The 65455-nt window shown below is 41.8% G+C and overlaps 2 protein-coding genes across 4 annotated transcripts; one reads left to right on the forward strand and one right to left on the reverse strand.

The window, feature by feature from the left end:
* Positions 1–13937: 13937 nt before the first annotated feature.
* Positions 13938–24837, reverse strand: TMEM52B (transmembrane protein 52B). Its single transcript, XM_003265482.4, has 5 exons — positions 24739–24837; positions 21761–21804; positions 18672–18710; positions 17438–17607; positions 13938–14161 (listed from the first exon to the last, which is right to left on the reverse strand). The coding sequence occupies exons 1-5, from the start codon at positions 24835–24837 to the stop codon at positions 13938–13940; spliced, it is 576 nt and encodes a 191-aa protein (XP_003265530.1).
* Positions 24838–32232: 7395 nt separating this feature from the next.
* Positions 32233–49302, forward strand: OLR1 (oxidized low density lipoprotein receptor 1). Of its 3 annotated transcripts, XM_003265479.2 has the most exons (6): positions 32286–32422; positions 35284–35385; positions 37475–37720; positions 46689–46828; positions 47152–47267; positions 47602–49296. In XM_003265479.2, exons 1-6 carry the CDS (start codon positions 32347–32349, stop codon positions 47741–47743), a joined length of 822 nt encoding a protein of 273 aa, XP_003265527.1. In that variant the 5' UTR covers positions 32286–32346; the 3' UTR covers positions 47744–49296. The 3 variants fall into 3 exon arrangements, with proteins under 3 accessions (XP_003265528.1, XP_003265529.1, XP_003265527.1); XM_003265480.2 differs by lacking the exon at positions 47152–47267 and having other exon boundaries at positions 32233–32422; positions 47602–49302; XM_003265481.2 differs by lacking the exon at positions 46689–46828 and having other exon boundaries at positions 32233–32422; positions 47602–49302.
* Positions 49303–65455: the final 16153 nt, after the last annotated feature.

Consider the following 65455-nt stretch of genomic DNA (forward strand, 5'->3'; position numbering starts at 1 on the left):
ACGTAATTTCCTCTCTCCCATCCCGGTATAGTCTTGAGATTTATTCTTTATAGAGAATAAACAAAGAGTCTATGAATTGGGAAAGCTAGAGGAAAAGGGCTCTGTAGAAGAAGCATACTGAAAACAGAGATATTAAGTGAGAACTTCCATACCGACTCCTAAACCCCCAACCTTCTTCCTTCTAGTCTGTTCCAGTTACTCAGCCCAGCCGACAATCTGCCCAGTAGAAGACCATGGTTGGATGCATGTAGAATTCTACAAGATTGTTGCATGCATGTAGAATTTCTTTCTTTCTTTCTTTCTTTTTTTTTTTTTTTGAGACAGAGTATCACTCTGTCACCCAGGCTGGAATGCAGTGGTGCGATCTCAGCTCACTGCAACCTCTGTCTCCCAGGTTCAAGTGATTCTTGTGCTCCAGCCTCCCGAGTAGCTGCAATTACAGGAGCTCACCACCACGCCCAGCTAATTTTTGTATTTTTAGTAGAGACAAGGTTTCACCGTGTTGGCCAGGCTGGTCTCCAACTCCTGACCTCAAGTGATCTGCCTACCTCGGCCTCCCAAAGTGCTGGGATTACAGGCGTGAGCCACCGCACCGGGCTGTGCATGCAGAATTTCAAATGAGCTTTTGTAGCATCTCACTTTTAAATATAAGAAGACAGCAAGTAGTCAAAAATCACCAGGGATTTGAAGAAAAGATCCAATATGACTCAGTAAGAGAAAAACAATTTGAAAAAAATAAAGGATTACTCAGGGAGATAGAAACACCAAAAAATTGTATCATTAACATCCTCAGAAAAAGAAGAGGAAAGATTGCTTCTACGAAACAAAAACAGCTGCAGCCAAAGAACATTTAGAGAAAAATAATCTTAAAAATTGAAGGTATGAGAAGAAAAAGTTCAGGAGAAATATTAGAAGAAAGTTAAAGGAAGTGTCCTAGAAAGTAAAGCAGTAAGACCAAAGAGATAGGAAAAGGGGGCAGGGAATGTAAATTAGAAGTCCCACATTCAAATATGAGGAATCACAGAGAGGCAACAGGGGAGGGAGGTCAGATTTATTTAAAGAGGTGAAATGTTAGAAATCCGTCATTCAAATGGTAGGAGTCTCAGAGAGATGACGGAAGAGAAAGAGATCAGCTTTTATTTAAAGACCTATGCCTTTAATTTCTAAGGGAAATTATTTTCTTCCTAGAATTTTATAATAAGCTATACTATTGTTTAAGTGTGGTACACTCAAGACATTCTTAGACATGGAAACTCTCTCAAAATTTACCTTTTTTTTTTTTTTTTTGAGACATAGTCTTGTGTTGTCGCCCAGGCTGAAGTGCAGTGGCACAATTTCGGCTCACGGCATCCTCTGCCTCCCGAGTTCAAGCAATTCTCCTGCATCAGCCTCCCAAGTAGCTGGGTTTACAGGTATATGCCACCACGCCTGGCTATTTTTTTTTTAATATTTTTAATAGAGACGGGGTTTCACCATGTTGGCCAGGCTGGTTTTGAACTCCTGACCTCAGGTGATCCACCCGCCTCGGCCTCCCAAAGTGTTAGGATTACAGGTGTGAGCCATTCTGCCCAGCGCCCAAAATTTACTTTTAATGTTCTTGTTTTCAGTAAGCACCCCCACAATGAGAAAATAAACCAAGAAAGGAAAAGATGTCGGAATAAGGAAGCAAAATTTTCCTTTTAGAAAGAGATGATGAGAGACAAAGATAATCTATAAGATAATCAAAGTGATTAATACATATTAGTATATTAATATGCATGCTTTACATATGTTATTATATATGAATACATATATATCAACTCCTGTAGTCCTCATATAATATAATGTAGGTGTACTCATTTTATCATCATTTTACAGTTGAGGAAATTGAAGCCAGAACAATTAGGTTACTACACCAAGATTGGACAGGGAGTAAAGAGCAGAGCCACAATTTTTACCCTTAAAGCCCAGTTTCAGGCTCTTAACCATTAATGCTGCCTTTCTTGCTTCTAATTATACTGATCTAATCAAAATTATGATATCATCATATTTGGATGATAGAAGAGCATGAGAAATATTCAGATGCGTGATGCTAGCAAAGGTGGAGGTGGTGGTAAAAAAAGAGCCTCATTTTCATCTTCTAGAATGGCAAGTCAATAGATTGTGTTCCAAACCAAAAATAAAAATCAAGAATAGCAACATATGCATAGTATTTGAAGAACTGTAGGCCTAAAAATATCAGCTAAAACGTAGGGAGTAGAAAATGTGTGTGTGGTGGGAAGGTGCTATTTTTCTTCACAAGCCTTGCAGGGCTATTTGAATTTTCAATCTGTAAGGATACATAGATTTAATTTTAAAAAAATAAAAATTAAATTAAAAAAAAATAAGAGGATCCGGGCGCAGTGGCTCACGCCTGTAATCCCAGCACTTTGGGAGGTCAAGACAGGCGGATTACCTGAGGTGGGGAGTTTGAGACCAGCCTGACCAACATAGAGAAACCCGTCTCTACTAAAAATACAAAATTAGCTGGGCATGGGGGCGCATGCCTGTAATCTCAGCCACTCTGGAGGCTGAGGCAGGAGAATCGCGGAGGTTGCTGTGAGCCGAGATCGCACCACTGCACTCCAGCCTGGGCAACAAGAGTGAAACTCCATCCCAAAAAACCAAAAAAAAAAAAAAAAGAGGAAAGTGTTTTTCAGTTTGACGTTTGAAGTCTGACAAAGTTGTTCTGCAAATGACATTACTTCCTGACAACTCACCATCCAAAGCTAAAAAATGAGAGTTTGGAGAATTAAGTGACATAATGCACTAGGTGCACAGTTGGCATTCACATGGTTGTGATTACTAACCAATTATTTGACTCTTTTTTTTTTTTTTTGAGACGTAGTTTCACTCTGTCCCCCAGGCTGGAGTGCAGTGGTACTGCAGTCTGCCTCCCAGGTTCAAATGATTCTCCTGCCTCAGCATCTCAAGTAGCTGGGACTACAGGCACGTGTCACCACACCCAGCTAATTTTTGTATTTTTAGTAGAGGTGGGGTTTTACCGTGTCGGTCAGGCTGGTCTCCAACTCCTGACCTCAGGTGATCCACCTGCCCTAGTCTCCCAAAGTGTTGGGATTACAGGCGTGAGCCACCGCGCCCAGCAAAATTATTTGACCCTTAATGAACCTTCTTCTTTTTTTTTTTTGAGATAGAGTTTTGCTCTTTTTGCCCAGGCTGGAGTGCGGTGGTGCAGTCTCAGCTCATTGCAACTTCCACCTCCCGGATTCAAGTGATTCTCCTGCCTCAGCCTCCCAAGTAGCTGGGATTACAGGCGAGTGCCACCATGCCTGGCTAATTTCGTATTTTTAGTAGAGACAGGGGTTTCACCATGTTGGCCAGGCTGGTCTTGAACTCCTGACCTCAAGTGATCTGCCTGCCTTGGCCTCCCAAAGTGCTAGGATTACAGATGTGAGCCACCGTACCCATCCTCTTAATTAACTTTTGTTCTCATTGAATTGGATTTGCATTTATCAACTTTGGTATTTACTGAGTTTGAAGTTACAACTCTTTGGGAGAGAGGATAGTACTCAACTTTACCACTTATGGTAATTAGCATTAATATTGGAGGGGAGAGCAGGTCCTAACTACAGTGTAAGAGAAGAGCACACAAGAGAGATACCGTATAGCAAGTTTGATATACAAAGTGGAATTAAAGAAAAGCCTAAAGCCGGGCGCGGTGGCTCGGGCTTGTAATCGCAGCGCTTTGGGAGGCCGAGGCCTGCGGATCACGAGGTCAGGAGATGGAGACCACAGTGTGAAACCCCGTCTCTACTAAAAATACAAAAAAATTAGCCGGGCGTGGTGCCGGGCGCCTGTAGTCCCAGCTACTCGGAGAGGCTGAGGCAGGAGAATGGCGTGAACCCGGGAGGCGCAGCTTGCAGTGAGCCGAGATCGCGCCACTGCACTCCAGCCTGGGTGACAGAGCGAGACTCCGTCTCAAAATAAATAAATAAATAAATAAATAAAATAATAAAGAAAAGTCTAGATACTTGTAGCACTGATATCATTTATCAAACAGGAACAGCAAGAACCAAAGGGCAGCATAAACAATTTAAGGTTTGGTACTGGGAGGGTGAGAGAGAAGAGGCGTTAACTGAGTCTGCCTTATTTCATAACTTTTGTCCATAAGTAAGATTTTATCATAGAAATTAAAGAGACATTGCCTCTGGGGTACCTCCGTAGCCATAATGGTCACCCTGTCTCCTGTATTTTACTTCTCTTATTCATCTTTTAGTGACAACCAAAGCATCTTAAAAGTTACATTATCCCCTTTTTCTCTTCAAGAACTTGGGATGGCTTTCATCGACTGCAGGATAAAGTCCAAACTGCTGAAGCTCACATTTAATGCCTTCCATAAAAAGAAGCCAACCAGGCCGGCCACAGTGGCTCACGCCTGTAATCCCAGCACTTTGGGCGGCCGAGGAGGGTGAATCACAAGGTCGGGAGATCGAGACCATCCTGGCTAACACGGTGAAACCCCATATCTACTGAAAATACAAAAAATTAGCTTTCAGTGAGCCGAGATCGCGCCACTGCCCTCCAGCCAGGGCGACAGAGCAAGACTCTGCCTTAATTAAAAAAAAAAAAAAAAAAGAAGTCAACCTGTCTTCCAGATTAATTCCTATCACATCACTCCTGGAATTTTTATCAGTCTCCATGATTCACATTCTCATTTTTTTCTATCTTTTCTTATAAACAGAAAATGCCATTACACCATGTAATTAACGTTTAAAATTCAATTATCCTTTAGATTTCAACACTGCTTACTTTTTTTTTTTTTGAGACGGGGTCTTGCTCTGTCGCCCAGGCTGGAGTGCAGTAGTGTGATCTCGGCTCACTGCAACCTCTGCCTCCCGGGTTCAAGTGATTCTCCTGCCTCAGCCTCCCGAGTAGCTGGGACTACAGGCGCATGCCACCAGGCCTGGCTAATTTTTGTATTTTTAGTAGAGATGGGGTTTCACCATCTTGGCCAAGATGGTCTCAATCTCCTGACCTCGTGATCCACCCACCTCGGCCTCCCAAAGTGCTGGGATTACAGTCATGAGCCACCGCGCCCGACCCTACACTGCTTACTTTCATAGTACCCTTCCCAGAGTCCTAAAGTTGTGAGGCATCCTGGGGTGGGAAATAGCACAATTCTGGTTAACCAAGGTGGAGATGCCAATGGAAAGACACTGGCCACCACTACTCAGTGACAGCATGTCACATATTTTCCACAGCTGAACTCTCCATGTATCTTAGACAGTCCATAAATCACTGAAATCATTTTCCCAGTTGGCTTGCTCAAGGGCAGATGTCCCACACTGACTTCTTTGTTACCTTCCAGCCAAGCTACTTTACCCAAGGAAAAGAAAACAAAGCATACCTTCCCCAGACTTTGCCATTTTAATCTCCTGCCACTTAAATTTGTTAAACAATTCCTGTTTCTGCTTTATTTCCATACTCTCATATGCAAGTAAACGCTTAACAGATTAACTAATCAGTCCCTCTGATAAAGATCTTATAGCTGGGCTGGGAACAGTGGCTCACACCTATAATCCCAGCACTTTGGGAGGCCGAGGCGGGTGGATTACCTGAGGTGGGAAGTTTGAGACCAGCCTGTCCAACATGGAGAAACCCCGTCTCTACTAAAAATACAAAATTAGCTGGGCATGGTGGCGCACGCCTGTAATCCCAACTACTTGGGAGGCTGAGGCAGGAGAATCGTTTGAACCTGGGAGGCAGAGGTTGCGGTGAGCCGAGATCGTGCCATTGCACTCCAGCCTGGGCAACAAGAGCGAAACTCCGTCTCAAAAAAAAAATAAATAAAATAAAATAAATTTTTTTTAAATAAAGATCTAATAGCCTAGGCAACAAGAGCGAAACTCCGTCTCAAATAAATAAATAATAAAATAAATTTAAAAAAATTAAAGATCTTATAGCCATACCTACAAGGCCAACTCAATTAGAACTGATGCTGCAGTTCCTGAGCTAGACCTGGAGGGAAAACGGGCTACTTGCAAGGCACTCTATACTGTCGTATTTGCCTGTAAACCACTGACAACTAGTTATCACAGCCACAGAATGTGTCAGACCCAGCCTCCCCACTGAAGGAGAGTGTGTTTGTCCTTGTGTAAATTCAATAGAGGTTCATCTTTCAGGTTTCCCGCACAGATTAGGAGCTTTGTGCTGTCAGGATCACTTCCTACTGCTATGCACGTATCAACACCTTCTTTCAGAAATTGACAACACACTGGACACAGCCCTGACTCCAATAGTTTTGGTTTTAGCAAGAGTCAAGGAAAAGAGTCAAACTCTGTAAAATACTTGAAAAGATTTATTCTGAGCCAAATATGAGTGACTATGGCCCATGACACGGCCCCCAGGAAGTCCTGAGAACATGTGCCCAAGGTGGTCGGGTGCAGCTTGGTTTTATACATTTTAGGGAGGCATGAGACATCAACCAAATACATTTAAGTAGTATATTGGTTTGGTCCAGAAAGGTGGGACAACTCAAAGTCGGTGGGGTGTGGCGGGGGGGCTTCCAGGCAAATTTAAACATTTTCTGGTTGACAATCTGTTGAGTTTGTCTAAAGACCTGGGATCCACAGAAAGGAAATGTTCAGCTTAAAATAAAAGGTTGTAGAGACCAAGGTTCTTTTGAAGTCTTATAGTGGCTGTCCTTAGAGACAATAGATGACAATGATTTTCTATTCAGATATTTAAAATGTGCTAGACTCTTAGTTAATCTCTTAAGGATTGGGAGGGCCTGGAAGAAAAGATCTAGCTATGTTAATAGAGATTATTATTATTATTATTATTGAGACAGTTTCGCTCTTTTTGCCCAAGCTGGAGTGCAATGGCACAATCTTGGTGCACTGCAACCTCGGCCTCCCAGGTTCAAGCAATTCTCCTGCTTCAGCCTCCCACTATAAGCTGGGATTGATTACAGTTGCATGCCACCACTCTGGGCTAATTTTTGTATTTTTAGTAGAGACAGGGGTTTCACCATGTTGGCCAGGCTGGTCTTGAACTCCTGACCTTAGTTGATCTGCCCGCCTCAGCCTCCCAAAGTGCTGGGATTACAAGCATGAGCCACCGCAGCTGGCCAAGATTCTTTACAGATGCAAATTTTCCCCCACAAAGGACAGCTTTGCAGGGCCATTTCAAAATGTGGCAAAGAAACATGTTTGGGGTAAAATATTTTGACTTTCTTCTTTGTCACATGTTATGCCAGAGTCAGATGGGAAAGTAAGTTATGATATACAGGGTTAAATAAAATCCATCTGATGAGAATTTATGGTTAGTAGGGCATGACTCCCTAGACCCCTTAGATAGGAATTAGGGTAAGATTAAAAAATCAGAGCTTAGTCCTCACAAGTAAAAAGTGATAGGAGGGCCGGGCATGGTGGCTCATGCCTGTCATCCCAGCACTTTGGAAGGCTGAGGTGGGTGGATTGCTTGAGGCCAGGAGTTTCAGACCAGCCTGGCCAACATGACAAAACCCATCTCTACTGAAAACACACACACACTCACACACACACACAAATTAGCAGGGCGTGGTGGTGCACGCCTGTAGTCCCAGCTACTCGGGAGGTTGAGGCAGGAGAATCGCTTGAACCCAGTAGGGGGAGGCTGCACTGAGCAGAGATCATGCCACTGCACTTCAGCCTGGGCGACAGAGCGAGACTCTGTCTCAAAATAAAAAAGGCGATAGAGGATGTGGTTTTTTGTCCAGTGTAATCACCCTTGACAGTAAGTTGAAAAGACCGCAGATTGGAGCTGCCCTGCTCAGAGGGTTTGTGCATATTTATGTTATTTGAGCTGAGAAAGAGGGGCCAGTGAATTTCCTCTGCTTAAAATTATAGGAGAGACCTAGAGAACAATTGTGTTAAAAATCATGTTTTAACCACTTTGTTACTTTTTTTTTTTTTCAATTGAGCACAGCTTAGAATTCTGTTGGAAAAAAAAAAAAGATCATCATTTTACCACCACCTCAATGTTCCTTTTCATGTTCATCATCATGGTTTTTTTTTTTTTTTTTTTTTGAAACAGAGTCTTGCTCTGCCACCCAGGCTGGAGTGCAGTGGTATGAGCTTGGCTCACATCAACCCCTATCTACTGGGTTCAAGTCATTCTCCTGCCTCAGCCTCCTGAGTGTCTGGGATTACAGGCGTGTGCCACAATGCCTGGCTAATTTTTGTATATTTAGTAGAGACAGGGTTTCACTATGTTGGCCAGGCTGGTTTCGAACTCCTGACCTCAGGTGATCCACCCGCCTCGGCATCCCAAAGTGCTGGGATAACAGGCGTGAGCCACTATGCCCAGCAAGCTCCCCATTTTTAACTAGGATTTTTACAATATGCTCCTAGTGAGGGTTAAGATCTGCCTTCCTCACATTTCAGCTAAGACCTCAAACTTTCATCAGGGTATCTTTCTTTTTTTTTTTTTTTTTTTTTTTTTTTTTTTTTGAGAAGGAGTCTTGCTCTTTCACCCAGGCTGGAGTGCAGTGGCGCGATCTTGGCTCACTGCAGGCTCCGTCCCCCGGGGTTCACGCCATTCTCCTGCCTCAGCCTCTCCGAGTAGCTGGGACTACAGGCGCCCGCCACCACGCCTGGCTAATTTTTTTTGTATTTTTAGTAGAGATGGGGTTTCACCGTGGTCTCGATCTCCTGACCTCGTGATCCGCCCGCCTCGGCCTCCCACAGTGCTGGGATTACAAGCGTGAGCCACCGCGCCCGGCCTGGGTATCTTTCTTAAAAAACTGATCGCATAATGGAGCTTTCCTGCAAATAAAACGTTAAGTCACGCCTCATTGTCTTCAAGTTCAGTTACCGAATTGCTTGGTGCAAGGCTGAGCAGTGTGCCACTTCAACTTCGTGTGCTGCTCTCCCTTTACAGTACACAACTCATACTAAACTACTATATGCTAAAGGGAAGAAACTGGTGGAAAGTGAAAAATTAAAGGAGTGAGAGGGAAAAAGATCAAGAGGGTGAGGATGGGCAGAGATGATCTCATTCATGTCCATATATATGAATATACATTTTAACTTGATAGTTTCCAAACTTATATCCTCCTGTCCAAACCCCAGAGTCTCAGAGAGGCATAACCAACAGTTTCCATGCAGTCTCCGGTGAATTATCTTAAAAACATTACAAAGCTAAATGACTAATGTAAAATTTTTCTTTTTCATGAATTGAGGCTTTCCTCATTCAATTCCAAGGAAAACTTTGACTTATTCCATTAGCACGTTTGAGCTTTTTTTACTGTTTGGTGCAGTAGGACTTGTCTTAGATTAACTTGGTACGTATTTCACCAGCGAATGCCTTATTCCTCACTTTTAGAAATCATTGTTTAAATTTTCTCCTGAATCTGGTCTTCCTCCAGTCTTCTGCATACTAATAAATAGCTGTACATTCTATGCATCGGCTCAGGTAAATGATCTAGAAGTCATTCTTCACTTCCTTTCCTTTCCTTAATACATTTTCCTCTCCAATTCAGCAGCAAGTCCTGATGATCCTATCTCCAATATATCTCTCAAATTCCTACATTTATCTCTCTCTCTCCCTTTATTCACACCACACCCATCCTATCCCCAATCATCTCTTATCCACTATTCTTCAGTACCTCTGAAGACTTTCCCTGATCTTCTGATCTTTGACTTCTGACTTTGCCACTCCACTCCATTCTCCTGTAGCATTGAGAGTCATTGTCTTAAAATTCAAATTGCATCAAGTGACTTATTTAAAATCCTTCCACAGGCCAGGCGCAGTGGCTCATGCCTGTAATCCCAGCAGTTTGGGAGGTTGAAGCAGATGAATCACCTGAGGTCAGGAGTTGGAGACCAGTCTGGCCAACATAGTAAAACCCCATCTCTACTAAAAATACAAAAATTAGCCGGGTGTGGTGGCTCATGCCTGTAGCTCCAGCTACTTGGGAGGCTGAGGCAGGTGAACCACTTGAACCCAGGAGGTGGAGGTTGCAGTGAGCCGAGATCACGCCACTGCACTCCAGCCTGGGCAACAGGAGGGAAACTCTGTAAAAAAAAAAAAAAAAAAAAAATACTTCCACCGCTTCTCAATACATGTAAAATACAGTCCAGACTTCTGGTCCGCAAGGTCTCTCCTTCTTCTTGAACTCTGTTTCCTGTAGCTGTCTCCCTGGCTCCCTATAATCAGCTACTCTACTCTCTCTTTTTTTTTTTTTTTTTTTTGACAGAGTCTCACTTTGTTGCCCAGGCTGGAGTGCAGTGGCACTATCTTGGCTCACTGCAACCTCTGCCTCCTGGGTTCAAGCAATTCTCCTGCCTCAGCCTCCAGAGTAGCTGGGACTATAGGCGTGTGCCACCACACCCCACTAATTTTTGTATTTTTAGTAGATATGGGGTTTCACCATATTGGCCAGGCTGGTCTTGAATGCCTGACCTCAAATGATCCACCCTCCTTGGCCTCCCAAAGTGCTGGGATTATAGGCGTGAGCCACCGCACCCAGCCTCTACTGTTTTTTCTTTTTCTTTTTTTTTTTAAGTTTCTCAGATTTACCAAGGCTTTTCTTATCTTCGAAAATGCTTTTCTTTTACTTTGCTTCTCCCAAGTATCCTCTACGCTCTCCTATCTGTTGTCCCCTTTCAGTCTTTGTTTAGCTCTTTATATTTATAAATCTGCTACTATTTTATCTTGCTTTTTCTTAATATTCCTAAAAATTTAACTCTGTGAAGATGTAAACTCTGTGAAGACTGAGAGGCAGAGGCCCTGTTTGTTTTGCATGCTCTACACTATTCTTGGTACATAATTTCTTTTCTTTCTTTTTTTTTTTTAGAGACAAAGTCTCGCTCTGTTGCCCAGGCTGGAGTGCAATGGCACGATCTCGCCTCACTGCAACCTCCGCCTCCCAGGTTCAAGGGATTCTTCTGCCTCAGTCGCCTGAGTAGCTGGGATTACAGGCACGTGTCACCACGCCCAGCTAATTTTTGTATTTTTAGTAGAGACGGGGGTTTCACCATGTTGGTCAGGCTGGTCTCAAACTCCTGACCTTGTGATCCGCCCTCTTCGGCCTCCCAAAGTGCTGGGATTGCAGGCATGAGCCGCCATGCCCAGCTGATACATAATTTCTTAAATCATACTTGCTGAACACACACAAAACCTGTTAAATGATTGTAATGCAAGCACAACTAAAATTATTATTATTATTATTATTTTTTTTTTTTGAGATGGAGTTTTGCTCTTATTGCCCAGGCTGGAGTGCAGTGGCATGATCTCGGCTCACTGCAACCTCCACTTCCCAGGTTCAAGCAATTCTCTTGCCTCAGCCTCCTGAATAGCTGGGACTACAGACCCGTGCCACCACGCCTGGCTAATTTTTGTATTTTTAGTAGAGACGGGATTACACCATGTTGGCCAGGCTAGTCTGGAACTCCTGACTTCAAGTGATCCACCCACCTCGGCCTCCCAAAGTGCTGGGATTACAGGCGTGAGCCACTGTGCCCAGCTGAGCCAGTGTTTAAAGAGTAGATGTGAAGAAAGTTAAAAAGGATTTTAAAAAATTGAGAACAATGATGATAGTGATGGAGGTGATTAACAGATGTATTAGATTCAGTATAGAAAGAATTGAGGCCAAAGGGGTGCAAATAACTAGTGACCAAATGGGAGAGTTACGGAAGTGAGAGACTCCATGTGACTGAGGAGCAGCGCGTGTGAAGCAGATTAGGAAAAGGCACATTATGGGATGGAGACAGGGGACAGAGTAGTAGCATGTCATGGTTGGAAGTGATTCTATATTTCAAATAAGGTGGTAGGGGCTAGGGAGTGGGTGTGCAGAAGAGAGATTCCTTTAGGATAAGACTTTATAGGCAAGATTTCCCCCAAGATTTTCTAATGCCAAGTCTGTGGTATCCTGGTGCCTTAATAGAAGAGCCTAGAATGTCTTTTGGAATGTGTCTTTGATGCCTAAATGACTCATTTGGCAAGCAGTAAAACAAGGTCACTTCAGGCGCTATTAGCAATTCATGCATTTCAATAATTCCCAGAGCCAATTTGTTAAATGACTCAGGATAATTTCAGATCAACAGCAGGTTATACTCAGAACATTTTTCCCTCCGGGCTGAGTGAGCATTCCAAGAATGTAGTTAACAAGGAGCTGCATAATCAGCCAATTCTTGGCTCTGTGTTGCCTCCCTGAGTTCTGGAGTTAATTAATTGCCTAATAAACAATAAGTTTTCTCAAATATTCCTTACCTCTACCCAGAACATATTAAGAGGAATCACTTATATCTGTTGTTGTTTACCTCAATCAACAAGTATTTATTGATACATACAAAGCCATTTCAGGTGTGACAACAGCTGGCAAAAGGATAAATGGGAACATAGCTCTCAGATAAGTCATAGCAGGCAAGGGAAGGTTAGATGACAGTAGGAAGAATAACATACATATGCATAACACTTTACAAATCATGCCACATATATTTAGCTTCTTTGATCTTCACAACAAGCTTCTGAGGTGTTATTATTCCCCGTTTTTTAGGTGAGAAAACGGCTTTAAAGATTTCAGGCCTGGAGCGGTGGGTCAGGCCTATAATTCCAGCACTTTGGGAGGCCAAGGTGGGCGGATCACCTGACATCAGGAGTTCTAGACCAGCCTGGCCAACATGGTGAAACCCCCCTCCACTAAAAATACAAAAATTAGCTGGGCACAGTGGCAGGCACCTGTAATTCCAGCTACTCGGGAAGCTGAGGCAGAAGAATTGCTTGAATCTGGGAGGTAGAGGTGGCAGTGAGCTGAGATCATGCCATTGCATCCCAGCCTGGGCTACAAGAGCAAAACTCCATCTCAAAAAAAAAAAAAAAAAAAAGGATTTCAGTGACTTTTCTAAGGTGAGTAGTTTTTCCCTAAATGTGCATCACTTTCTTGATTTTCCAATAATAATACTTTGGGAGGTGGTATGTTATATGGATAGATTAGCACTATACTGCAGCATGGTCCATGGGCTTAGTTCAGCATTTAGTTTTTGCTCCAAGAACTTGAGAGATGGGCAGATAGGCTCAAAGGAGAGAGTGTATTTTCCACCATGGCTCCACTAGGTGGCAGTGAGGGCCACCACTAGAGACTAGCGTGTGTCACTATAGAAGTGTTGTGGCTTTAAGTGGTCCAGGCAAAACAGGAAAGAAGTAAAGCAACACTATTCCTTTAGAGTTAAAACAGGGTGCATGTATACACGCATGTGTGCACACATATGTGTTTGCAGTGCGGAGGAACTGAAGAATTAATCCAACTGTTACTGCACAGTATGGAGTTTTTCATACTGCTGAGGGGTAGGACTGGAGGGATAGAAAGACTGATATTTGGCACTGAAATACTATACTGTGTTCTCTTAGCCCATATCAGCAATCCCATCCCTAGCTTTTAGATATCCGAGTGGGTATGTTGTGCTGTCTAAGATGATCATTGTCATTCGGTGTAAAATCGATTGCTGTCTCAGGAGGAAAGATGCATGCATTCAGTGCATTAATGTCGATGGCTGTGCTAACACGGTTGTCTTTCTTTTCCAGTTTACCACAGTGGATTAGCTGACAGAGAGAGACACAACTTGGCAGTATCATGTGGGTACAGGAATTTTATATGCACTCAATAGTTGAAGGAATTCAAGACACCTTGATGCTTTCCTGGTTTAGTAGTAATCAGTGTGGCTAGACATTACTTGCAGATTTTGGCCATTGGATACAAAATTCGAGTTCCCAATTAGAGCATTCCGTATCAGAAGATATAAAGGCCTGTGAATGAAGAGTAAGAATCATCTTTCCCATAGAATGATGGTGTTAGATGCCATCCTAAAACTTCTGAGGGTTAGAAAAGTATGTGTTTCATTTTCCCACAGACTCTGGACATAACTCCACCCCTATTTATAAAATGACAGCCCTCATCAGTTCCAAGAGTCAACTATTCAAGTTGACTCCTTCTCTATTGGAGGCAGCTGCTTTTCTTCAGGCACTGGGGGTAGATCAGGTGCTTTCTGCCCGCACCTGGCTACTGTGAAGCGACTCATGTGAAGAGCTTCTTCATATCCTGGGAGGGTGTCCAAAGAGGAGGGCAGCTGGCCCAGGGAGCTGTGGGAGTGAGCCACAGCCAGGATCCTCCGAGCTGCAGGGCCAAACACCGACTGCAGAGCTGTGAAGAAAGAAGGAACAGAGCTAAGAAACTAAGGGAAATGGGACACCCTCAGACAGCAGAGACTTACTTCACACTTCTGTCGCTTCATTTTTAACAAGTGTCCAAACTCATTGTCACTCCTTGCCCCAAATTTTATGAATATCCTTTGAAGCATGTTTACAACCCAGCTTCCTGCCCTGCTAGAAGGACCTGTTTTCTCTGGTATCCTCAATCTAAAGAATGTTTCTGCAACTCTCTCTTTTTTTTTTTTTTTTTTGAGATGGAGTTTCACTTTTGTTGCCCAGGCTACAGTGCAGTGGCGGATCTTGGCTCATTGCAACCTCCACCTCCTGGGTTCAAGCAATTCTCCTGCCTCAGCCTCCCAAGTAGCTGGGATTACAGGCACACACCACCATACCCAGCTAATTTTTGTATGTTTAGTAGAGACGGGGTTTCACTATGTTGGCCAGGCTGGTCTTGAACTCCTGACCTCAGGTGATCCACCCGCCTCGGCCTCCCAAAGTGCTGGGATTACAGGAGTGAGCCACCACGCCCGGCCAAGAATGTTTCTGCATCTCAACCCTGCCATTTCCCCTTTCAGACTTAGATTGCTTTCCCCCAGCCCCCGATACTATAGACTCCTTAGGATTATTTATTTTTACCTCATCTCTTTTTTTTTTTTTTAGACAGGGTCTCACCCTGTCACCCAGGTTGGAGGGCAGTGGCATGATCTTGGCTCACTGCAACCTCTGCCTCCCAGGTTCAAACAATTCTCTCCTGCCTCAGCCTCCCGAGTAGTTGGGATTACAGGCATGTGCCAACGTGCCTGGCTAATTTTTGTATTTTTAGTAGAGGTGGGGTTTCACCATGTTGGCCTGTCTGGTCTCAATTTCCTGACCTCAAATAATCCACCTGCCTCGGCCTCCCAAAGTTCTGGGATTACAAGCATGAGCCACCGTGCCCAGCTATCTTTTTTCTTTTTCTTTTTCTTCTTCTTTTTCTCCCTTCCTCTCTCCCTCCCTTCCTTCCTTCCTTCCTTCCTTCTGTTTTTTTTTTTTTTTTTTTTTTTTGAGACGGAGTCTCGCTCTGTCCCCCAGGCTGGAGCGCAGTGGCGCGATCTCGGCTCACTGCAAGCTCCGCCTCCTGGGTTCACGCCATTCTCCTGCCTCAGCCTCCCCAGTAGCTGGGACTACAGGCGCCCGCCGACACGCCCGGCTAAGTTTTTGTATTTTTAGTAGAGATGGGGTTTCACCGTGTTAGCCAGGATGGTCTCGATCTCCTGACCTCGTGATCCGCCCGCCTCGGCCTCCCAAAGTGCTGGGATTACAGGCTTGAGCCACCGCGCCCGGCCACCTTCCTTCCTTCTTTCCTTCCTTCCTTCTCTCTCTCTTTCTTTCTTTCCTTTTTTTTTTTTTTTTTTTTTGATAGTGTCTCACTCTGTAGCCCAAGCTGGAGTGATGTGGCTTCATCTTGGCTCACTGAAACCTCCAACTCCTGGGCTCAAATGATTCTCGTGCCTCAGCCTCCAGAGTAGCTGGGACTACAAGCCCGTGCCACCACGCCTGGCTAAATTTTGTATTTTAATAGGGACGGGGTTTCACCATGTTGACCAGGGTGGTCTCAAACTGAGCTCAGGCGATCCACCCACCTCGGCCTGAGAAACCGTGCCCAGCGTTGGTTATCTTTTTTTCCTAAGATGACAGTGAGAAAGGGGAGGTAGGAAAGGTGAACAGCAACACATCATATCATTCTATTTTGTTGTTGTTGTTATTGTTTTGAGACAGGGTCTTGCTCTGTGGCTCACCCAGGCTGGAGTGCAGTGGCACGATCTCGGCTCACTTCAACCTTTGCCTCCCGGGTTCAAGGGAGCGTCACACCTCAGCTTCCCGAGTAGCTGGGATTGCAGGTGCGTGCCACCACGCCCGGCTAGTTTTTGTATTTTTAGTAGAGACGAGGTTTCACCATGTTGACCAGGTTGGTCTTGAACTCCTGACTTCAAGTAAGCCACCGCCTCAGCCTCCCAAAGTGCTGGGATTACAGGCATGAGCCACTGCGCCCAGCCATCACTCTCTTTTCAAAATAAATATCCACGTTTTGCCAGCTGGTGTTCTGACTGGTACTTGCTCCTCAATTTTAGGAAAGAACATAGTCCTGGCACAGGGGCTCATGCTTGTAATCTCAGCATTTTGGGAGGCAGAGGCAGGTGGATCATGAGGTCAGGAGTCTGAGACCAGCCTGGTCAACATGGTAAATTGTCTCTACCAAGAATAAAATAAATAAATAAATAAATAAATACATACATACATACAAATTTTAAAAAAATTAGCCTGGCGTGGTGGTGGCTGCTTGTAATCCCAGCTACTCAGGAGGCTGAGGCATGAGAATCTCTTCAACCCAGGAGGCGGAGGTTGCAGTGAGCTGAGATCCCACCACTGCACTCCAGCCTGGGCAACAGAGGGAGACTCCGTCTCAAAAAAAGAAAGTAACCATTTTGGCCAGGCATGGTGGCTCACGCCTGTAATCCCAGCACTTTATGAGGCGGAGGTCGGTGGATCACAAGGTCAGGAGTTCGAGACCAGCCTGACCAAGATGGTGAAACCTCATGTCTACTAAAAATACAAAAATTAGCTAGGCGTGGTGCAGGTGCCTGTAATCTCAGCTACTCTGGAGGCTAAGGGAGAGAACTGCTTGAACCCAGAAGGTGGAGGTTGCAGCGAGCCTGAGATTGCACCACTGCACTCCAGTCTGGGTGACAGAATGAGACTCCATCTCAAAAAAAAGAGAAAGTAATGGAAAGAACAGAACTGCAGAAGAAAAGGGAAAGTGTCTTATAATCATTGAGAAAATGTTAAGGCTAAAATTTAGTGTATCGAGACTTGAAGAATAAAAAACTGAAAGTATATGCCATTAATTTCTTTAAAAATATAAAATAGTATAAATAATAGAAAAAGTAGACTTCACAAAATCCAAGACATTTTGAAAAAGGCATCTGTTTGGAGTTCAAAATAGTTTTTAGCAAAGTAACTATTTATAAACTGGCTAATTCTTCCTATTCAATATTTCCAATAGCCTCTAATATTTCACTTCTTTCTTTATCATCAGCCAGACAGAGTCTTGAGAACACAGCTTCAATGACAGCCCAGGTCACCACACCATCAGGCTTCTGGGAATTGAAACTATTGTGAGTCCTGGAATCTTTAATATTACTCGATCAGTGGTTCTACACTTTTGCACCCTTTTCATTATTCCTTTAAACTGGGTCCTTCTCCCAGGTTAAAAGGTCAATGTACTCACATGTGATAGTGCTCTGGAGAGTGCTGTCGTGATCGAAAGCAATGACGGTCACTTCATAGGGTGCTGGGCCCCCATCTTCCCCATTTTGCTGGCGGCTCAGACAGCAGCAGCGGAAGCACAGGGACGTCAGGCCACACAGGAGAAGCAGCGCGCCAATTACCACCAGCAACCTGCAAAAGCCCACGGGGCAACTGGGAGTGCTGGGATCTGGCTTTTTTCCCACCTTTGCTGTAACCAGTCTTTAATGTCTGTGTTTTGATTCTTGTTTAAATATTTCATAGAATAATTATAAATATTTTAATTTATAATTTTAATCTCAAGGCTTTCGCTTTATAGATACACCTCCTAATTTTGTCTGCTGCAGTAAGTCAATTCATTAGAACAAATAATAAGACATTTAAGGTAGTTTGGGGGGGCTACTTTTTTTTCTTTTCTGAGACAGAGTCTTGCTCTGTTGCCCAGGCTGGAGTGAAGTGGCACGATCTCAGCCTCTTGAGTAGCCAGTACTATAGGCACGTGCCATCACACTCGACTAATTTTTTTTTTTTTTTTTTTTTTTGAGACGGAGTTTTGCTCTTGTTGCCCAGGCTGAAGTGCCACGGCGTGATTTCAGCTCACCGCAACCTCTGCCTCCTGGGTTCAGGCGATTCTCCTGCCGCAACCTCCCAAATACCTGGGATTACAGGCATGTGCCACCATGCCCAGCTAATTTTGTATTTTTAGTAGAGACAGAGTTTCTCCAGTTTGGTCAGGCTGGTCTCGAACTCCTGACCTCAGGTAATCCACTGTCTCAGCCTCCCAAAGTGCTAGGATTACAGGCGTGAACCACCATGTCCGACTTTTTTTGTATTTTTAATACAGATGGGGTTTCTTTATTTTGCCCAGGCTGGTCTCGAACTCCTGGCCTCAAAGTGATCTGCCTACCTCAGCCTCCCAAAGTGTTGGGATTACAGGCGTGAGCCACCGTGCCCCGCCAGGCTCTGCTTTTTAATTCAGTAAAGTAATCTCCTTTGTGGAGATATTTCTAGAACAGACTCTGAGGGAAGGACACAATAATGGTTTGATGTTTGTGGACGAGATGGTATTGAAAAAGGAAATCCTGACATATTGTCACATAGGCAGTGATGAAGTAATGAAATCTTACTCCATGAGATGCTAAGTAAGTAGGCAGGTTGTCATTTTTAATGGTCTTGAGGAATACAGTGTCTTTCTGGGTATTATAAGTGAAACTTACCATATATACCAGAGATGTACCCAGTCTGTGGTCAGGCAACTATAAAGAAAGAATAAAGTTTTCTACATTAAAAAAATAGTCAATCCCTGTTATAACTCCAGATTCAGAAATATGAGTTACAATATGATGTGATACCTTGTTGTAATAAAAGCACCATGGGTTATGTTTTTAAAATTCAATGTAGCTACTTGAATCTTTTGCCAAATGATATGCTTTAAATAGTACTTTATACTATAGGTGGCATTGTCCAAGTCATTTTGTAAATCATTATAAAACAAACTACTGATCATTGGAAGTGTTCATAGAAAACATGTCTGTGCCTATTGCAAACATTTATGATAAAAATGACCAAGAAGGGGCCAGGTGCAGTGCCTCATGCCTGTAATCCCAGCACTTTGGGAGGCTGAGGCAGGCGGATCACGAGGTCAGGAGTTGGAGACCAGCCTGGCCAACACAGTGAAACCCCATCTCTACTAAAAATACAAAAATTAGCCGGCCGTGGTAACGCCATCTCAAAAAGAAAAAAAAAAAAAATACCAAGAAAGAACTTGGAATGCAAGTTTACAAAGAGTAACTTTGAAAATGGATGTGAAAGTTAAGGCTTGTGTATATTTCAGGTCAATAAAATGTAAACATAAAGAAAATTTCAGTTATGAGTATGAAAGTCATACAATCACATTTGTAATTTATCTTTTGCAAGCTGTTGCAACACTCCCACTGAGAATGTAGGAAAAAAAAACTTAGTTTCTTCCTGCTATACTCTCCCAACCCTCTGACACCAGATGTGGGTGGGTGGGGATTTCCGCACACACCAGGCAAGCAATCTTCCAGCAACAGACAACAGCTGAATGTCCTGTAATTCAATTCAATTCCAACACCACCTGCCTGGAGATAGGATCCGATCCCATAGGGTGAGGACTCCGTCCCCTAGACGGCTCCCCAAAATTCTGATGCTAATCACAAGTTGTTTTGCCTGTGCTTCTGACCTGCTGGTTATAAACTGGGGGTTCCCCGGCTCCCTCTTGGGGTTGCATTAATTTGTTAGAGCAGCTCACAGAACTCAGGGAAACACTTACTTACATCTACAGTTTATTACAAAGAATATTACTGCGGATGCGGATGAAGAGATGCGTAGAGCAAAGCATGTGGGAAGGGGCACGGAGCTTGCATGTCTTCCGAGCGCACCACCCTTCAGAAACCACCGCCTGTTCAGCTGTGCGGAAACTCTTCAAATCCATCCTTTGGGAGTTTTATGAAAGCCTTATTATGTAGGCGTGATTGATTAAATTGTTGGCCATTGATGGTCAACTTAAACTTCAGCCCCTTTACTTTCCTTGGATGTAGAGGGGTGTGGCTTTAAGCATTCTGCCTTGGTCCTTCCAATGACCAGCCCCATCCTAAATCTACCTAGGGGCAGGCCAGGTGCAGTGGCTCACGCCTGTAATCCCAGCAATTTGGGAGGCCGAGGCGGGCGGATCACGAGGTCAGGAGATCGAGACCATGGTGAAACCCCGTCTCTACTAAAAATACAAAAAATTAGCTGGGCGCAGTGGCGGGCGCCTGTAGTCCCAGCTACTCGGGAGGCTGAGGCGGGAGAATGGCGTGAACCCGGGAGGTGGAGCTTGCAGTGAGCCGAGATTGCGCCACTGCACCATCCAGCCTGGGCGACAGAGTGAGACTCCGTCTCAAAAAAAAAAAAAAAAAAAATCTACCTAGGGGCTGCCAGCCACCAATCAACTCATTAGCGTGCAAAATGATGCTACTTACTTTGGGGATTTTAGAAGTTGTATGCTAGGACATAGGGACAAAACCAAATATATATTCTCACAATATCACACCCACCGTAAAGAGTACCCTAATGTTTCACATCCAGGATCAAAACTAATATGCATATCCACTGAGACCAAACAGGAAGAGGGAAAAAAGTAGAAGCCAGCTTTACCATGATGAAAGCTAAATAATGTTCTGAGTTCACTATGGCAATTGTAAATTTTCTCTGTAAGAATGCAAAAAATAGGGATTGTGTGGGAGAAGGAGTAGAAGATAAGGTCAGGAATTGGAGAATGAGGGGAGGCAAAGTATTTGTGTATCTTTGAAGAGTAGTAAATTTTGTTATGTAATAATTCTTTCTGATACATGAATCTACTGAAATCTAGTGAATCTATTTTTATTCTCTGGTCACACATTTACAGAAAATATAGTTTTGGTTTTTTTTTTTCACTGAACAATGACTCCTCTTGTTTACCCACATTTCTTACTTGTTGAAAACTCCTCTAGTTCTAATTAGATTCTGGTTTATAGGAAAGGACTCTTCCTGTGGTGGAAGACGTGTAAAACCTCAGAAAGCAGGTGTCAAGCAGTCAACACCCAATGTGCATGTGACAGGTAATCAAGGCCATCACCCTTTCCCTGGGTTTAACAGACCTGGCTATCGGGAAACCCTTCCCATGGCTAAATATGTATTGTTCTTCATCCCAAACACATTTTTATTCAAAGTGCCACTACTTTTTAAAATTTGTATTTTATAGTTCCTTTTAGTGGAATAATTCTTTTGCATTTTTATCTTCATGTCCTCCGTGTCTACATAAGACCTAAGTGTGACAGGTTTGGATTAGTTGATAACTACATCAAAGTGATAGCTAAATGAAGTCTGCCCAATAAATGTTAACATGCCCTAAAAACTAGAAAATACTTTCCCAATTTAGAGTAATAATGTTACTTTGGAAATCACCCAAATGTATATGCCAGTGACTAGATACTAAACCCAGTCTGTCCTGGTGAGTCACTGAGAAGCAGGGCTAAGGAAGTCTTTTGCAAGTCTCTATGACTGTATAAGTTGAGATTAATCGTGCTGCTTTGATGGGAAGATTGGCTTTGGGTAAAAACGTGCTGTCAGCAGTGTTATTTTGAGCGCTTAAGATGACAAAAACACATGTCTTTATTTTGTGATACCTCATCTATGAGATCTATTACTTAAGTAAAAATAAATAAAAGGAAGTCATAGATGTCTAATGACATCTCGACTCTCTTTTGGGGTAGTGATGTTTTGGTCTGTTGCTTCTTCCTCCCGGCTTGAACTCTATACTTACTGTTCAGGATTACCACAGTTTTCCTCGCATTTCGTCCCAGAAAGCTGTAGAAAGAGAAATTGTCTTATACAGGGAAATTGTTTTGTCCACTGTGTTCAGCTGCCTACCAATCATCTCTCACGGTTGTGCTGTGTTAGTTCAACCAGTAAGAAGGTCACAGTCACAGGGGCGGTCTATTTAGGACTGCCATTTTAATCTCTCCCATACCTGCTGGCTTTTGTACTTGAGGTAAGGGAACCTTGAAGAACAAATATCTCATCTGTTGTGTTGGTGGTGGGTGAAAATCACCCTTTGTGAATGAGAGGTAGCCATTTACATTAATTTGTTTGTAGTAGAAAATTCCTGATCTCCCTGTCCCTTGGGATATTGCTATTGTCCTCCTAATTCCTGCCCAGTTGAATTCTACACCACTGCTCTTTTTTTTTATCCTCTTAGTGTGACAATGACTATACAAAGGAAGAAGGGGAAAAGCGAGGGGGCCAGTGGGACAGAGGGTCTTATTTATTGAATAGCTACTAGATGCCACTCAGACTGCTAACAACTCTTTTTTTTTTTTTTTTTTTTTTTTTTTTTTTTTTTGAGCCTTGCTCTGTCACCCAGGCTGGAGTGCAGTGGCGTGATCTTGGCTCACTGCAACCTCTACCCCCCGGGTTCAAGCAATTCTCCTGCCTCAGCCTCCCGAGTAGCTGGGACTACAGGCACATGCCACCACGCTTGGTTAATTTTTGTATTTTTAGTAGAGACAGGGTTTCACCATGTTGGCCAGGCTAGTCTCGAATGCCTGACCTCAAGTGATCCACCCACCTCCGCCTCCTAAAGTGCTGCTGGGATTACAGGCATGAGCCACCGTGCCCAGCCATGAACTCTTAATATTTCATAACATTTAATCACAATAACCCTCTTGGTGGGTATATTTAACCTTATCTTGAAAGGTTAAGGGACTAAGGCACAGGGTTTTAAGTAATGTGACCAGGCCAGGCGTGGTGGCTCACGCCTGTAATCCCAGCACTTTGGGAGGCCAGCGTGAGCAGATCACGAGGTCAGGAGCTCGAGACCAGCCTGGCCAACATGGTGAAATCCCGTCTCTACGAAAAATACAAAAATTAGCCAGGCGTGGTGATGTGCACCTGTAATCCCAGCTACTCTGGAGGATGAGGCAGGAGAGTTGCTTAAACCCGGCAAGTGGAGGTTGCAGTGAGCTGAGATCATGCCACTGCACTCCAGCCTAGGCAAGCAAGACTCCGTCTTGGAAAAAAAAAAAGAAATGTGACCAAATATACACACCTATTGATGCAGACAGAATTCAAATCAAACTCGATCATAGATATGTGTTGGATGAATTAATAGCACTGGGGACAAGTTTGCTCTAACAATTCCTTGACATTGCTATCAAGTCCGTTCTACTCCTTTTACAGAAAACAAAAAAAAACAAACAAAACTGTCCACTCTTTCTTCTACCTGATTTTTTAGTTGACTTCCTCTTTCAAAAACCCATTCAAGGCTGGGTGCAGTGGCTCGCACCTGTAATCCCACCTCTTTGAGAGGCCGAGGTGGATGGATCACTTGAGGTCAGCAGTTCGAAATCAGCCTGACCAACATGGTGAAACCCCGTCTCTACTAAAAAAATACAAAATTAGCCAGGCATGGTGGTGCATGCCTGTAATCCCAGCTACTCGGGAGACTGAGGCAAGAGAATTGCTTGAACCCAGGAGGCAGAGGTTGCAGTCAGCCAAGATCGTGCCATTGCACTCTAGCCTGGGTAACAAGAGCAAAACTCCGTTTAAAAACAACAACAACAACAAACCATTTAAGTAAACTCAATTCTAGAAGTTGCTTCTGTCTTCTAATAACTTGAGTGATCTGATATTTCAGGAAAGCAACCACAAAGGCCCTTAGAAAAGAAACAGAGATTTGTAACTATTGGGAGTTTATGGTGGGTAGTGAAGGGGTAAGGAGACACACATACTCAAGACCTATCAGTTGAAAAGGATCTGTAAAAGGATTAATAGCCAGCCTTTGCAGGTAACATTTGAGAAACCCGTGTTTGTGTTTTCATTGGAAAGAAATGGCCACTAAGGATGAAAAAGCATGTGTTTCCTCTACCCAACCATGGTACTTTCTTTCACTTTCTTCACTAAAGGTAAGAGAAGCCTAAAGTGCTCAGCAGATAAAATGCCACTTTTCAGGCTTGTTGCAAAGAGAAAAGAAAGGAAAAATGAAGGGAAGAGAAGGCAAAGGAAGTGAAGAGGAAGCAAAAAGAAAATATAAGAAAAAATGGATTTCCAGATACCAGTTTAACTGATCTATTAGCAAAAAAAAGAAAAAAAAAAAAACCTACAGCCCACTCTGTACAGGGGCCATACGGGAATCTGAGACTATCCAGTTTTCTTCATTTGCTCTCCTTCTTGCTAGGTGGCATAGCTCTGTAAACTTCCCTGTGACAATTGTTTAGAATCCCTCAGTCCAGTGACCCTTTTCTCCACTAATGGATTACTCAGAGACTTCTGATTCATTGTGAGGCCCAAAATATTTTAAAAGAGCCCTGCCTCTCTTATTTCCAGACTAGAGGCACCTAAACTGCTAGAACAGGATTAGAAATTCCTGGATGGGAAATTCCATTTAGGGGAATTACACACCTAGTTTTCATAATTTGTTTGGAATTTTGAGGGATGGGTGATAAGATGCTAAAGGAGATAAATATACTTCAGTGGCACTTCTAAAGTGCCACGGTAATCCTGCTTGTTTCCATGCTCACTCTAATTTCTGTCCCCCTTTTCATTGTCATTGCCATCAGTCACACATACATCTATGCAGTCTCGTAATACTAAGGAAACTTTGTAGTTTTTTCATTTCCCTACGACCCCCTGGGTTCTGTATATGTCTCCTCACCCCGCAGTTCATTTCCTTTCAGATTCTTCTGAGAGTTGATTAATCTGGGGAAAAATACTGTCTTTCTGCCTTTTCACCACTGAACTCACCAGGATGAAATGCAGCAGGGCAGAGGCCGTCACAACGTGAACTCGGACTCCCATCGGGCTGAATTCTTGCTTCTTCAGAATCTTGCACTGGGCATCCATTGCCTCCTTTCAATGCTCTGTGCCATATTTGACTTCTCGACTTAGAATTCTTAAGGAGAGAAATTTTCTCAGGAATTTATCAGCTTTTTTCTCTCTCTTTTTCTCTGTCTCCTCCTACTCTCTCTGGCTGTTATTTTCTATGGCCTTTCCCTCCTCTTTTTTCCTGGTTTTCTTCTTTATTCTTATTACTATTTCTATGGCCTCCACATTTACTTCCTTTTGCCTTCTTTCTTTCCGTTATACTATTAATTCTTTCTACATCTTTAATTTTCTTTCTCCTACTGCTCCCAGAAAGAAGACATTCAAAGAGGACATATGTATCCTCGGAATGAAGTATTTTTCTAGACAGTGATGAAAAACTTGGCTTTGAGGATGGTCAAAGGAAGATTGCTGGTGACCAAATATATTATTTTCTTCATCAGAAAACTGGTAATATTCTTGATCCTTCACCAGAGTACTCCAGCGCGACCGTTGCAGGGTGAAAGTCACCCTGCTAATCTCCTTTCTTCTCTCTCCATGTGATTAACAACCCCTTCTTGCTCTTTGAAACCCTCCCCTTCACTATGTTGATAATCAACTCTCCTGGTTCTGGGTCATTTATCCCTAACCATTGGGGTAAGACTGAGAGGTTGCCAAATGAACAGGAATGCCATCTCATCTTTGGAAAAAACAGACTTGAAGATGAGAAATCAAGTTGGAAGATTAGAATTTTCATGTGTTATCAGTGACATCTTCCTCCACCCTGACTTCAGTTCCTATTGAAATAGATAACTGAGAAAGACATTTTTTTAAAACCAAATTTTAAAAAAGCAAATGTATAGGTTTCTTTCTTTCTTGTCTTTTTCTTTGTTCCTTCTTTCTGTCTGTCTTTGGTAAAGTAGTGATGTGATTAAGAAATAAGTCTTGACATTCAGGAAAATAAAACCTAAGGTCAGAGTAAAAACAAGCACACCTGCAAGAGCATAGAATACTTATAATGAAACAAAGCTATAGAAACAAATGTGGCTGGGTGCCATGGCTCAAGCCTGTAATCCCAGCACTTTGGGAGGCCAAGGCAGGCTGATGACTTCAGGCCAAGAGTTTGAGACCAGCCTGGACAACATGATGAAACCTTGTCTCTACTAAAAATACAAAAATTAGCTGTGAGTCATGGCAGGCGCCTGTAATCCCAGCAGTTTGGGAGGCCCAGGCGGGCTGATAACTTCAGGCCAGGAGTTTGAGACCAGCCTGGAGAACATGATGAAACCCTTTCTCTATGAAACATACAAAAATTAGCTGTGTGTCATGGCAGGCACCTGTAATCCCAACTACTTGGGAGGCTGAGGCAGGAGGGTCACTTGAACGTGGAAGGCAGAAGTTGCAGTGAGCCGAGATCACACCACTGCACTCCAGCCTGGGCGACAAAGCAAGAATCTGCCTCAAAAAAGCAAAATAATAAAAGAAACAAATGAATGCTGTATGAATGATTTATACTTAAGTAGGTGATCTTTTACTTAATACCAAATATTTAATAAAAAATTATTATTATTATTATTATTATTATTATTATTATTATTATTATTTGAGACACAGTCTCTCTGTCGCCAGGCTGGAGTGCAGTGGTGTGATCTCAGCTCACTGCAACATCTGCCTCCTGGGTTCAAGCAATTCTCCTGCCTCAGCCTCCTGAGTAGCTGGGATTACAGACGCCCGCCACGACACCCAGCTAACTTTTCTATTTTTAGTAGAGACAAGGTTTCACCATGCTGGCCAGGCTGGGATAAGAAAAGTAGATGTTGGTTTTCAGTGATATATCTATCTCATAAGAATTGAATAAAACCTCCTTTCAGTGCCTTTCTAGCTCAGTAAATCTAATTATACTGAGTGACTGTGGAAGGGAGACTCTTGGGTGGAATGATCATACTCTAAGGGTCCTCACACACAGCTTGATGATGGGATATGAGAATGTAGGATATAAACTGGTTTTGTTCTCAGCTAAGGAAAACAAATAATGAAAGAATGTCCTGATACAATACTGGTGATTTAAAATCTGTCAGTTTCAAAACGAAATGAGCACTGACAGTCTTGTCTTTTTTATTTTTTTAAATTAGGCAACTGGGTTTAGGATGAAGAGTGATTTCCAGATTTCAGTAGAAGACTTGGCAAGGTGGAAGGTATTTTATAAGACAAGGAGAGCAGGGCTTTAGGTGGCCTTCCACTAAATTATTATGTAACTCCTCCAGTCCTTAATGTTCCCATTCATACAACAGGAGCAGAATACTCACTTGACCTGCTATAGATGTTATTTCCTGGAGAAAATAAACTAAGAGACAGGAAAGCATTTTGAATAGGATATTTCTTTTTTTTTTTTTTTTGACACGGAGTCTCGCTCTGTCGCCCAGGCTGGAGTGCAGTGGTGCAATCTCGGCTCACTGCAAGCTCCGCCTCCCGGGTTCATGACATTCTCCAGCCTCAGCCTCTCCGAGTAGCTGGGACTACAGGCGCCCGCCACCACGCCCGGCTAAATTTTTGTATTTTTTTTTAGTAGAGACGGGGTTTCACCGTGGTCCCGATTTCCTGACCTCGTGATCCGCCCGCCTCGGCCTCCCAAAGTGCTGGGACTACAAGCGTGAGCCACCGCGCCCGGCCTTGAATAGGATATTTCTATCATGAGTGCCCTGTAGGTAGGGAACCCATCATGAATCTTTCCCTTCTCTTTTTCTTGGCAGAAAGACAGTAGAGCACCAAGGCCTAAAGCCTAGCCAGGATACCTGGGTTTAAATACTTGGTTTTGTCACTTATGAGCTGTGTGATCTTGGAGCAGGTTATTAGACCTCTATTGGCTCATTTTCATTTTATATAAAATGGGGGTAATAGTAGTAATATTTACTTGATAGTCTTATACAGATTAAATAAGTTAATGTGTGTAAAATGAATATAACAGTCCTAACTGATATTTTTTGTGTTCGCTAAGATTATTTTGATTTTCACTGAATTTTACCAGTGACCTTTACTTTCAAGATTCTGGATAATTACTGTCTTTTATGCGTCTCTTGTATATTTTTATACCATTCCCTCTCCAGACCACATTTTAGTTTCCTGATATTCTAATTCTTGAATATTTTTCCTTGCTAGCCTGGCCACCTTTTCTCCCAACCACGCCAGCCTTCACCTGCCTAAACAGGTTTGCTGGTTAACATGACTTCCAGCTCGCATTGCACTTTTCTACCACGTAATTGCCATCATCTTTTTGCCCTCCAGCTTCCAAACAGGTTTGAACAAAATAGGTTCTGTTAATGACCTCCTTGTGACTTTCCTTTCTTAGAATTATTATTAACCTTTTTTTTTCTCACCAGATTAGTCCCTGGAAAAATAAAAGTTTGTTTATATCCTGATGAATAGGATTATGCCTTGGGGCAGCTTTAACTCTGAGTCCTGTCCCTAACCAAGCTTCCATATAGGGAATGATGAAAGAAGAAAGATAATTCCGGCAAGAAGACTGAACGAAGTACACATTGGACAGGTACAGAAGGGCAGGTAACTGGGGTAGAGGAAATGGTCACATTACAATCCTATACAATCTTGTGCAGTTCCATTAAGCTTGTGAATCATTAGCTTATACCCAAGTAGTTAAGGACTTGGAGTGGAACCAGTACAGGGTGCATGTACATAGAGTTTTACACCTATGCTTCAGGGAATTGTTATACAACTGGTGTAACAAGTGTAGCCAAACAAATTGCTTACTTCTGGTCCCATTGATCACTCTCCTTTTGACCTTGCCCAAGTCAGGTGGCCAACTATGGATTTCTTTCCTCTCTGTGCCTCAATAAAATAGAGGCCAGGACTATTATTACTCTGAGGCATCAACCTCAAACTATAAGTCAGTGGGTAGGGCCACAGCCCTGACTTCAAAAATAAATAATATAGCTGAAGAAGTTTCATCTTTGCAACCCTTGGGAGATCCCTTGGGAAGTGTTTCCATCTGATGAGCCAAGATCACGGCATAGGGATTGAGTGACAGCCTCAAAGGCACTGAAATCAGTACAAAGATTAGAGTTAGAAAAGTTAAACAAGACAGAAGGATTCAGTGTATCATAGAATGTTTTAGGTTGATATGCTGTGTAACACTTCACCACAAATTATGTGAGCAGCAATGTAAAACAAGGTGCTTTTATTATTTCAAAGTATCTGTGCATCAGAAGTGTGGACACAACTTAGTTGGGTCCTCTGCTTGACGTATCACAAGGCTGCAATCAAGGTGGCTGCTGGGCTGCACTCTCATCGTGCATTCCCAGTTGAGCCTGGGAAGATTCACTTGTAAGCTCCTTCAGGCAGAATTTATTTCTCTATGGCTGCAGGATCCATTTAAGCTTGCTTTTAAAAATCTAGACAGGGAGATAAAGATGGAAATAGGAGAGGGAGAGTGACTTTAGCAAAATAGTCACTGTACCTTACATAAGCGCACCCGTAGATGATCACATACATTCCAGGACCTCTGCTACACTCCAAGTCATAAGTCTCACTCACACTCAAGGGGAAGGATTACACAAGATCATGAACACCAGGAGGCAGGAATAATGAGAGCCCTCTAAAATTTTTCAAATCTGTCCAGTTATCTGCCACACAAGGACTGTAGAAACTATCCCACTGATCTTTAAAAACAGGATAAACCCAAACATCCATCAATGGATAAATAAAATGTAGAATGTGGTTTATACGTACAATGGAATATTATACAGACTTTAAAAGGAACAAAATTCTGACACATGCTACCACATTGATAATTGTTGAAGACATAATGCTAAATAAAATAAGTTAGATACAAAAGGACAAATATTGTATGATTCCACCAGTATGAGGTGCCTAAAATAAACCAATTTATAGAAACAAAAAAATGGAATAGTGGTTTCCAAGAAAGGAGAAAGGAATTGGGATTTGTATTAGGTCTGTGCAGAGAAAGAGGATCAATATGCTGTGTACATACATAGAAATAGATTTATTATAAGGAATTGGCTTGTATGATTATAGAGTCTGGTAAGTTAAAATCTGGAGTGTGGGCTGCCAGACTCGGCCAGCGAGTGGAGAACTGGGAGAGTTGATGGCTTAGTTCCAGTCCATAGACAGCTGGAGAATTCTTTCTTATTTGGGAGAAGGTTAGAAGTTTTTTTGTTCTTTAGGCCTTCAACTTTTGGATGAAGCCCACCCACATTATGCAGCGAAATCTACTTTCCTCTGCTGATTAATATGTTAATCTCATTTAAAAGCATCCTGTCCGGGAACCCCATGGCCCAGTCAAGAAGACACATAAGGCCAGCGCGGTGGCTCACGCTTGTAATCCCAGCAATTTGGGAGGCTGAGGCAGGCAGATCACTTGAGGACAGGAGTTCAAGACCAGCCTGGCCAACATGGTGAAACCCTGTCTCTACTGAAATTACAAAACAATTAGCCGGGAGTGGTGACGGGCGCCTGTAATCCCAGCTACTCAGGAGGCTGAGGCAGGAGAATTGCTTGAACCCAGGAGGCGGAGGTTGCAGTGAGCCGAGATCACGCCATTGCAATCCACCCTGGGCAATAAGGGCGAAACTCCGTCTCAAAAAAAAAAACAAAAAACAAAAACAAAACAAACAAACAAAAAACACACATGAAATTCACCATCACAGGAGTTATTGCTTGGTGGGCATAGAGTTTCAGTTGGGGAAGATGGAAAGTTCTGGAGATGGATAGTGGTGATGGCTGCATAACAATGTAAATGTACTTAATGCCACTGAACAGTACACCTAAAAATGGTTGAAATGGTAAACACTTTATGTTCTATAATATTCATGGTATCCAAAATAACTGAGTCACTATAGAAATGATAATGTGCCCTTTTCAGTGTGATATCGTTTCAGTATTTTTTAATTCTTTTTTTTTTAAATGGAGTCTCGCTCTGTTGCCCAGGCTGGAGTACAGTGGCACAATCTCAGCTCACTGAAAATGAAAAGCATTTTCATTTTCCACCTCCCAAGTAGCTGGGATTATAGGCTTGCAACCAGGCCCAGCTAACTTTTGTATTTTTAGTGGTGACAGGGTTTCATCATGTTGGCCAGGCTGGTCTCGAACTCCTGACCTCAGTGATCCACCCCCCTCGGCCTCCCAAAGTGCTGAGATTACAGGCATGAGCCACTGCACCTGGCCAACTTTTTCAATTTGTTCTCAAACACTCTGCACATAATAAAAGGAATACAGGAAACAGGGAGGAGGAGGGAAATGGAATCCTAATTAGGCTGTCAATATTGGTAATTTTTCCTAATAGTTTCCTATATGTTTTATTTATGTATTTATTTTTCCATTCTTCCTTTGTGTATCCTTTTCACTTTTTTTCTGGAGTAATTTAAAGTAAATGCCAGATATCATATCATTTTGCTTATAAATACTTCCTTCAGAAGACATCTCTAATAGATATATATCTGGTTAGGAGGTTGTCAAGGGAAAAATAGATAAGTATTCTATCAGTAAATACACATAGACATACTTATGGGTCTCTCATGTGAGCGTCTTTGTGACATAAGTCAATCATGGATTTTACTGAAATACACTATTTGATGGGTAATTCAACTGTGCTGAATATTAGTACTATACTAATAACTATTATTTATTGCGTTCTTATTATGCTCCAAGTACAAAGCTTGTCATTTTTAACCAGTGTGTCATTTGAATTCCTATAGCAATGTGACATTTTTCACAAATGTAGTGTAAAAAAGCTTATCATTTTTACCCAGCATGTCATTTGAATTCCTGCAGCAATGTTATCAGGTAGACATTATCCCTAATTTCCAGACAAAGACATAGATTCAAAGTATTAAAATTTCCCAAGATTGTAGACTAAAGGAAAGTACTGAAACTAGCTCTTTCTGGTTTCAAAGTGCTCTCTGCTGCTATGTTACACTGGCACTGCATGAAATAGTAGCCCTAGATAAATTCTAAAATTACCCAGGACACCATTGCTGGAAATGGGAGCCATATGTGATTCACCCCAAAATTCTTAGATCTATTGCCAAATAAAACAGTGAAAATTAAAAGAGAATATATGTGATTTGTAAAAGACACCACATAGCAACAGTCTGCTAATGAAATTAGCAAACAAACATTGGAATCAAATATTCTGGCCCAAAATTCTGGCACATTTTTCACAAATGTAGTGTGACTTACTCTCTTTGAATTTCAGTTTCTGTATCTGAAGAGTGGGTACAATATCTCTCCTCTGATGCTCATGAAAAATAATTTTCCCTTTCATAAATTACTTAGCGAAATATCCTGAAACACCTTCAGAATCACCACTTTCTCCACCTGCAATACACATAACTCAAGAATTTGCGTCAGCTAACTTCCCAATATGAAGCAAAGCCTCTCCTTCCTCCTACCAATGATTGAGTCATTCTTCTATTAGATAACAGTAGCTATTTAAATACTTCAGCAGAAGCTCACATATTTTTAGTTTGTTGAAGTTCGTGACTGCTTCACTCTCTCATTCTTAGCTTGAATTTGGAAATGACTTTTGATGACCTAAAGATCCAGACTGTGAAGGACCAGCCTGATGAGAAGTCAAATGGAAAAAAAGCTAAAGGTACTAGGGATGGGAAAATGTGTACAGGGAAAGAATCCCAGTGTTAGCCCCAAAATGTAAATTCACCGAAGAATGGGATTAGAAAGCTAAACACCCAAGTATGGGAAAATAGAATTAATACCATTTACTTAAAAGAAAAACAAGAAGGCTATAATGATGATGATGATGACAACTTATTTATAACAATTTATACTGAGTATTTACTACAGGTTATTCTATATGCTATTTACTTTAAGAGTATTATTTCTCGGAATCTTCACAATAACATTTTGAGACTGGCACTATTACTATCTCCCTTTTACAGAGAGCTAACTGGGCATCAGGAGGACTAACAGCATCATCCAGTTTTGTGGAGCTAATAAGTGGTAGAGCTAGGACTGTACCACAAACTCCCATTTATCCAGAATTCAATACATCGGAGGGCTCGGGAACAAAATTTATCTGGTGTATATAACGATAATTTCTGTAAGTGTCCTTCAGGCACTACAAAAACCTGAAGTACCTCATGAATTACGTAGGCAAAGTAAATGATATTCAGTATAGTTTAGCATAAGTTACATTTTGTTGTGTACTACCGCTTTGAAAAATTGTAAGTTCTGTTTGACCCATACAGCAATTAAATTGCACAGGTATAAATTAATTCATAATCCCAATTCCACAGACAATCTGAGTAAATTGCCTTTTATTCTATATCCATTCTGAGGAAAATGAACAGAATATAAGGAGAGAAAGACAGACAAGTATTGTCAGAAATTTGGATAAAGAAATTCCAAATTACATTTCCAAAAACAAAACAGAAATTTCTCTCAATAGAGAACGTAAGTGTGAGCATGGAGTGATTTCACATTTGAGCTAATGAACTAAATTGCTATAAAAACAGTGCTGGCATTTATAGGTAAAACCAGAAGTGTACAATAGTCATTCGTTTCTTTACTCATTCATTATTTGTGTAGTAGATATTGAGGGCCTGAATTTTACAATAATCATGAGATTGATTCTTCTTTCAGAATCTTGGTTAGATCAGGTAACTACTGCAATGAATCAGATTGGTTTATGATTGGAAAATCACTAGTAGGGGCAGCAGTTGGATTAATGGTCTCTGCCTACCAAGGACACAGGACAAAAGAGAATCTATAGAAAAAGGGAACACGTACCTTCCTTCACAGGGTCCTGTGATTTTCTTTTTCCTCTAAAAATTTAGCTTTTCATTATTTAAGAGTGATGAGGCCAGGCGCAGTGGCTCACGCCTGTAATCCCAGCACTTTGGGAGGCTGAGGTGGGTGGATCACGAGGTCAGGAGTTTGAGACCAGCATGGTGAAACCTCGTCTATACTAAAAATACAAAAATTAACCTGGTGTGGTGGTGCACGGCTGCAATCCCAGCTACTCAGAAGGCTAAGGCAGGAGAATCACTTGAACCCGGGAGGCGGAGGTTGCAGTGACCTGAGATGGCGCCATGGCACTCCAGCCTGGGCGAGAGAGCAAGGCTCCCCCTCAAAAAAAAAAAAAAAAAAAGAGCACGATGAGGGTATCTGATGCCCTACAATGTGGAATGAACAGTGACCACAGAGTTGAAAGATTTACATAGAGGTATTTGCCCCTGAGGCTAGAATTAGGCAATTATTTGCAAGAGACACAGCTGTCTTCTACAACTTCTCTGCTAGCTTGCCACACACACTCTAGAAGCCAATAAGTATTGAATGAGAAGATGAACCGTATTTATCCCTGTCAAGTTTATATCTTCTTTTTATCATTTGTGGAGTCTAACACAGTACCTTTGACTTATGAAAACTTTGAATATATCTGACCACTGCTTGCCTGGATCATTATACATTCACACTGGAAATTGTATTATTATAATATTTCAAGTCAGGTAGCTACTGACAATTAGACTAAAGACTTATTTTTGGATTTTAGCATCTGTGTGATCTTAAGCAAGTCACTAAACCTTTCAGCCTCCTTAGTTGCGTACAGAGGATAACGAAAGGAGTACCTTATTTGTTTATCTCACAAGGTGAGGAAACCAAATACATCGTATGGGATGTTTTCCTACAAAACCAGTAATACCTGTGATTTTTTTTTTTTAGTGGTGGAACACATAATTGGATATTCATACGCCTGTGAGCTATGTGATTTGTTTTTTTGAAAATGGTGAATATTTCTCTTATAAAATCAAGCCTACACTTGGTGTGAGTGTAGGATATGCCGTTAATATAAGCTAAACTAATATCAAGTCTTCATCCCTACTTTTCTTTGATTAATAACCACAGTTCCAAGTTGTAATTTTGGTGGACTCATAATTGAATAGCATAAAATTATTCATAAAGTTATTTGAGGTAATCTCAGTTGATTAACTGAAGAAAGCTTGTTTGCTTGACGTCTGATGTTTGTTTATGTTACTTATAAAACACACTATGTGTGTGTGTGTGTGTGCACATGTGTACACGTGGTCTATATTAAAAACTTCAGGCTCTGCACTGTGGATGAAGTTGATCAAGCCAAGCTGGACTGTGAGTTTCTTGAGGAGTAATTGTGGGGAAAGTAGATAAAGTATAAGCTTTAGAATCATATATTTAGATTCAAATATCTGGTATTGAATCCTGGCTCTGAATTTACTGGCTGTGTGACCATGGGTAAATTACTTAAATTTCTTCACTCTCCCTATTTTCCATTGCTAAATGTGTATGAGGAATTATTTGCAGAGCCACTTGGAGGACTAGTGGTTTGGAATGCAAACTATTTATGTCTATTTACTAAAACATAAACAGAGTAAATCACCAAGTACAGACAGGCTCCAAAGAATGGTTTGCTTACTTGTTCACTCCTTTTTGTCTTTCTGATTCTATCCTCTGTCACTCTAGGTCTTCAGTTTCTTTACTCTCCATGGTGGTGCCTGGCTGCTGTGACTCTAGGGGTCCTTTGCGGGGGATTAGTAGTGACCATTATGGTGCTGGGCGTGCAATGTAAGTGCTAAATTAAGGAACTGATGTTTATTGGGGCAGGGATGTTAGAAATGAGGTTAATAAATATGGTTTATAAGTTTCTTTCCTAACAGCTACAAACAGCCTTGATATAGATTCATTTTAGGCAAAATGTTTTTAGAGTGACCATGAAAACAAATGGGTATATTGTTCATCTTCAAATGGATAGAGCCATGAAATAAAAATTACAATTGGTAGGCATTTTTTGTTTGTTTTGTTTTGTTTCTTTTGTTTTCATAACTTCATGGATAGGCCGGGCGCGGTGGCTCACACCTGTAATCCCAGCACTTTGGGAGGCCAAGGTGGGTGGACCACCTGAGGTCAGGAGTTCAAGACCAGCCTGGCCAACATGGCAAAACCCCATCTCTACTAAAAATACAAAAATTAGCCGGGTGTGGTGGCACATGTCTGTAATCCCAGCTACTTAGGAGGCTAAGGCAGGAGAATAGCTTGAACCGGGGAGGTAGAAATTGCAGTGAGCTGAGATTTCACCCTTGCACTCCAGCCTGGGCAACAGAGCGAGACTCCATCTAAAAAAAAACAACCCCCCCCAAAAAAACCAACTCATGGATAGAGCCTATTTAAATTCTAGAATGATGGAGAAGATAATAACTTAAAGTTACTAATCTCCAAGATCATCTGAGAGGCCCAAAAGTAAAAGAAATTTTATTTTGCTTGCTGAGTTTTGATAGAGATAATTAAATACCATTTTAATGTTAAGAATCAGAAACACAATCTTAATAAATAAAACATTTAAAATAAATTTCACATTTATAATAAGAGCATTTAGAAAAGAGAAGATATTGAGGAAAAAAAAGAAGTGAAAAGAAGGTCCAGAGTGGCCAAGAAGGAAAGAAAATGGTGCCCAACATTCACCTGAGCTGCCTGTGAACTGAGTTTGTAGATCTGAGTTGTTTAGGCTACCCAGGATCCAGGTTATCATGGCCATTGAAGTGCTATTTGCTTCTTAACTTTTGTTCAAGTTCATAAACTATTTTATTTCAAATTTGTAAATACTTAGGGCCTTTGCTAGTGACTAGAAGTGCCCTTGACTCAGTGGTGGTGACCAGAAAAATCTTCTGAGCCTTTGATCACCTTATAACAGGATCAAAGCTGCCTTCAAACCAAGCAGTCTGCTTTGTATTGCACCATCAAAATTCAGGAACTGAGACATTTGACCCTTAACATGTTATTGCCTGCTTGATTTCACAACCTTCACTTTATCTTCACCCTTCCTAAAATGTACTGTGGCCAAGGGGGAAAAAAAAAGAAAAGAAAAAATTCTTGGAGACTCTTGTGACACAGTGTTTGTGGCTGTCTCAAAAAAGGGGTGTATGTCACAGTTCTTAAAATTAGGAAGTCTGGAAGAGTAGACAGACTGGGAGGAGATATAGCAGAGGAATTAAGACATAAATAAGAGTAAATCACTAATGACAATTCCTACTAATAGTCACTGAGTCTGGTGGGTGGCTATTTCAGGTTTTTCTTATTTATTCTAATGCTGTAGTGGTTATCTTGTGATTACTTTTAATTTGTAACTCAATAAAAAAAATTGGGGTTTTTTTTTGTTGTTGTTGTTTATTTTTTTGAGACACAGTCTCCCTCTGTCACCAGGCTGGAGTGCAGTGGCACTGCGATTCCCCTGCCTCAGCCTCCTAAGTAGTTGGGACTACAGACACGTGCCACCACACTCAGCTAATTTCTTTGGTATTTTTAGTAGAGATGGGGTTTCACCATGTTGGCCAGGATGGTCTCTATCTCTTGACCTCGTGATCTGCCTGCCTCGGCCTCCCAAAGTGCTGGGATTACAGACCTGAGCCACTGCGTCTGGCCAAAATCTTGGTAATTTTTTAAAAAATTACAAGTGTTTGCAATGTTCCTGACATTAAACAAAATACTGCAGGAATATTCAAGAACTTCCAAATCTGTAATTTCTGAGTAAATTTGGGTCATTTTTCAGCAGCTTATCCATTGTCAAAATAGATTTAATTCTGTTTTGATTTCCTCAAAAAGTTCCTGGAGGGATTTTTATTTGGATTAGAACTAGAGTCTTAATGCAACTGTGATTCAGCATCCCAGGTATCTGACCTCCTAACACAACAGCAAGCAAACCTAACTCACCAGAAAAATAAACTGGAGGGACAGATCTCAGCCCGGCAACAAGCAGAAGAAGCTTCACAGGAGTCACAAAACGAACTCAAGGAAATGATAGAAACCCTTGCTCGGAAGCTGAATGAGAAATCCAAAGAGCAAATGGAACTTCACCACCAGAATCTGAATCTCCAAGAAACACTGAAGAGAGTAGCAAATTGTTCAGGTATTGGGAGAAGGGTGTGTGAGGAGGCATAGTAGAAGCTTTCTGTGCAATCATAAGTATTTTTTGGAAACAATTCTGGGCTCAAAATTAGTCTATTGTTATGCATATCATTATTCATTCATAATGTTCTATACAAGAAGGTCTCAATTTCTTTTTCTTTCCTCTTTTTTTTTTTTTTTAGATGGGAGTTTCGCTCTTTTACCCAGGCTTGAGTGAAGCGATGCAATCACTGCTCACTGCAACTCCACCCTCTGGGTTCAAGTGATTCTCCTGCCTCAGCCTCCCAAGTAGTTGGGACTACAGGCTCCCACCACCACGCCCAGCTAATTTTTGTATTTTTAGTAGAGACAGGATTTCACCATGTTGGCTAGGCTGGTCTTGAACTCCTGACCTCAGGTGATCCACCCACCTCGGCCTCCCAAAGTGCTAGGATTACAGGCATGAGCCACCGCACTCGGTCAATTTTTTAATTTATTTCATTTTATTTTATTATTATTTTTTAATTTTAGACGGAGTCTTGCTCTGTCACCCAGGCTGGAAAGCAGTGGCATGATCTCAGCTTACTAAGCCTCTGCCTCTTGGATTCAAGCGATTCTCCTGCCTCAGGCTCCCAAAGTGTTTGGGGTTACAAGCATGAGCCACCATGCCCAACTAATTTTTGTACTTTCGGTAGAGACAGGGTTTTGCCATATTGAACAGGCTGGTCTCAAACTCCTCACCTCAAGTCATCCGCCTGCCTCAGCCTCCTAAAGTGCTGGGATTATGGGTGTGAGCCACCGCACTTGGTAAGAAGTTCTAAATTTTTTATCAGAACCACCCTATGCTATGTCAAATCCTTGAAAAATCTGATTTAATTAAGCATAACTTTTGCTGGATTTAAGTTTTCCTTCTTTATAAGAGCCTCTTCTTTTTAAAATTTTAGTTTTGAGATTTTTCTTTTTTTTTATTTTTTGAGACAGTCTCGCTGTGTCACACCCAGGCTGGAATGCAGTGGTGTGATCTCAGCTCACTGCAACCTTCACCTCCCGGGTTCAAGTGATTCTCTTGCCTCAGACTCCCTAGCAGCAGTTTTGACATTTTTCTTGAAGAATTCTGCCACCCCCACCCCTTTCCATAGATCCTTATCTCTTTCCATTCCAACGCATTTTAATCATTGTATTTTTTTCTAAGGGGTCTTTTTGTCCTTGCAACTGTCTACCCCTAACTCTACATTAGCTCACTCTATGGCATTATTTCTTTAAGTGTACTACGTCACTTTATTTTATTTCAATTTTTGGAGATGGAGTCTCGCTCTGTCGCCCAGACTGGATGCAGTGGCCTGATCTCGGCTCACTGCCACCTCCGCCTCCAGGGTTCAAGCAGCTCTCATGTTTCAGACTCCCAAGTAGCTGGGATTACAGGCACCCACCACCACGCCTGGCTAATTTTCTTTTTTTTTTTTAGAGGGAGTCTTGCTCTGTCCCCCAGGCTGAAGGGCAGTGGCACAATCTCAGCTCACTGCAACTTCTGCCTCCCGGGTTCAAGGGATTCTCCTGCCTCAGCCTCCCGAGTAGTTGGGATTACAGGCACCCGCCACCACACCTGGCTAATTTTTGTATTTCTAGTACAGATGGTGTCTCACCAAGTTGGCCAGGCTGGTTTTAAATTCCTGACCTCGGGTGATCCACCCGCCTTGGCCTCTCAAAGTGCTGGGATTACAGGTGTGAGCCACTGTGCCGAGCCCATCAATTTAAGTAGAGCCAATGGAGGTAGACTGGCTTGCAAGCCTTACGCAGATACTTCAGATTACACAAAAACATGAGGAGTCCAAGAAGTATATTTATATAAGAAGAAATGAGTTAATTTTAGCTGTCTAAAGGGACTCAGAATCCAGAGGCAGGCAGAAATAGCAGCATGTATAAGACTATGATGTCTGTCCTTCCTTCCCTCCCTCCCTCCGTCTCTCTCTCTCTCTCTCTCGAACGGTCTCCCTCTGTTGCCCGGGCTGGAGTGAAGCGGCATGGTCTCGGCTCACTATAGACTCCCTGCCTCAGCCTGCCGGGTGGCTGGGATTGCGGGCACACGCCACCACGCCTGGCTGATTTTGATATTTTTGCTGGACGCAGGGTTTCGCCATATTGGCCAGGCTGGTCTCCAACTCCTGGCCTCAAGGGATCTACCCGCCTCGGCCTCCCGAGGTGCTAGGACTGCAGGCAGAGTCTCGCTCACTCAGTGCTCAGTGTTGCCGCAGCTGGAGTGCAGTGGTGTGGTCTCATCTCGCTGCAGCCTCCCCCTCCCAGCCCCCTGACTTGGCCTCCCGGGTGCTAGTGTGTCCAGAATTGGTGGGTTCTTGGTCTCATTAGCTTCAGGAATGAAGCCACAGACCCTCGCACTGAGTGTTACAGTTCTAAATGCATGTCTGGAGTTTTGTTCCTTCTGATGTTCAGATGTGTTTGGAGTTTCTTCCTTCTGGTGGGTTCATGGTCTCACTGGCTCAGGAGTGAAGCTGCAGACGTTCGCCGTGAGTATTACAGCTCTTAAGGCGGCCCGTCTGGAGTTGTTCCTTCCTCCCAGTGGGCTCATGGCCTTGCTGGCTTCAGGAGTGAAGCTGCAGACCTTCACCGTGTTACAGCTCATAAAAGTAGTGCGGACCCAAAGAGTGATCAGTAGTAAGATCTATTGCAGAGTGAAAGAACAAAGCTTCCCCAGTGTGGAAGAGGGCCCGAGTGGATTGCTTGCCGCTGCTGGCTCGGGCAGCCTGCTTTTATTCTCTTATCTGGCCCCACCCATGTCCTGCTGATTGGTAGAGCCCAGTGGTCTGTTTTGACAGGGCGCTGATTGGTGCGTTTACAATCCCTGAGCTAGACATAAAGGTTCTCCACATCTCCACCAGACTCAGGAGCCCAGCTGGCTTCACCCAGTGGATCCTGCACCGGGGCTGCAGGTGGCGCTGCCTGCCAGTCCTGCGCCGTGCGCTCACATTCCTCAGCCCTTGGGTGGTTGATGGGACCGGGCGCTGTGGAGCAGGGGGTGGCACTCATCCGGGAGGCCAGCTGGAGGCTTGGACCGCACAGGAGCCCATGGAAGGGGTGGGAGGCTCAGGCATGGCGGGCTGCAGGTCCCGAGTCCTGCCCCGCGGGAAGGGAGCTAAGATCCGGTGAGAAATCGAGCGCAACGCCGGTGGGTTGGCACTGCTGGGGGACCCAGTACACCCTCTGCAGCCACTGGCCTGGGTGCTAAGCCCCTCATTGCCCGGGGCCGGCAGGGGCGGCCGGCTGCTCTGAGTGAGGGGCCCGCCAAGCCCATGCCCACCCGGAACTCCAGCCGGCCCGCAAGCGCCGCACGGAGCCCCAGTTCCTGCTCGCGCCTCTTCCTCCACACCTCCCTGCAAGCTGAGGGAGCCGGCTCCCGCCTTGGCCAGTGCAGAAAGGGGCTGCCACAGTGCAGCGGTGGGCTGAAGGGCTCCTCAAGTGCCGCCAAAGTGGGAGCCCAGGCAGAGGAGGCACCGAGAGCGAGCGAGGGCTATGAGGACTGCTGGCATGCTGTCACCTCTCACTAGGATTGCAGCCTCTGCCCGGCCGCCACCCCGTCTGGGAGGTGGGTAGCGTCTCTGCCTGGCTGCCCCGTCTGGGAGGTGAGGAGCGCCTCTGCCCAACCGCCGCCCCGTCTAGGAAGTGAGGAGCGTCTCTCCCTGGCCGCCCTGTCTGGGATGTGGGGAGCGCCTCTCCCCAGCCGCCCCGTCTGGGAGGTCTACCACGGAGGCCAGACGCAGTGTGGGGGCTGGACGTGGTGGCTCACTCCTGTAGTCCCAGCATTCTGGGAGGCTGAGGTGGGTTGATCACTTGAGGCTAGGAGTTCGAGACCAGCTTGCCAACATGGCGAAACATGAAAAATACAACAAACCAACCAACCAACCCAGCAACAACAAAACAGGTCTACCCTGGAGTCATACTCTATTTTTTTCTATTTTCCTCCCTTTCTGATCCTTTATCCCACTTTCTTTTTCTTCCTCTTCCTTCTCCTTCTTGTTTGTCAAAGACATAGAGGATTGAGTTATTATCTTTGATCCATACAAAGTCCCTCTCATTTATTTTCTTTCATTCCCACCCCCCATTTCTATTCCCAGTCTTCCCATGTGCAACCTTCCTAATACCTTTGATATGCATCTTTTTGTTTGTATGTATTTTTAGAAAATGTTTATTGTTTTGTGTGCAAAAAAAGAAAAAAATTAATAAAAAAAGAAAAAAATGCAGAAATTAGCTGGGCGTGGTGGCAGGCACCTGTAATCCCAGCTATTTGGGAGGCTGAGGCAGGAGAATCGCTTGAACCCTTGAGGCAGAGGTTGCAGTGAGCCAAGACCACACCAATGAACTCCACCCTGACCAACAAGAGCGAAACTCCATCTCAAAAAATAAATAAATAAAATTAAAAAATAAAAAAATAAAAAGTAACGTATTCTACCCATGAAGAATGCTTGAAAGATCATGCTATACAAATTAAAAAAAAAAAAGACTATGATGTGAACTCTGATATTGTTACAGAAGCTACTGTATTATTTGGTCTTTCTGCAGTGTGTCATTAAATCAGGTATATGGTTTTAGGCATAGGGAGAGTTAAAAGGTGTGAGATAGAGTCATTCAGAGGTACTTTGTGTCCTTGGAGGTGCATAAATTAGTGCCCTATCGTCAGGATGAGTGAACAACTTCCTCTAATAAACAGAGATCTCTCTAGCTTCTTGCTTGCACAATTTACTTAATCTCAACCACATAATTTATTTGAATAAAGAGCATATAATAATAGTTCACAGATACCTAAGCTTTTCCTTGATAGGTGAAACACTGAGACCCAGATAAAGTGAAATGATAATAAAAAGTACTTTTGTGTAATGTTTTGCAGTTTATAAATCCCTTCACTATTTAGAGGTCATTTACATTTTCAAAGTTAGCAGAAATTTTTAAACAAAATAATTTTTAGTAAATGTCAAACATATTTAATCTCTTTAAAGTTGGAGCTTGCAAGGAAATGAATATACCACCTTCAAGAAGGCTTAAAGGGAGAAAGTTTATCTATTAAGGATAGGAATGTTTATAAAAGTGGACATAACCACATACTAACCAATGGTTTATATCACAGGCAAGGCCATTAGAGAATTTTGTCTTTATCAGTTGTATGGGATTAAATCTACATCAGGACCATTCGGAACTATCTCCCAGAGATGCCCTGGATGAACAACTAATAAAAAACAATAAGTGGGCCGGGCGCGGTGGCTCACGCCTGTAATCCCAGCACTTTGGGAGGCCGAGGCGGGCAGATCATGAGGTCAGGAGATCGAAACCATCCTGGTTAACACGGTGAAACCCCGTCTCTACTAAAAATACAAAAAATCAGTCGGGCAAGGTGGCGGGCACCTGTAGTCCCAACTACGCGGGAGGCTGAGGCAGGAGAATGGCGTGAACCGGGGGCGGGGGGTGGGGGGGGCGCGGAGCCTGCAGTGAGCCGAGATCGTGCCACTGCACTCCAGCCTGGGTGAAACAGTGAGACTCCTTCTCAAAAAAAAAAAATAATAAATGATATGTCTGATGCTGGCAGATATATCAAGTAACATGTTCCATTCCTCGACAGTGTCAGATAAAGGCTAGTTAGTAGAGACACAAAATAAAGTTTTGCCTTTCATCAAAGAGCATTTTTTTTTTTTTTTTTTTTTGAGACGGAGTCTCGCTCTGTCACCCAGGCTAGAGTGCAGTGGTGCGATCTCGGCTCACTGCAACCTCCGCCTCCCGGATTCAAGTGATTCTCCTGCCTCAGCCTCCTGAGTAGCTGGGATTACAGGCGCCTACCACCATGCCCAGCTAATTTTTGTATTTTTAGGAGAGACGGGGTTTCACCATGTTGGTCAGGCTGGTCTCGAACCCCTGACCTTGTGATCCACCCACCTTGGCCTCCTAAAGTGCTGGGATTACAGGCGTGAGCCACCATGCCCGGCCCACCAAAGAGCTTTGAGAAGTCTTTAAAAAGTAATACTAAAATACCACATAAAGAAAAAAAAAAGCCAGGTTTTTCTAGTTTGAGGCAAGTTTTATCTTTTTTACTAAAAAGTCTGTGGTCTTCAATGTACATATGAGCGGGGAGAGATGCTGAGAGGTTATTAAATGTTTTGCTTTAGGCCAACGAGCTAGTGAGATGCAGGGCCTTTGCAGGAACAGACTTTACATTTAGCAATGGAATTTGTGGTGATTCTCAAGCTTTACTGTATGTAAATAGATTGTTAAAGGTGGCAGATTACAGATTTACCTCAAGATTCTGTATCAAAATGTCTTGAGAGCGGCACCAAGAAACACTTCCTCAAATGGTTTTAACTTAGAAGTTTGAAAGGTAGTATGTTATAGTGGTGAAACACCCAGACTCTAGAGTTACATTGTCTAGGTCCAGATTCTCCTCTATTTGTCAAATGAAGAAAATGACTGGAACCTATCTCATAGAGATACTATGAGGATTAAATGAGTTAATATCTGTACAGTACTTCCAACAGTTTCTGGCACATAGTGAGTGATATTTGCGTTTGTTAAATTACACAAAAGATAAACATAGTAAGTGATATTCGTATTTGTTATATAATTTAACAAACACAAATATCACTTACTATGTTTATTTTTGTGTACACACACACACACACACACAAAGAAATGCAGTAAGTTTAAATACTACATTTTGTAATGTGTCCTTCTTACTTTGTCATAACTGGGAAAACTTGCCCAGACTGTCTTTTTAGTCCACAAAAACTTATATACATATAAATATATTTTTAGAGACAGAGTCTTGCTCTGTCACCCAGGTTAGAGTGCAGTGGCATGATCTCAGCTCACTGCCACCTCTGCCTCCTAGGTTCAAGTGATCCTTCCACCTCAGTCTCCTAAGTAGCTGAGACTACAGGCGCACACCACCATGCCCGGTGAATTTTTGTTTTTTGTAGAAATGGGGTTTCGCCATTGTTGCACAGGCTGGTCTGGAACTCCTCGCCTCAAGCGATCCACCCACCTCAGCCTCCCAAAGTGGTGGGATTATAGGCGTAAGCCACCACCCCAGCCAAAAACGTACATATATTTATATTTACATAATATGATGGGGTTAGGCAAACTAAGAAGTAAGAAGCTTGCATTGACTGCTTTCAACTTGGTCTCTTTTTCTTTTTATAAGTGTCAGTTTGGTGAAAAATCCACTTAGTGCTTTGCATGCTCTTTCTCAGTCACTTTTTTCTTTTGTTTTTCAGTCCCTCCTATTTTCTCCTCTCTGATAAAGCCTACTCTTACACATTTATTTAGTGGTTTTATGCCACAGTGAGAATGAAATTAAAATGCTGCCTTTCTCAAAGATTTTAATTTTTCACTTTTTGGTTGTAGTGTAGACCAGAGTACTTTGTTTCCCCTTAAGGAGATGGAAGAGATGATGATGATGATGGTGATGATAGTGATGATTTGAGGGTTCCTGAAAGCATCTGTAAACATGTAGACATTGGTATATTTTGCCTATTGTCTAAGTCCTGTTTTTGGTTTGGTGGACTCCCTGTGAATTTTGCTACTGAAAATCTCCTATTTTCTAAAATCTTATTTAAATTGAGATCCTTGCTTTATATTAATATACTATTTTCCCTAGAACAACTCTGTACAAAAGAAATACAGTATGTGTTACATATGTATCATTAAAATTTCTAGGGCCGGGCACAGTGGCTCACGCCTGTAATCCAGCACTTTGGGAGGCCTAGGTGGGTGGATCACAAGATCAGGAGTTCAAGACCAGCCTGGCCAAGATGGTGAAACCCCGTCTCTACTAAAAATGCAAAAAAATTAGCCGGGCATGGTGGTGGGCGCCTGTGATCCCAGCCACTCGGGAGGCTGAGGCAGAGAATTGCTTGAACCTGGGAGGCGGAGGTTGCAGTGAGCCGAGATCACACCACTGCACTCCAGCCTGGGCGACAGAGCGAGACTCATCTCAAAAAAAAAAAAAAAAATTTACTAGTAACCACATAAAAATGAAAAGGAAGCAGATAAAATTAATTTTAGAAACACATTTTATTTAACCCAAGATATTTGAAATATTATTTCAATACTAATCAGTATAAACATTTTTAATGGGCTATTTTACATTCTTTTTTTTTTTTCAAATTAAGTTTTCAAAATCATTTGTGTGTTTTACACTTATAGTACATCTTAATGCAAACTAGCCGGGTGTGGTGGGTCATGCCTGTAATTCCAGCACTTTGGGAGGCTGAGGCAGGAGGATTGCTTGAGGCCAGCCTGGACAACATAGCAAGACTCTGTTTCAATTAAAATAATTTGTTTTAAGAAATGTAAACTAGCTGTATTTCTAGTACTCAAGAATCACATATGGCTACTGTATTAGACCACACATGTCTGAAAGCAAGACACATAGTGTAGTATTTAAGCCTAGATTCATTATTCAAAGATATGAAGTTTTAAAATGCATAGCATTACTTTTTAAAAATAGCAGAATGGCTATTAAATATTTATTCCCCCAACCCCCACTTTCTTTATTTCAAACACAACTTTAAAAAACAGATCAGTTTCTAAAATTACATGCTAGCTTAACTTGCTTTTCATCAGGGGAAGTGAAAATGCTAAATGAGAAGTACATTTAGGTTGCTAAAATCAGTATGCTTTATTTCTTTTCTTTCTTTTTTTCAAAAAATGAAGAAATAAGGACTCTGAGGCTATTTAGGTATTTGCAGAAGCTGGATAAAATTTTACTTAAGAAGTAGTGTGGGCAGGGCGTGGTGTCTCACGACTATAATCCCACTACTTTGGGAGGCTTGGCCTACATGGTGAAACCCCATCTCTACTAAAAATACAAAAAAACAAAAACAAAAACAAAAATAAATAGTATGCACGTGAGAGGGCTAAGGGGATAATTGATTTAAGAACTGCAGAACTGCTTTTACACAAACATAACTGATTAGATATACTACCCTTCCCAGCTCCTTGTCCGCAAGACTGGATCTGGCATGAAGAAAACTGTTACCTATTTTCTTCGGGCTCATTTAACTGGGAAAAGAGCCAAGAGAAGTGCTTGTCTTTGGATGCTAAGTTGCTGAAAATTAATAGTACAGCTGATCTGGTGAGTGTTTATGGATATTTGTTGAGCTGGAGTATTGGTTGACAGGGAAATTAATCTGGTTTAAACTGTCACTGGGGGAATTCTTGTTTGAGAGCCAAAATGTCTGTTGTTTTAGCTTAATCTGATCACCAATTTTGTGTATGACCTTGGACGGACAGGCTCTGTAGTATCTCTAGCCTTCAGTAAGTGTTTCCATAAAACAGTCAAGGGGATGTCAAAGATCCCTTTTGGTTCTTTAGTTTTGTGGATCTAACACGAACTGACTTTCAGATTCTAAAACCACCACGTGGCTTCCACAAACTCAGAAACATTACTCCCCACAGGACTTCATCCAGCAAGCAATTTCCTATTCCAGTTTTCCATTCTGGATGGGGCTGTCTCGGAGGAACCCCAGCTACCCATGGCTCTGGGAGGACGGTTCTCCTTTGATGCCCCACTTGTAAGTTTCCCATTCTTTTTGATGCCTCTCTTGTCAGTTTCTATTCTTTGCTGAACCTGCTAGTGAAGTCACTGCCGGCATTCCACCAATGTCCTCTTCTTGCTAGAGAGGAGCTTGGGGGAATTTCTCAGTCTCCTTCCTTACCTGTTTCACAAAAAGATTTACTCATTAACCATTCAGACCTTTTCTTGGGTTTTCCTTCCCGCATTTATTACTGATTGGAGGCTTTAAGACAAAAAGTTTCAAAAGCTAAGTTTCTGAAACAAGGTGGCAGTAAACTAAGTTTTTTTTGTTTGTTTGTTTGTTTGTTCGTTTTGTTTTTTCCTGACTGCAGATTTAGAGTCCGAGGTGCTGTTTCCCAGACATACCCTTCAGGTACCTGTGCATATATACAACGAGGAGCTGTTTATGCGGAAAACTGCATTTTAGCTGCCTTCAGTATATGTCAGAAGAAGGCAAACCTAAGAGCACAGTGAATTTGAAGGCTCTGGAAGAAAAGAAAAAAGTCTTTGAGTTTTATTCTGGAATTTAAGCTATTCTTTGTCACTTGGGTGCCGAACATGAGAGCCCAGAAAACTGTCATTTAGCTGGCTGCAGAACTCCTTTGCAGAAACTGGGGCTCCAGGTGCCTGGCACCTTTATGTCAACATTTTTAATCTAGCTATCTGTATTATTTCACCTAGCTTGTCCCAAGCTTCCCTGCCAGCCTGAAGTCCATTTTTCCCCTTTTTATTTTAAAATTTGACTCCTCTTCAAGCTTGAAAACCGTCTGAACTCAGTCTGCTTTACCTCATTATCACCTTCCCCTCACACTCCTAAAATTGTATAAAAGACAGAACATGGAGAACTTGCTCAAGTGCAGGCAGAGAGCAAAAAGGGGAAATATGGCTGGGAAAAAGTGCACATGAAGAAACAAAGAAGGACAGAGGCCATCCCGAAATCAAGAAACTCATGTTCTTAACTTTAAAAGATATCAATCCTTGGTTTTTAAACTGTGGTCCATCTCCAGACTCTACCACTTAGAGACACACACACACACACACACACACGCACACACACATTTTGGGACAAGTGGGGAGCCCAAGAAAGTAATTAGTGAGTGGTCTTTTCTGTGAGCTAATCCACAACCTGTTGCCACTTCCTGAATCAGTTATTATTTCTTCATTTTTTTCTACCAGAGAACAGATCAATAGCTTTAACCCTTCACAACAGTTCTTGCTAGAATCGTCGGATGTGTGGCCCAGAGGTAAGAATAGAATTTCTTTCCCTAAAGAACATACCTTTTGTAGATGACCTCTTCTCAACTCTGTTTTGCTATGCTATAATTCCGAAACATACAATACGAAAAAAATGAAGACACTCAATCTAGAACAAACTGAGCCAGGTATGCAAATATTGCTGAATAGAAACAGATGGAATTAGAAATATATCTTCTATTTTTAGGCTTCTATTTCCACCCACTCTTCACAGGCTATTCTACTTTAAAGGAAGCCTTTTTATTTTGCTGCACATAATCTAGCAGGAATCTTTTTTTTTTTTAAGAGCTGTATCATCCTTATGTGGGCAAGAGATGTTTGCTTTTGTTAAAAGCTTTATTGAGATATAATTAACACAAAATAAACTGAACATATTTAGGGCGTACTATTTGATAAGTTTTCACACCTTGTGGAGAACATGCGTACTACAATTAAGAGTGAATGTATCCATCATCCCTCAAAGTGTCACAATGCCCCTCCCGATGACTCCTCCCCAGAAAACCACCAATCGGCTTTCATTTTGCATTTTGTAGAGTTTTCTGTGAATGGAATCATACAGTATGTCTTTTTTTTGGTCTGGCTTCTTTCACTTTGCATAATTATTTTGAGATTCATATGTCTCCATCTTGATGTTCGTATGAATTCATTCTTTTAAATGTTGAATATTCCCTTGTATGGATATGCCACAATTCGTTTACCCATTTACTTGTCGATGACATTTGGGTTGTTTTAGTTTTGGGATATTACAAATAAAGCTGCTGTGAACATTTGTGTACAAGTCTGTATGAACATAGGATTTCTTTTCTCTTGGGTAAATACTTAGGAGTATAATGTCTGGATCACACAGTAGGTGTATGATTAACTATTTAGGAAACTGACAAACTCTTTTCCAAAGTTGTACCATTTTACATTCCTACCAGCAGTGTATGAGTGCTCCAATTCCACCTCATCCATGCCAGAATTTGATATGGTTCATCTTATAGTTTTAATGATTCTAGTAGATATCGAATGGTATATCCTCATAGTTTTAATTGTGTATCCTACAAATTTCTGTTTGTTGGTTTGTTTTTGAGACAGAGTTTCGCTCTTGTTGCTCAGGCTGGAGTTCAGTGGCACAATCTCAGCTCACTGCAACCTCTGCCTCCTGAGTTCAAGCAATTCTCCTGCCTCAGCCTCCCAAGTAGCTGGGATTACAGGCGCCCGCTACCACTCCCAGCTAATTTTTGTATTTTTAGCAGAGATGGGGTTTCACTATGTTGGCCAGACTGTTCTCAAACTCCTGACCTCAGGTGATCCACCCACCTCAGCCTCTGAAAGTGCTGGGATTACAGGCGCCCACCACCACACTCAGCAAATTTTTGCATTTTTAGTAGAGATAGGGTTTCACCATGTTGGCCAGGCTGGTCTCGAACTCCTGACCTCAGGTGATCTGCCCGCCTAGGCCCCCAAAGTGCTGGGATTACAGGTGTGAGCCACCGTGTCCGGCCATGGCCAGTATTTTTAAACATAGTTTTCTTTTCTTTTTATGACTTTGCCATATTTGAATATCAGATAAATATTTCTCAATGTCATTTTTTCTGGAAGATTTGGTTTAGAATTAGTACTATTTCTTCATTAAATGTTTGGTACAATTTACCCCTGAAGTCGTCTGGCATAGGGTTTTCTTTGTAGTAGGGTTTTTAACTACAGATTCAGTTTCTTTTTTTTCTTTTTTTTTTGAGACGGAGACTTGCTTTGTCTCCCAGGCTGCAGTGCAGTGGCACCATCTCGGCTCACTGCGACCTCAGCCTCCCGGGTTCAAGCGATTTTCCTGCCTCAGCCCCCCAAGTAGCTGGGATTACAGGCGTGAGCCACCATGTCCGTCTAATCTTTGTATTTTAGTAGGGACAGGGTTTCACCATGCTGGCCAGGCTGGTCTCGAACTCCTGACCTTGTGATCCGCCCGCCTCAGCCTCGCAAAGTGCTGGGATTACAGGCGTGAGCCACCGCGCCCGGCCAGATTCAGTTTCTTTAGATGTTGAGCTGTTCAAAGGATTCCTTCTTCAATGAGCTTTGGTGGTTACTTTCTTTCAAGAAATCTATGAGCTTCGTCTAAGTTGTTTAATTTATTGGCATACCATTTTCAAAAATTATTTTAATATCTGTAGAATCTTTAATATTGCCACTTCCTTCCTGACAGTGTTGTGTTTTTTTTTTTTTTAACTAATCGGCTTAGCTAGAGATTTATCAATTTCATTTTTCTTCTCAAAAAAGCTATTTGGTCAACAGAGACAAGATGGCCAATTAGACGCAGACAGGAAGCACACTCCTGCTGACAGAAAGGGAGACTGGGAACCCTGTTCAGGTTCTGGAACACCAGGGCCAGTTCCTGGTCTTGAACAACCCTTGGCAAGGTAGCCCACTCTGCTGTGGACCTCTAGGATTCCAGCCACAAGAGATCCTACACTCCCCATAAACATTTGAATGGCATGGAGATATGCCCTACAAGCAGGCAGAGGCAGAACTCCAGCCTGCATAGAGCCCGGTTTTGTTGTTGTTGTTGTTTGTTTGTTTGTTTTGCGTTGGGGGCAATTCCAGTGGAACATGGCCATACGCACCCATCCCCCAAGGTTCCCCGTCTTCTTCCGAATAACTCTAACCCCACTGACTGCCCTGCAAAGAGAAAAGCAGGGTCGACTTTCTCTTCGGACTGAGGCACTTCTGTTCCGCAGGACCTCCTGCCCTCCAGTCCCTCTCAAGTCCTCTGACTGGCAGCTCTAGGAGCGTGTGAACGGTGCGGCCTCCACTGCCCATCCTGGGTGCTTTGCAGGCCGACATGCCTCACTGAGTTCTTTCCCAGCCGCTTGGGAGCACTTCCAATCCCCCGTCGCGGCCCATGCCGGAGCCTGGGGTGCAGGATGGCGGATGTGCTGGCTGGGGCCAAAGCCCTGGGCTGCGGCGTGCAGCGCCGCAGTGCGGAGACCAGATTCATGGCCTGCGCTCCAGCGGGCAAGGAGTCCCGAGTCTCAGAAAACCGAGGGAGTGATTTGCCCAGATCAGGGGCAGGCGCGAAGGTCTGCCAGCCATGGGTCTCTGCCTGAGGTAGCTGCCCAGCCCGGACAACGTAGCAAAGGAAATGCGGGCATGACGATAGTGACTGGAGGGGACTCTCTGAAGGCTTGAGAGCTGAGCTGGTGGGGTCACCTCCCCGCGCTGGGCCACACCACAGGACATTGCTGCGAACTCTCTGAAACGTAAAAAAAGACGCGCAGTGCTGGCCGTTACTCTTATGCGCCATCTGCTGGATGATAGCCCAAATTACACCAAAAATATTCTGCCAATATATTAAATATTGGTCTGTGAAACTCAGGGCAAGAATCCAGCCACAAAGATCTTGTACAGAGCCTTGGCCCTCTGACAGCACTCATAAATGAAGCACATGACTATATTCAACTTACACCACAGTTAAAGGAATACCAGCCCTCTCAGAAGAGAAAGAATTTTGCCAATTAAAAAGTAAGAGTGTCCCCTTACCTCCAAATGAGCACACTAGCTCCCCAGCAATGGCTCTTGACAAGAATGAAATGACAGACACAGAAATTAGAACATAGATGGAAGGGAAGCTCGCTGAGACTCAGAAAGCTGTTGAAACCCAGTCCAAGGAATCCAGTAAAATGATCCAAGAGCTGAAAGATAAAAAAAACTTTTTTTTTTTTGAGATGGAGTCTCGCTCTGTCACCCAGGCTGGAGTACAGTGGCACGATCTCAGCTCACTGCGACCTACACCTTCCAGGTTAAAGCGATTCTCCTGTTTCAGCCTCCCAAGTAGCTAGGATTACAGGCGAATGCAACCAGGCCTGGCTAATTGTTTGTATTTTTTGGTAGAGACAGGGTTTCACCATGTTGGCCAGGCTGGTCTTGAATTCCTGACCTCAAGCGATCCACCTGCGTTGGCCTTCCAAAGTGCTGGGATTACAGGCGTGAACCACCACACCCAGCCTGAAAAAAATCATTTTAAGAAAGAACCATACTGAACTTCTGGAATTGGCAAATTTGCTACAAGAATTTCATAATACATTTGGAAGCATTAATAGCAGAATAGACCAAGCTGTGAAGAAATTCAAAGACTGGTTCTTTGAATCAACTCAGTCAGACAAAAATAAAGAAGAAATAATTTTGAAAAAATGGACAAAAGCCCAGAGAAATATGGAATTATATAAAGAGACCAAACCCATAACTCATTGGTATTCCTGAGAGAGGAGAGAGAGTAAGCTATTTGGAAGATATATTTGAGGAAACGATCCATGACAATCTCTCCACTCTCACTACAGATATTAATACACAAATTTAAGAAATACAAAGCCTGGCATGGTGGCTCACACCTGAATCCCAGCACTTGGAAGGTCAAGGCAGGTAGATCACTTGAGGTCAGGAGCTCAAGACCAGCCTGGCCAACATGGCAAACCCACCTATATTAAAAATGCAAAAATTAGCTGGGCGTGGTGGTGCATGCCTGTAATCCCAGCTACTTGGGAGGCTGAGGCAGGAGAATCGCTTGAACCTGGGAGGCAGATGTTGCAGTGAGCCAAGATTGCGCCATTGCACTCCAGCCTGGGCAACAAGAGCGAAACTCTATCTCAAAAAAAAAAAAAAGAAGTACAGATAACCCCCATGATATACTAGACACAACAAGCATTCCCAAGGCACATAGTTACCAGACTCATCAAGGTCAATGCAAAAGAAAAAAATGTAAAGGCATCTAGAGAGAAGGGTCAGGTCACTTACAAAAGGAGGACCATCAGTCTAGTAGCAGACCTCTAAGCAAAAACCTCACAACCCAGAAGAGATTGGCGCCTATTTTCAGTGCTCTTAAAGAAAAGGAATTCCCACCAAAAAATGTATGTCCTGATAAACTAAGCTTGACTGGTGAAGGGGAAATAAATGTCTCAGGCAAGCAAATGCTTAAGGGAATTTGTTACCATTAGACTAGCCTTACAAGACGTCTTTATAGGAGAGCTATAAAGATGGAAATGAAAGAATGATACCTGCTATCACAAAAATACATTTAACCACATAGCCAACCAACAATATAAAGCAACTATGCAATAGAAACTACAAAGTCACCAGCTAAGAACATGATGACAGGATAAATGTCACATATCAATACTAACTCTAGGCCAGGCACAGTGGCTCACGCCTGCAATCACAGCATTTTGGGAGGTCGAGGTGGGCGGATCACTTCAGGTCGGGAGTTCACAACCAGCCTGGCCATCATGGTGAAACCCTGTGTCTACTAAAAACTACAAAAATTAGCTGAGCATGGTGGCATCTGCCTGCAGTCCCAGCTACTCAGGATGCTGAGGCAGGAGACTCATTTGAACCCAGGAGGCGGAAGCTGCAGTGAGCCAAGATCGTGCCACTGCACTCCAGCCTGGGTGACAGAACGAGATTCTGTCTCAAAAAAAAAAATTTTTTTTATGGTGTGGTGGTGGGTGCCTGTAATCCCAGCTACTCGGGAGGCTGCGTCATTATAATCTCTTGAACCCAGGAGGTGGAGGTCACGGTGAGATGAGATTGTGCCACTGCACTCCAGCCTCAGTGACACAGTGAGACTCTGTCTCAAAAAAATGAAATAAAATAAAAAATAAAAATACAATCAAAGAGGAACTGAATGAAATTGAGTTGCAAAACACCATATGAACGATCAATGAAACCAAGAGCTGGTTCTTTGAAAGAATAATCTTGATTGATATGTCATAAGGTAGGTTAATAAAAAAAAGAAAAGATCTGAATAAGCACGATCAGAAATTACAAAGATGACATTACAACCAATTCCTCAGAAATACAAAGGATTCTAAGAGACCATTATGAAAACCTCTATGCAAATTAAAAATCTAGAGGAAATGGATAAATTCCTGGAAACATACAACTTCCCAAGATTGAACCAGGAAGAAAGCAAAAACCTGAACAGACCAAAAACAAATTCCAAAATTGAAACAATAATAAGAAATCTACCAACCAACAAAAGTCCTGAACCAGATGGCTTCAGAGCTGAATTATAGCAGATGGACAAAGAAGAAGTAGTACCAATTGTACTGAAATTATTACAAAGAATCGAGGAGGGGTTCCTCCCTAACTCATTCTATGAAGCCAGTATCATTCGGACACAACAAAAAAAGAAAATTTGAGGCCAACATCCTCAATAAGCATAGATGCAAAAATCCTCAGCAAAACATCAGCAAACCAAATCCAGTAGCAGATCAAAAAGTTAATTCACCACAATCAGTTGGGTGCAGTGGCTCATGCCTGTAATTCCAGCACTTTGGGAGTCTGAAACAGGAGTATTGCTTGAGCTCAGGAGCTCGAGACCAGCCTGGGCAACATAGCGAGGCCTGTCTCTAAAAAGAATAAAAATTAATAATACAAAAAAAAGTTAATTAACCACAATGAAGTAGGCTATATCTATGATTCAAGGTTGGTTTGACATATGCAAATCAATATAGGTGACTCACCACATAAACAAAATTTAAAATAAAAATCATATGATCATCTCAATAGACATGGAAAAAACTTTCAATAAAATCCAACCTCTTCTTATGGTTAAAAAAAAAAATCTCAACAAACTAGGCATTAAAGAAAGATAACCTCAAAATAACGAGTCGTTTATGAAAAACCCACAGACAACATTATATTGAATGGGCAAAAGCTGGAAAAATTTCCCTTGAGAACTGGAACAAGATAAGGATGTCCACTTTCACCACTCCTATTCAACACAGTACCAAAAATCCTAGCCAGAGCAATCAGACAAGAGAAAGACATAAAAGGTATCCAAATAGGAAAAGAAGTCAGACTATCTCCCTTCACTGACAACAAGATTCTATACCTAGAAAACTCTAAAGACTTCGCCAACATGCTCCTAAAACTGATAAATGATGCTAACAAAGTTTCAGGATACAAAATCAGTGTACACAAATTAGTAGCATTTCTAAACACCAGTAACATTCTAGCTGACAGCCAAATTATGAACATAATCCCACTTATAATAACCTCAAATAAAGTGATTATTGGGAGTACAACTAAACAAGGAGGTGAAAGATCTCTGCAAGGAGAACTACAAAACACTGCTGAAAGAAATCAGAGCCAATACAAATAAATGGAAAAACATGTCATGCCCATGGATTGGAAGGATCAATACTGTTAAAATGGCACACTGCCCAAAGCAATGTACAGATTCAACGCTATTACCACCAAATTACAAGTATCATTTTTCACAGAATTAGGAAAAAACAATCCTAAGATTCATATAGAACCAAAAAAGAGCCTGAATAGTCAAAACAATCCAAAACAAAAAGAACAAAACTGGAGGCATCATGTTACCCAACTTCAAACTATACTATAAGGCTACAGTAACCCAAAGAGCATGATAGTAGTACAAAAACAGACACATAGACTGAGGGAACAGAATGGAGAACCCAGAAATAAAGTTGCACACCTACAATTATTTGGTCTTTGACAAAGTTGACAAAAACGACCAATAGGAAAGGACTTCCTGTTCAATAAAAGGTGCTAGAATATACCGGCTAGCCATACGCAGAAGATTGAAACTGGTGAAATCCTACCTTTCATCATACATAAAAATTAATTCAAGATGGATTAAAGATTTAAGACCTCAGACTATAACATTCTAGAAATAAATCGAGAAAATACCCTACTCAACATCAGCTATGGCAGATAATTTATGGCTAAATCTTTAAAAGCAATTGCAACAAAAACAATAATCAACAATAGGACCTAATTAAACTAAAGAGGTTTGCATAGCAAAAGAAACTATCAATAGAGAAATTAGACAATCTACAGAATACGAGAAAATGTTAGTAAAGTATGCATCTGACAAAGGTGTAATAATCCAGAATCTATAAGAAATTTAGGCCAGGCGTGGTGGCTCACACCTGTAATCCCAGCAATTTGGGAGGCCAAGGTGGGTGGATCACCTGAGGTCAGAAGTTCGAGACCAACCTGGCCAACATGGTGAAACCCCCATCTCTACTAAAAATACAAAAATTAGCCAGGTGTGGTGGCACGCACCTGTAGTCCCAGATACTCAGGAGGCTGAGGCAGGAGAATCACTTGAACCTGGGAGGTAGAGACTGCAGTGAGCTGAGATTGCACCATTGCATTCCAGCCTGGGCAACAAATGCAAAACTCCGTCTCAAAAAAAAAAAAAAAAAAAAAAAAAAAAGCAGCAGCAGCTTAAACAAATCAGCAAGCAATAAACAAATAACCCCATTAAAAAGAGGCAAAGGACATGAACAGACACTTCACAAAAGAGGACATACAAGCAGCCTACAAACATATGAAAAAATGATCATCATCACTAATCATTAGAGAAATGCAAATTAAAACCACAATGAGACATCATCTCTCACCAGTCAGAATGGCTATTATTAAATAGTCATAAAACAATAGATGGTGGCAAGGCTGCAGAGAAAAGAGAACGCTTATACCCTGTTGGTGGGAATGTAAATTAGTTCAGCCACTATAAAAAGCAGTTTGGAGATTTCTGAAAGAACTTAAAACAGAACTATGATTCAATCTGGCAATCTCATTTCTGGATATATATCCAAAGGAAAATAAATCACTCTACCAAAAAGCACATGCACTCATATGCTCATCACAGCACTATTCACAATAGCAAAGACATGGAATCAACCTACGTGTCCATTGACAGTGGATTGTATAAGGAAAATGTGGTACATATACACCATGCAATACTAGATAGCCATAAAAAGAATGAAATCATGTTGTTTGCAACAACATGGAGGCAGCTGGTGGCCATTATCCCAAGTGAATTAACATAGGAACAGTGAACCAAATACTGCATGTACTCACTTATAAGTGGGAGCTAAGCATTGAGTACGCATGGACATAATAATGAGAACAATAGATACTAGGGACTACTAGAAGGGGGAGGGAGGGAGGAAGGGAAATGTCGGCTGAAAAACTACCTATTGGGTACTATGCTCACTTCCTAGGTGACAGAATGATCTGCACTACAAACCTCAGCATCATGAAATTTACCCATGTAACAAACCTGCACATGTACCCGCTGAATCTAGAATAAAAGTTGAAATTGCTTTTTAAAAAACTCTTTGTTTCATTGACTTTGTCTATATATTTTTGTTTCTGATTTCATTAATTTCTACTTTGCTATTGTTTCTTTTTTCTACTTAGTTGTGTTTTAATTTCTTCTTTTTCTTGTTTCTTAATATGGAAGCTGAGTTCATCGATTTAAGGCATTTCTTCTTTTTTATATAGTCACGCAGTGCTTTAAACTTTCCTTTAAATATTGCTTTGGTGGTATACAACAAATTCTGATATGGTGATTTTTCACATTTATTCAGTTCAAAACACTTTCTAATTTCCCTTCAAATTTCCTCCTTGATTCATTGATTATTAGAATGCATTAATTTCCAAATACTTGGGAATTTTCCAGAAATCATTATACTCTTAGTCTCCATGTGAGAAGAAACATTTTTAATGACTTAAACCCTTAAATTTATTGAGACATTTTATGGCCAAAAATATGATCTATCTTGGCAAATTTTCCATGTACACTTAAGAAGAATATGTAATCTGTTGTCGTTGGATGGAATGTTGCTAAAATGTACATCAAATAAATGTGGACAATAATTTGATTCGTCTTTATTCATTTATTTATTTATTTATTTATTGAGAAGATGTCTCAGTCTCTGTCGGCCAGGCTGGAGTGCAGTGGCGCGGGTGCAACCTCCGCCTCCCGGGTTCAAGTGATTCTCCTGTCTCAGCCTCCTGCGAAGCTGGGATTACAGGCATGTGCCACCATGCCATATATATATATATATATATATATATACACATAGTTTTTTGAGACAGAGTTTCGCTTTTGTCCCCCAGGCTGGAGTGCAATGGCGCGATCTTGGCTCACTGCAACCTCCGCCTCCTGGGTTCAAGTGATTCTCCTGCCTCAGCCTCCCGAGTAGCTGAGATTACAGGCATACACCACCACGCCCCTCTAACTTTTGTATTCTTAGTTTCGTCAAGTTGGCCAGACTGGTCTTGAACTCCAGACCTCAGGTGATCCATCCGACTCGCCTTGCAAAGTGCTGGGATTACAGGCATGAGTCACCATCCCCGGTCTGGTTCAAGTCTGTTATATCCTTGCTGATATTTTTTGTCTATCATCATATCAATTATTGAAAAAGGAGTATCTAACCTTTGATGATAATTATGATTTTGTCTACTTCTCCTGTAGTTCTATCGGTTTTTGCTTTGTATATTTTAAAGCTCTGATAATCAAGGCATAAATATTATGGATTTTCATTCTCTCTTGATGAACTAACCTCTATCCAAGTAAACATTTTTATTCCTGTTAGTAATATTTGTTCTGAAATCTATTAGTCTGAAATTAGTACGGCCACTCCTGCTTTTCTTTGATTAATATTGGCATGATATATCTTTTTTTATCCTTTTACTTTTAATCTATTTTTTTGTCTTTAAACAGAATATATTCCTTTTAGCTGACATACATTTGGGCTTGCTATTTTACCTCATTTAACAATTTCTTTTGGGTGTTTAAAACGTTTACATTTAATGCAATTCTAATATAATTATACTTAAGTCTGTCATCTTGATATTTGTTTTCAATTTGTCTCCTTTGATCTTTTTCCTGTTTTTTTTTCTGCGTTTTTTTCTTTTTTTTTTTTTTTTAGATGGAATCTCGCTCTGTTGCCCAGGCTGGAGTGCAGTGGCCGATCTCTGCTCACTGCAAGCTCCGCCTCCCAGGTTCATGCCATTCTCCTGCCTCAGCCTCCCGAGTAGCTGGGATTACAGGCACCCACCACCATGCCTGGCTAATTTTTTGTATTTTTTAGTAGAGACGGGGTTTCACCGTGTTGAGCCAGGATGGTCTCAATCTCTTGACCTTGTGATCTGCCTGCCTCGGCCTCCCAAAGTGCTGGGATTACAGGCGTGAGCCACCGCGCCCGGCCTCCTGAAGAATTTTTTAAATGTTTTCTCTACTGAAACTCTGTTTGTGATTAATTCTGATTTAAGATGTCTGAAAACATTATTTCATCTGTACTTTTAAATGATATTTTCACTGGGTATAGAATGCTAGGCTGACAGATTTTTTTGTATACTTCAAAAATGTTACTCCACAGTCTTCTTACTTGTATTACTTTTTATGACAAATATTCTATCATTCTTTGTTTCTCTGTACATAATTATCTATGCTTTTGTTAGATATTTTATTTTCGTTTTGTCATAGGCTTTATGCATTTTTTATTATGATATGCCTTGGTGAAGTTTTTTTGTTTGTTTCTTGTATTCAGAGTTTTTTAGCTTTTAGATCTATTGTTTTATATTTTTCATTAGCTTTGAAAATGTTAAGCATTATTTTTTCAAATATTTTTTCTGCTCCAACATCTACCCCACTCCCACACACTGTTAAGGGATTTAATACACGTGTATTAGGTGCTAGAAATTATCCCCCAGCAACCTAATGCTCTGCTCTGCCCTTTCCCTCCCCTCCCCTCCCCTCTCTTACCTTCCGCTTCTCTTCCCCCTGCCTTCTTTCCTATTACTTTCTGTTCTTTCTCCTTCTTCTCTTTTCCTTTTTTGAGACAGAGTCTCACTCTGTCGCCCAGGCTGGAGTGCAGTGGCATGATCTCGGCTTACTGCAAGCTCCACCTCCCGGGTTCATGCCATTCTCCTGCCTCAGCCTCCCAAGTACTACAGGTGCCTGCCACTATGCCCGGCTAATTTTTTGTATTTATTAGTAGAGATGGGGTTTCACCTAGATAGCTAGGATGGTCTTGATCTCCTGACTTCGTGATCCACCCACCTCGGCCTCCCAAAGTGCTGGGATTACAGGCATGAGCCACCGCACCCGGCCTCTTTTCCTTCTTTCTTGCTTGCCTTCCTTCTTTTATTTTACTTTTCTTTCTTCTTCCCTTTCTTTCCTTTCCTTTTAAAATTATATTCTCTCAGGGCTTCATTTTTAATAGTGACTCTTGTTATATCTCCAGATTCACTAATCTTTCCTTCTGGGTGTCCAATCTGCCATTAATACCTTACAGTGTATTTTTAATTTTATCTTTTCTCATTTACATTTCTAAAAGTGTACTTTGTTTTTTTTGTCTTCTACATCTCTATGTAACTTTTAAAATATATAAATGTGTTTTGAACACATTAATTATCTTAATGTCTACATCTTCTAATTCTAACCTCTGAGTTGGTTTTGATTATTATTCTCCCCATTGTGGGTCATATTTTTCTAACTCTTTGCATGCCTGCTGATTTTTGATTGAAAGTCAGATATTGTTCATTTTACCTTGGTCAATACTAGATAGGTTTGTGTTCCTATGAGTTTTATTATGAGACATGTTTGGCCGGGTGCGGTGGCTCACGCCTGTAATCCCAGCACTTTGGGAGGCCGAGACGGGCGGATCACGAGGTCAGGAGATCGAGACCATCCTGGCTAACACAGTGAAACCCCATCTCTACTAAAAAAAAAAAATACAAAAAATTAGCCAGGCACGGTGGCAGGTGCCTGTAGTCCCAGCTACTGGGGAGGCTGAGGCAGGAGAATGGTGTGAACCCGGGAGGCAGAGCTTGCAGTGAGCTGAGGTCACGCCACTACACTCCAGCCTGGGCGACAGAGCGAGACTCCGTCTCAAAAAAAAAAAAAAAAAAGAGAGAGATATGTTTAAGTTTCATAGAAACAGTGTGATGCTTCTGTTATTGCTTTTATGATAGGCAATATTAAAGAATTTCTCATTCTGGGGCTTATTTCCCATTATGAAGGCAAGATTTTCTGAATATCCTACTCAAAGCCTCACTGAACTACGATCTTTTCCAGCCTTGATGTTGGGAAAGGGCACTGTTCCTTTCTGTGTGTGAGCACTGGGAAGTGTTTCCTCTAATCAGTTTGAATGTTTCTTTCCTTGGACCCTCTGGTAGCTCCTCACGCTTGTGCTTTGATCTGAACTCTGCTGAGTCCTCAAGCAAGATCCTCTGTAGATCTCTGAGGTTCTTTCTTGATGCAGCCTACTCCTCTTGTACTCTCCTCTGAACTCTGTTTACCTTTTTCTTCTCTGGTTTTCAACTTTATATTTCTTTAATCCATGGAGTTTACCAGCCTCATCCTCAGTTCCCCTTCCCTGTGTGTGGCCTGGAAACATTCTAAACTTGGTAAGCTAGGGCGATTATAGAGCTCACCTTGCTTGTTTTCCATCTCTCAGGAATCACATCCTTGATTACTTGATAGCCAGTGTTTTAAAAACTATTGCTTTATATATGTATATTCTTTTGTTTGTTTTAATTTGGAAGGTGAATTGAGTCCTTGTTACTCTATTGTGGCTATAAGAAAAAGTTCAAGATAACTATTTTGTAATTAGGTACTTAAGCTTCTCTTTCTGTTAGAGCTACCGATATCATTGAACAAAGATAAGTCGAACTGAGAAGTACAAAAAAATTGTACTTCAATACTGAAAGATGGATTCTTGACTTTGTGTCTGGTAGTTTCTATTTCAAAGTTGATGACAGAGCTATCTTCTTTAGCCAAGCTGACAATGCCTGTGAGTCATTGTCCATTTGCCCTTACTATTTCTGTCTTCAATCTTTATAGACACTGGTGCATTTTTTTCTTAAACCTTAGATTCAGAGGCAATTGCCAGGATCTGATCTATCCTGGGGATAACTCTTTCTATTAGTTCATATACTGCTTTTTGATCCCAACTATATCATTTAAATCAGGGCTACAACTTCAGCTCTTGGCCTGAGAGCTGTTATGTGCATGATGTGATCTAAGACTAATTTTTACATTTTAAAAGGGTTATTAAAAATATATGCAGCAAAGACTGAAAGTGGACTGCAAAATCCAAAATAGTTACCCTCTCTCCCTTTTCAGAGATATTTACTGACTTCTGATGTAAGTAAACTATTGTTCGTGCATGCATTTCTTTAATGAGAAATAAATATGATAGTTTAGCACAAGGGCTCTGAAGTTGAACTGAGTTCAAACCCCAGTTAATTGCTGAACATTTCTGTTGTCTAAGGCAAGTTATGTACCCTCTTAATGCCTTGAAGTTCTCAACTGAAAGAGGAATACCACTAATAGCTACCTCAGAGATATTTGAGGATTTAATGGAATGATGTTTATAAAGTCCTTTGCAATGTGCCTAGAATTTGGTAAGAATTCAAGAAATGTTAGCTATTCATATATTTGTTTAATTTTTTTTATCTTCTTAAGGCCCTATAGATATTTCTGATTTTGACTGTCGATTCTTTTTTTTTTTTTTTTTTTGAGATGGAGTCTTGCTCTGTCGCCCAGGCTGGAGTGCAGTGGCGCAATCTTGGCTCACTGCAAGCTCCGCCTCCCGGGTTCACGCCATTCTCCTGCCTCAGCCTCTCCGAGTAGCTGGGACTACAGGCGCCCGCCAACACGCCCGGCTAATTTTTTGTATTTTTAGTAGAGACGGGGTTTCACCGTGGTCTCGATCTCCTGACCTCGTGATCCGCCCGCCTCGGCCTCCCAAAGTGCTGGGATTACAAGCGTGAGCCACCGCGCCCGGCCTTGATTGTCGATTCTTAAGTTCTTAGAGCATATTGGTCAAATAATCTAAAGGACCTGTTAAATAGGTTCAATTGCACTGGTAAACATTGCTTTGGATTCTTTGTTGTTGTTGTTACAATAGCATGCTTTGGAACATATCCTGCCTTGGCCCTTCTTTTACTAACCATAAAAAGTGACATCCAGCATTTCTGCGGTTTTTTTTTTTTTTAATTGTGAAGGTTTTTCTGAGGTTTATTGGGGCTCTGAAAGAAAACTTGAGTTGGTATGGGAATAGATGGTATATAAGCGAATGTAATTTCAAATATCCAATTACCTTAGAGTATTTCATACAGTAAACTTTAGGCTGTGCTGGCTTAGCAGAATGTGTATACTTTCCTGAATTTATTGTTTAAGGGTTTTTTTGTTTGTTTGTTTTGTTTTTTTTGTTTGTTTGTTTATTTATTTTTTGAGACAGAGTCTCACTCAGCCATCCAGGCTGGAGTGCAGTGGTGTGATCTCGGTTCAATGCAAACACCATCTCCTGGGTTCAAGCGATTCTCCTGTCTCAGCCTCCCGAGTAGATGGGATTACAAGCACCCACCATTATGCACGGCTAATTTTTGTATTTTAGTAGAGACAGGGTTTCACCATGTTGACCAGGCTTGTCTTGAACTCCTGACCTCAGGTGATCCATCCGCTTTGGCCTCCCAAAGTGCTAGGATTACAGGCGTGAGTCACCGTGCCAGGCCTGTTCAAGTTTTTAAAATGTAACAAGTAAAATGAGCAAATTTAAGACATTCCATCTTTACATTAATATCTTCAAATGTACTTCCTTTGCATCTGTGTTTATCTCCCAGATCCTCTTAATCTCCACTTTTCCATGATCCCCCTCATCCCACGATGGATAACACCTGTAAAAAGGTGCCATAAACCATAAAACTGATGGAGTACTCGTTTCCTAGAAGTAAATTAAAAATATATGGACATATTTGTAATTATTATTCTTTACATATGCATATATTTTAATTGTTATTCATATATATATAAAAGAAGTGAGGAGTTCTAAGCATTGACAGAGTTGGGAAGCACAGAATTAAGTAGGAGTATCATCCATCTGACTTGTATGTGGACCATAAGGAAATCTGAGGGCTTTGATAATTATTAAACTGAACTTCAGTGACAACACAGTTAAATTTAATGGTCCATGTTATATTCCAGCAAACAGTCAAATGTCTCAGATCTTCCCTAGTTCTTTTACTCCTTTAACAGCACAGCTGATAGATAATTTGTATTTCAACTCTCAGATAACATACAATCCAATAGCAATATTATAAATAATTCAAATTCAGTAAAGCATCCTATAATACTGATAGCAGAAATCTATCTCAGTATATTCATAAATATCAAATTGTCTGCCTTCGGTAAGCTTACACAGCATTGTCTTATTTATTTACAATAAATACCAAACCTTTTACAAATTAAAATAATTACTTATGCCTGTCTTATTACTTTGTTGTATTTTGAAAATGATATAGGATATCTACTATGTAATTTTTTTTTTTTGAGACAAATTCTTGCTCTGTTGCCCAGGCTGTAATGCAGTGGCATGATCTTGGTTCACTGAAACCTGCGCCTCCTGGGTTCCAGCGATTCTTGTGCCTCAGTTTCCTGAGTAGCTGGGACTACAGGCATGTACCACCATGCCAGCTAATTTCTGTATTTTTAGTAGAGATGGGGTTTCACCATGTTGGCCAGGCTGGTCTCGAACTCCTGGCCTCAAGCAATCAACCCACATGGGCCACCCAAAGTGCTGGGATTACAGGTGTTAGGCACTGCGCCTGGCCAACTGTGTAATTTTTAAAAGGCTGAATATATACTTCAGTAAGTTATATATTAATCTGAGGTTAAAATAACAACTTCAGATATTTTGATTTCCCCTTTACTCTAACTTATTTTGACAAAGATATATGGATTAGAAATGTTTTTTCTCATTTTTTGGTTTATTCATTAATTAATTCATTTATTTATCAATGCTCTAGTGAATACCTTCTTTCTTTAGTGCTAACAGGGTTGACAGTAATGAATATACGTAGAACCTGTTCTCGTGGTGCCTACAGTGTGGTATGGAGGAAGAAAATAAACAAATCCAAAATAGCTACATATATGATCTTATTCATCCATTTAATGTAGTTAATGCATCACTCTAAGCACTGGGAATTGGTACTGAGTAAAATATGTTCCCTTCTTTCTGGGAACTGATGGTGGCAGAAATTTAAAATTAAAAATAAATGTACATGGTAATTATTGAACTCTAACAGGTGATCTTAATAGAAGCTAACTCCTAATGATGATAATTCCTT

This window comes from Nomascus leucogenys, chromosome 23 (genome assembly GCF_006542625.1).
Source record: "Nomascus leucogenys isolate Asia chromosome 23, Asia_NLE_v1, whole genome shotgun sequence".
Taxonomy (NCBI): Eukaryota; Metazoa; Chordata; class Mammalia; order Primates; family Hylobatidae; genus Nomascus; species Nomascus leucogenys.

Coding starts and splice junctions, on each gene's coding strand:
- TMEM52B (XM_003265482.4), bottom strand. CDS start 24,837: ATGGATGCCCAGTGCAAGATTCTGAAGAAGCAAGAATTCAGCCCGATG. Junction 17,608..18,671: donor GTACATCTCTGGTATATATG/GTAAGTTTCACT, acceptor GGGCTTTTGCAG/GTTGCTGGTGGTAATTGGCG. Junction 14,162..17,437: donor TCTCCAGAGCACTATCACAT/GTGAGTACATTG, acceptor CTTTCTTCACAG/CTCTGCAGTCGGTGTTTGGC.
- OLR1 (XM_003265479.2), top strand. CDS start 32,347: ATGACTTTTGATGACCTAAAGATCCAGACTGTGAAGGACCAGCCTGAT. Junction 37,721..46,688: donor GAGAGTAGCAAATTGTTCAG/GTATTGGGAGAA, acceptor TACCCTTCCCAG/CTCCTTGTCCGCAAGACTGG. Junction 46,829..47,151: donor TTAATAGTACAGCTGATCTG/GTGAGTGTTTAT, acceptor TACTCCCCACAG/GACTTCATCCAGCAAGCAAT.